We start from the raw sequence: 61,161 nt of genomic DNA, 5'->3' as shown, positions 1-61,161 counted from the left end.
AACTAGAGGGCCACAATGCTTTTTGGGGCCCAATGGAATCAGTGTCAGTTGGTTCCAGAAATAGATCCCATTTTCCTTTCCTCAATATGCAGCTACCTATAAAAAAACAAAAAACAAACAAACAAAAAAAAAAACAAAAAAAAAAAAAAAAAGGAAATCGACACACACACACCCCAGGCCAGCTGTGTGGTGGTCAAACACTTCTGTGATAGGGTGCACCTGACTCACACCCCCCTATCGGGGCTTCTAGGAGTGTACCTGACCGCGGCTGTATCTGAGCACACCTGAGCCTCTGTGGGAGTAGCGGTCTCGCACAAAGGGTCTAACCCGGGGAAGACTCAGCATTCTGGGCCCCTTAACGGAAGCTTTTACGCGCTCCAGCCCAGCAGGCCTTGACAGGGTAACAGGAACTGCCGCCCCCAATACAACATCCCCATCTCCACAGCCACACAGAGTTCGGGACCAGCCCCGCTGACGTCATCGCCCCGCCCCCTCAACTCGCGCCTCCGTTCCCGCCCCGCCCCTTTCCCAGCGTCCTCCGCGGCCAGGCTCCTCGCCCTCCACTTTTGCTAGTCGCCTCAAGATGGCGGACACAATGAGCCGGCGCTACGCCGGTCGGTACTAAGCTGACGGTGAGGAGAACAGTCCGCTAGGCCCCACCATCAGGACGGGAGAGCGCTGCCCACTGAGGAAGAGGCGGCGGACCGACTGCAGAGCCTTCTTCCCGCTCGCCGCTAGCGCGGCGCACGCACCACCTGGGTTGGCCCTGAGCCGCCAGCCCGCTCGCCGCCCGACCCCGCCCCGGCCCCGCGCCGCTGCCGCCTCCTGCCGCCGCCATGAAGCTGACCGACAGCGTGCTGCGGAGCTTCCGCGTCGCCAAGGTGTTCCGCGAGAACTCGGACAAGATCAACTGCTTTGACTTCAGCCCCAATGGCGAGACGGTCATCTCGAGCAGCGACGACGACTCCATCGTGCTCTACGACTGCCAGGAGGGCAAGTGAGTGCGGTGGGGGCCGCGGGCCGGGCGCCGAGTCCCTCCCTCCTTTCCTCCCGCGGCCGCCCTGGTCCCCACCGCGGTCCCTGGCCTGCTCTGCACCCGTTCGGGCCAGGGCCGCCTCCACCCCGCTGGCGATCGTAAATAGTACTAATAACAGCATTGTTTCGGGTTTCTGGATCTCCTGCGAAACCCCACCTTGACCTTGACCTTTAAGCGCCCTGTCGGTGCGCCCCGGGCCCTCCGGAGAGCCCTTTTCAGATGTAAGTCAGCTCGGTGCCGAACTGGCGGAGCTGCTCTGCTGTCTGAGGCAGCACCAGCCCTCTGCCCTGTCCGCGGTGACCTCGATTCAGCTCTGGCACCGCACCGGTCCCCTGCCTGACCCTCACTTCCCGCGCGGCCTTTCTGCCTTCTCGCGGCACGAGGTGCAGTTTTTAGCTGTCAGGGTGTAATCTGTTGTGCCTGTCTTGGAGCTTTCTGCCCTTTTCCTGTTCCATTTCTTTTAATTCTGTCAGACTCTATGCTCATGTTTATGGTTAACTTAAGCAGCGTCCCCGAAACTTTTCTTTCCTAGACACAAGCGAACTTGCCCGCCCCATCCCTACCAGAATGCAAACTCTGTTTCTTCATCTATTTAGAGACAGGGGCTCCGTGTATCCCCAGCTAGCTGGCCTGAAATGTAGACCAGGCTGGCCTCGATCTCACAGAGATCCGCCTACTTCTGCTCCTGAGTGCTGGGTGAGGGCCTCTTAAAACAAAGAAAGCATCCTGGAACAATTTTAGTGTTTCCTTTTGCACTCGTAAAAAAAAGTTTGCAGCCCAGGCCTGGAGTCTCAGCATTCGAGTGGCAGAGAGAGGCAGGTGAGGTCCAGAACCGCCGGGGATACGTAGATACCCGTCTCAAAACAGTCTGTCAAAACCACAGCATTTTATGGTTCATTTTGAATTCTTAAAATTCTGGATTTGGTTATGAAAGTTTTTTGTTAGTTGGAGAATCAGTACGACTGTGTACCTGTAGTATTAGCAAACGATTTGCTTTTTTCAGAGCCTGGAAGCAGGCATTGTCCACCTGACCTTATCCTTGCTCCAAGTCCTTAGTAATCAGTGACCTCTTTAAAATTGATTTCCCATGACAAGCTTGACTTCAGCCACCTTTCCTAAGTAGGGAAGGTTTGGTTTAATTTGGTGGCTACTGTTTTTGTCCTACATTATTTTGTTACCTAGTCCTAGGTCCTATGTTTTCTTAATACTTAGGTCTTTCTCTACTTTGTTTAGTTCCTTTTGTTTTTGTTTGTTTGTTTGTTTTCAAACAACTGATGGTTTTCTTTGGAACTTGTGTCTGAATTTGATTAAAGTAAAGCTGTTTGTAGACTGAGCTATATACAAGGTGCTTTATGATTATCACCCACTGGAGCGGTAAGAAAATATTATGTACCTATCTCTGGGTCTGCCTACAGTGGTGGTCCTAGGGGAGAGAGGATGATTAGCCCGACAGGTAGTTGTTCATTTAGGGGATGGGGATTTTATCCAGGTCTAACCATTTGAATCTGTTTGGAAGAGATTTAAAGTTGGGGTAAGGGGTTATGACTGTGGAATGAATCCTGGAACTAGAAGGAATTTGGAGCTGGTTCCCTGGAAATGTTAAGTGCTTCTACACAGATCAGAACCTCCCCTCAAAACATGTAGAAATGCATATCCTTATTCAAAGGCATAGAATGCCAAGGTTACAAAATAATACTGTTTATTTGTGCATGCAACATTTTTATATAACTACAGGCTTACAGAAAGTACAGTGTTTCAAAGGACTCTCTTGAAAAAAATATTTACTAGGCCAAGTAGCGCATACCTTTAGTTCCAGCACTGGGGAGACAAGAGACAGGCAGCTCTCTGTGAGTTCAAGCCAGTCTGGTCTACATAGTGAGTTCCAGTCTAGGCCAGCTAGGGGTGTAGGAAAACGCTATCTCAGAAAGACTGAGAAAAAAAAAAAAAAGAAAGAAAGAAAACTACTTCACCAGCAGTGCCTGTAAATCCCAGCACCGCTCTCCTTGTAACCCCAGCTGTCCTGGAACTCGCTGTGTAGACCAGGCTGGCCTGGAACTCACAGAGATCCACCTGCCTCTGCCTCCCGAGTGCTGGGACTAAAGGCATGGGCCACCACGCCTGGCACAAGTAATATTTTTATTTGATAATTATCAGTGTTAGAATTTGGGTGCTTGAAAATAGCTAAAACAAGGTTGTTTGAGAGAGTCTTACTGTAGTCCCAGCTGGCTGGAACTCAGTATGTATTTCTGGCTAACAATCCTCCTGCCTCAGCCTCTCAAGTCCTGGATGTGAATCACCAATACTTGGCTTAAAACAAGATTTTTTTTCTTTTATGATTTTATTATTTATTAATGTGTGTACATGCATGTGGAGATCAGAGGACAACTTGCAGGAATTGATTCTCTCCATGTGGATCCTGGGGATTGAACTCAGATCATCCATCAGGCTTGGTGGCAGGCACCTTTACCCACTGAACCATCTCATAGGCCCAAAACAAGTTAAATTTGTTTTATTGCATGGTATGTTTGGTTTACTGCCCCTTTGAACTTTATAATGGAGTTAATCCCTTGAATTATATTTTAACTGGGAAGAATGTAAGGGATACTCTTGTTGTAGTAATGCAAATTACTCAAAATGAAGGTTTTACTTTTTTCTATTTATGGGTGCAAGAGACACACACACACACAGCTTTTGTTTGCCTTCTTGAGGCAGGGTTTCTTTTAGCCCAGATTACCTTACAAATCTATGTAGCCAAGGCTGGCCATGAGCTCCTGATTTCTCCTGCCTCTGCCTTCCAAGTGCAGGGATTATAGATATGCTTCACCGTGATCAGCTAGCTTTACTGTCACTTTCTTTGTTCATACCTAATTTCCAAAATCATAGTTTTAAGGAGGAAGCTTGCCAAAATGCTTGGAAATGTGCACAGACTTTGTTAAGACCCTTGCAATAGATATAGTACATTAAGATCTTGCTTTCAAAGTAGAAATTGAAATGCAGAAATCAATTTCTTTCATTAGAGACAATTCTCAGGTTGCTGCTTTTTTTTATATATTTAAGACATAAAGGCCATCTCTCAATGGATCCCAGTTTTTTTTACACCACACACTTTAAAACTCTTAGGGGTTGGTCTTTTTGTTTACTTGTAATTTTGGAGATAGAATCCATGGCCTTGTGTGTACTAGCAAGCCCTCTGTAACTGAGCCATATCCCTAACTCTGTTTTCTGTCCTTGATGGGCTGAAATAACTAGGATTCACTTCTGCCACTGATGGATGCAAAGCCAACTTGTCTTTAGTGTAAGCACACGCTCGATCTCACTCTTTGGTTATCCAGAAAATGGACTGGACCTGGTAGCATTTTATTTTAGTGAAGGTAGCCAAGTGGAAAATAAGTAGAATTGTGAGAACTCTTTTAAAAATAGGTTTCATGAGCCAGGCGTGGTGGCGCACGCCTTTAATCCCAGCACTCGGAAGGCAGAGGCAGGCGGATCTCTGTGAGTCAAGGCCAGCCTGGTCTACATAGTGGTTCCAGGACAGCTGGGGCTACAGGGAGACCCTGTCTCAAAAAGGCCCAAAAAAAAAAAAAAAAAAAAAAAAAGGTTTTGGGAAGAGGAAGCCCTCACTGCTGGTAATTGAAAGTGCAAATGATTGACTTCTCTTAAGCTTCCTGGGTCATTTGATTGTTTAGCCCAAGGTTCCAAAAGAATGTTATATTGAGAAGATAAACTTTTTGCATAGATTGGAGTTCTTGGTAAATGTTGGTACTGGAGTTTGAAATTCTGTTTTTCTTTTTCTTTTTGAGTCAGAGTTTCATTTTGAAGCCTAGACTGACTAAACTTACTGTGTAGCCTTTTAAGTTCCTGCCTTAGCCTTTTAAGTTCTGGCTGGGATTACAAATACAAGCCTTCACACCTGACTTTAGTATTCTTCTGAGACCTAAATGTGAAACATTATGTTAAAAGTGTTCTTGTTTTCTGGCTTTGTGCACACAGAGAGTTGTTTTGGCATTCAGTTTTAGTTTCCCAGAGATATTTTGATTTTTAAAAACATTTTGTCTAATTTAAGCAGCATGTGACAATTTTTCTTTGCTATAGATTTTATTTTTCCAAGATCCTTTTACCTTGATCTTCAAGGGTCTGGAGAGGAAGATATTTAAGGAGCTTCAACAAGTAGTTTGGAACTGCTAGGTTGGAAATAACGTAATTTTCCAGTAAAGTAAAAAGAAAGAACCATTGACTATAGTTTTGCCAGGGAGAGTTAGGCTTGTTTTCTAAAAGGCACATCCAGTGCTTTGTACCTCTAGACAGGAAGGTCAAACATCTTCAAAAGTAAGTGACATTCAGAAAGTAAGCAAATTTTGCATCTGGTTTCAGTTTTGATAAATCATTGCCTTTAAGAAAACTTTCTGAAGTTGGGCGTGGTGGCACATGCCTTCGATCCCAGCACTTGGGAGGCAGAGGCAGGTAGATCTCTGTGAGTTCCAGGTCGGCTGGGGCTACAGGGAGACTGTCTCGAAAAAAAGGGGGAGGGGGAGAGAAAGAGGGAGGAAGAGGAAGAGAGAAGGAAAAAGAAAAGAAAAAACTTTCTGGGGCCCACATCAGCCCACCTATAACTCCAGCTCCAGGGAATCTAACACCCTCTTCTGACCTCCTCAGGCATCTACCCACACATGGCATACATACACAGAGATGCATACGCATACACATAAATAAAATAAAATCCATAACCAAAAAGGAAGAAAGCTTTTTTAGGAAAAGTTCTTGGGCTTGCGGTATTCTCATATTCCTTTGTTGTAAGTTACGACTTTGTTTTGTGCTCCTTCTCAAATAAATATGCTTCTCCAAGTTTTACATTTGAAGCCAGGCATGCTGGTACACGCTTATAATCCTAATTCTACCACTTGAGAAATGGAGGCAGAGGGATTCAAAGCAATCCTCAATTACAGTGAGTTGGAGGCCAGCTCTACGTTTCCTTCTACTTGGCGTTTGATGTTCAAAGTGAAGATCTTTTCTTTAGATGGCCATGATGCTTGATTTTTGTTTTGGGGTTTTTTTTCTTATTTTTATTTTTATGTGTATGAGTGTTATGCTTGCAGGTACCTAAGAGCAGCCAGTGTTCTTAACTGCTAAACCATCTCTCCAGCCCCTGGTTTTTGTTTTTAAGGGGGGGTCTTGGTGCTGGAAAGATGACTCTGTAGTGTACTGGACTTGCTCTGTTTTGGCTCATTATTGCCTGTAACTGCAGCTCCAAGAGAGATCCAGGTCCATCTTCTGGTCTCCATAGGCACTGCACTCACAAGTACAAACCTGCACACAGACACATACATAAGCATATTTCTTAAATTTTAGCTGAGTGTGGTGGCATGTGCCTTTAATCTCAGCACTCTAAAGGCAGAGGCAGTAGGTCTCAGTGGGTTTGAGGCCAGCTTGGTCTACATAGTGAGTTTCAGGCCAGGGGCTACAGGGAGATCTTGTCTCAACAGAACAAAACAATTTAAATTTCAGCAAGGCATGGTGGTTTATGCTTTTTTAAAATATTTTATTTATTATTTTTATTTTATGTGTGTGTATATTGCCTGCGTGTAGGTTAAGTGCACCCATGTCGTGCAGTGCCCGTGGAGGATAGAAGAGGCCATCGGATCCCCTGGAACTGGAGTTAATGGACAGTTGTTAGCTGCCATGTGGGTGCTGGGATTCAAACCCAGGTCTTCTGCAGGAACAACCAGTGTTCTTAACCGCTGAGCCATCTCTCCAGTCCAGTGGTTTATGCCTTTAATCCCAACACTTGGGAGGCAAAAGCAGGCAGATATCTGAGTTTGAAGCCAGATGGAGATTTCCCTGTTATCCAGTGAACTAAGCATCCTCCTGCCTCAACCTCTTCTGTAGATGGGACTTGCAGTTACTCCACTTGTGCCCTTGATTGTTGATTTCAAGTTTTTGCGATAGAGTTTTCTGATTTTTTTTTTCCTTCCTCTGTTTGCTCCTCAGACCAAAGAGAACCCTGTACAGTAAGAAATATGGTGTGGACCTCATCAGATACACTCACGCGGCAAACACAGTCGTTTACAGCTCTAACAAAATAGATGGTAAGCAAACCATTTTGGGAGGTCTGTCGTGCTCATGATTTCCTTTGTTTAATTCTTCACAGAATCACTGTGACAGCTTTTGCTTTGGTTAATAGTACATTGGTTTAAATATTTTCCTATGACATAGCTATGCTAATTACATTGTTATAACTGAAAGAATGCTGGGAAGCAAGCTACTAGCACTTTTGAAGAACTGGAACAGAATATGAAAAATGTCCAGTTCATAATGGGGAGTCCAAAAAGAAGCCACTAATTATATTTATGATTTATATTCCTTGAAACTTGAAAGAATAAAGAAAAAAAAATCAAAAGAATACTTCACCCACAGCAATTAGGAAACTAATAGGCCTTTCCATTCAGAATATGTAGGTTGAGCCAGGTGTGGTATCTCACCTCCAATTCCCTTATCTGGGGCTTCTGAGGCTGGAGGAATAGAGTTCAGGCCAGCCTGAGCTACATGGTGAGACCTCATCTTCAAAAACTAAGAGTGCGGGGGAGAAATAAAGGCAAACCTTTAGCATTTCTGACTGAGGGAGATTAAAACAGAGAATGTGTAAATAGACTAAATGCTGAATGGAAAGGAGACCAGAAAAATAAAAACAAGAATAGCTTAAGCATCCCAGCACTCAGGGAGGCTACGACCAGAGCTGCCCACTTGACAACTTAGCAGAGTTGTTGCCAAAAAAAAGAAGGCAGGCATGGTGGTCTGGTCAGGCCTTTAATCTCAGTACTCTGGAGACAGAGACAGGCAGATATCTGCATTCAAGCCTAACTTGGTCTACATAGCAACTTTCAGGCCAGCTGGAGCTACAGCAAAACACTGTCTCATTTAAAAAAAAAAACATGATAAATAAATAAAGGCTTGAGAAATGGTTTTATTTTGTTTTCTAAATGGTTGAGCTATGATAGTTTAAGGAAAATTAGAAGATTGTAGATCTCTTCTAGTCTGTGTCATTGAAGAACTGTGCACTGACCTCAGTGGTCTTTGATTCCAGGGACATGTTTTGTTTGTTCGTTGGTTTTGTTTGTTTCATCATTCTGTAACAGTGTCTCACTGTGTAGCCCAGGGCTAGACTGCCAAGTGCTAGCGTCACAGGTGTGCAAGCTGTGTGTCTGTCCAGTGGTATATATTTTTATCTCTGGAAAGCATTGCTGGGATTGAGGATGTTAGGCAAGTGTTCTACCACGGAGCCACATCTCTGGCCTCTCTCTTTTTACTTTGAAGAATGAAGAGATATTTTAGGAATTCGAACTTTGTTTTTAATAAATGGTTTCTGTTTTTGCCTGATTTTTCCCTGGGATAAGTCTCCTAGGTTGGCAAATTGTCTTGATAATTGAACTGTTGCACTTACTTTTTTTTTTTTTTTTTTTAAACCTTACTAGTTTACTGCTTCACTTTTTGTACTAAAATATCTCATGGTTTTTTTTTTTTTTCGGATAGTATCACTATAACCAGGTAGCCCTTGAATTTGTGATATTACTGCTTCATCCTCCTGAATGCCGGGAATATAGGCTGTGGCAGGCACAGTTAGATTCTTTTTAAAGATTTGTTTTTTAATTATATGTCTCTGTGGGCATGTGCATGTGTTGAGTGCAATCGTACACAGAGTCCAGAAGAAGGTGTCACATCCCCTTGAGGTGGTTGTGAGCCTCCAACATGGGTGGGTAGGAAACGAAGTTGGGTCCTCTGCAAGAGCAGTACATGCTCTTAACCTAACCAAACCATACGCCCCTACTTCCACCCCCTTTTTTTTGAGACATGGTCTCACTAAGCAGGGCTGGCTGACCTGGAACTCAGTTGTGTAGACCAGGCTGGCCTCCAACTCATAGAGGTACACCTGCCTCCCAGTGCTGGAACTAAAGGTATGTGCCACCATGCTCAGGCCCATTAGATTTTTCTAATATCATTCAGCAAGGGTTATTTAGGCTCCTATTTTAATCTATCTCAGAGCAGATGGGCAGAAATCTTCCTTGAATGAGACTTTTCTACCTAAACTTAATTTTTAGTAAGTATATCATTTGTATTTTTTTATGCTTCTGTATCAGTAGTTTTCTAAGTAGGCAATGCAGTTAATGCTTTTACATAGGAAAATAAAATATTGGAATCCTGAGGAAATATGTATATAACATCTAAATACTGGTATATTTCTTTTGTTGGGCCACTTTTCTGAGTGATTAAATGAGGATTCTCCAAATTTGGTACAAGATGAGGCAAATGTGTGGCACTTGCAGCTTTGCTGCCAGGCCTCTGCAGTGGGAATGTTGCCTTTCCTGTCTCGAGTGCATCCTGAAGAGTTCCTCCAGTGCTCCGTTTCCTTTTGCCTGATTCCAGGCTGAGGTAGTAGTTTGTACAGTTTGAGGGTCTATGATACCACCCGGTACAGGAGATAACTGTACAGGCCACTGCCTTGCCAGGAACAGCGCACCAGCTACCAAGTGGGGTGGAGAGGATGGCGAAGCTCTGCTCATCTCTGGGAATCCAGGTAATGGGGAGGAAATCTTGACTTCTTAGGGCAGGTGAGTAGTTCTTAGCACTAGAGCAACTAGAAATGCTTTGTAGCTGTTATTTCACAGGTTTGGAGATGTTTTCAAATAAACCATGTGGAGTCCATTACAGACTATTAAGGCTTCCTTCGGGCTTGGTGGCGCATGCCTTCAATCCCAGCAGAGGCAGATGGATCTCTGAGAGATCAAGGCCAGCCTGGTCTATGTAGTGAGTTCCAGGCCAGCTGAGGCTACAGGGAGACCCTGTCTCTAAAAGACAAAAGAAAAAAAAAAAAAAACAGACTGTTAAGGCTTTTCTTTTCTCCCTCTTAGGTTAAATGCCCTCATTAGAGAGCACCCTTGCAAGCCAAGTGTGTTGCTCTTGTTTATGATCCTAGCATTCAGGAGGCTGAGGCTGGAGGATTGCTACTAGTTTGAAGTCAGCCTTTGCTATATACTGAGTTCCAGCCTAGTGTGAACTGCAGAATGGGACTCTTTCAAGAAAGGGAAAGGAAGGAGACGGACAAAACCAGAGTACACCCTTACGAGCCACTTGATATGTTCAACCTCTTCAGGCTCTTTTCTGATTGTCTTTATAGTGCCCTTTTTGTGCTTCTTCCTTCCTTTTGGTACCATATTTCCCATTACTTGTTCCTTAGCAACTGTGTGTGTGTGTGTGTGTGTGTGTGTGTGTGTGTGTGTGTGTGTGTGTGTGGTGCTTTGTTTGGCTCTTTCGGTTTTTGAGACAGGGTCTTTATATATAACCTATGCTGGCCTTGAACTGGCAATCCTCCTCCCTAGGCCTCCAGTGTGCTGGGATTACAGGCCAAAGTCATCGTGACCAGCTTTTCACTTTTAAGAAACATAGTACTTCCTATTTTTCTAGTTCTTTTGTGTTGCCAAGGCCTCATCTATGCTAGACATGCACACTGAGCTGCAGCCCCAGCCTTCTAGTTTATTCTCTATGGCACTTCATTCCCTGCTAAACCCATCCTTTTGTGTGTCGGGGGGTGGGGGGTGGGGGTGTGTGTGTGTGTGTGTGTGTTTGAGATAAGGTCTCCCTGTAGCCCCAGCTGGCCTGGAACTCACTATGTAGATCAGACTGGCCTTGAATTCACAGAGATCCACCTGCCTCTGCCTCCCAGCTGCTGGGATTAAAGGTGTATGCCACCACGCCTGACTTCAAGCCAATCTTTCTGCTGTATATTTTCCTAGATAGACTCTTTTGGAGATTTGTTTGTTTTGGAGACAGGGTCTTCCTATGTTTAGCCCATACTATCCTCAAACTCACTATAGCCCAGTCTCTAATTTTTCAATCATTTTGCCTCAGCCTCCAGAGGCCTAAGATTATAGGCTTATTATGCCTGACTCATTAAGATAGGGTCTCCCTGTAGTTTCAGCTGTCCTGGAACTCACCATGTAGACCAGGCTGGCCTTTAACTCACAGAGATCTGCCTGCCTCTGCCTCCCAAGTGCTGGGATTAAAGGCATGCGCCACCACGCCCGGCCAAATAATTTATTTTTAAGAGTGTATGTCTACATTCCCTAAGTACAGATCTTTATGATGATTCTTTTCCATTTTGTTTAGTTTCCACATAAGTTGTAGGTCAACACTTCTGGAGAACTAGAAGCAAAAATTTTCTATCGATGTCCAGCCTTAAGTTTTTGCGCACTTCTTTAAGTGTTTCCTTAGCAGCAAGATGTTTTTCTTTTAAGGTTTGTTGCTCTGTAGGCACTAAAATCAATGTCTAAAACCATTGATTTTTTTAAGTCCTTGCTAGGGTACAAGGCAAGATGAATTATAAATTATGAAGAAGCCAGTGGCCAGTAGGGATTTTTTTTTTCTAAATGTAGTTTTTACTTTTTCTCTCTCTCAGCACTAGACATTGAACCTTGGGCTTCACACATGCTTGGCAAGCACTCTACCACTGAATTTTACTCCTAGTCCCAAAACAGTGGTTTTGAATGTTGCTATGAATGTCGTCATCTTAGAACTTGGCTTTTGAGTTATATGAATCTATTTACCATTGTTTATCCATGATTTGCTTGGCAATGTAATACATAGGGCTCTTTAGCCTTGTCTTTTCAAAATGAAAAGTAAATTTTAAATAGTCCAATATCATGCCTATTTGTCTCCTTACAGACACAATTCGTTATTTGTCCTTGCATGACAACAAATACATCAGATACTTCCCTGGACATAGCAAAAGGTAAGACCCAAGTACTGTAGAATTACTTGTTTTATCCCTGGGGTAACCCAGAGACCAGAAGAGTGAGGGGAGAGGTTTTGTTTGTAAATTCAGCCTACTTGCTTTTTGCCATTCCTCTTCATCTTGTTAACTCTTCAGTAGCCCCTTCTTGGTTTACTGAGGTTGTGGAAGCAGGAGATAGTTTCAGAGATAACTAAAATCTCTGTTAAAATATAAGGGGCGGGAGTATAGCTCAGTGGCAGACTACATGCATAGCCTGTAAGCACCAAAAATAAAATAAGGCGGGAAGAGGGGTTGGGTGTATCTCAGTGTTTGGTGTGTAGTAAAGCTATTAGGGAACAACCTATGCTGTAAAAATTTGGTATTTAGGAATGCCAGATCTCAGATCTCTCTCTTTTTTTCAAATGTGCATAATCTTTTGCTTGCGTGTACATACGCAACATATGTGTGCCTGGTGCCCACAGAGGCCAAAAGAGGGTGTTAGATCCCTGAAAATTTGAGTTACAGGTGGTTGTTAGCCATCATATGGGTGTTGGGCACCAAATCTCTGTCCTCTCTAAGAGCAGCCAGTGCTCTTACAACTAATCTGTCCCTGGATTTGCCTATATAAATGGAATCAGATGTTATATGGCCTTTTGTGCCTGGTTTCTTTGATGTAGCATGCTTTCAAAGTTCATCCCTGTTGTCATATGAATCAGTACTTGGTTTCTTTTAGTGTCAAATAATAATTGTGTCATATCATGTGACTATTCCCCATTTTGTTGATCCATTAGTGAATGGCCACTGGGTTTTTCCATTCTTTAATATGAATAATGATATAAAAGCATCTGGACATTTATGTGTGAACATTTTAATTCTCTAGGGTATATACTAGGAATGGAATTTCTGAGTTGTATAATAACTATCTTTTCAGAAAATGATTTCTAAAGCATCTATACCACTTTACAGTTCCATATCCTCTTACCAATATTTGTTGTCATTCCTCTTTTATTACAGCTTTTTGTGAGTGTGGGTTAGTATTTTGTTGTCTTAATTGCAGTAAAATCACATATTTTGTTTTGTTTGAGGCAAGGTCTCACTATATAGCCCTGGCTGACCTGGAACTCACTATGTAGATTTAGGCTGGCCCCAAATTCATAGAGATACCCGCTTACTCTGCCTCCTGAGTGCTAGGATTAAAGGCATGCCCCACCACACCTGGCCCCTTCAAGTTTTTTTTATACTGAGGCTTTAAGTTGCTTTTTTTTTCTCATATTCACTGCTTTTGATTGTTCCAAATAAGTTTGTATGCTTCCTAGGGTGGTAATTTGGGGAAAATTGGTATATATACAGGTAGACAGAGTGGCTTAGAATTCATATCCAATTTTTGCTCATATTTTGCTTCAACTCCTATTTATCTTGATACATTGCAGGGTGGTGGCCTTGTCCATGTCACCTGTGGATGACACTTTCATTTCTGGGTCTCTTGATAAGACCATTCGACTCTGGGATCTCCGGTCTCCTAACTGCCAGGTAATGGTACCTCACAGTTACATTTTTGAGCATTTTCTGTGAAAGACATTATCATAGCTTTCCTCCCCAAGCAAGGGAGAAAGCAGTGGTTCCATTTGGGGATCCCAGAGTCTTCTTAAATGGCAGAGAAAACCTAGTTGGCTTCTGCTTGGTAAGCAGATATCCTAAGCTAGTAGGTTGCATTATACTCTGTGGCTTAGTGCTTTAAAAAGTTTTCCTAAAGCCTTTGAGCTACAGCTTTTAGCTTCAAGGAATTTGTTTTCATTGGAACTTCATAATATTGTACAGTTAGGGTTGATTGGAAATCCATTGTATGATGACTTCTTTTTTTTTAGAAGCTTCAATTTAGTCAGATTTTTGTTTGCTTTTACTGTTTTGTAGGTAGGCAACTGGGTATCTGTTCATATCCCTTTCTTAGTTTTCATTGGGAAAAGTAAATGATACAGTGGCAAGATGCATCATTATTAACTGTTTGTCTTTTCTCTTAGGGCCTCATGCATCTACAGGGCAAGCCAGTTTGTTCTTTTGATCCAGAAGGGTTAATTTTTGCTGCAGGTGTCAACTCGGAAATGGTTAAACTTTACGACCTTCGATCTTTTGATAAGGTAAATCTTTGAATCTTTGAGCTGTCTTGATGTTATGGAAGTTTTAAGGGCAAGTTGGACATTTAAGATCCCTGTCTGTGATAGACAGTAGAGAGTGCTAAAATAGTACTTCATCCACATTCTGCTTTCCCAAATGAAGAATCTGAAGGATGGCATGGAAGATGATGAACTTTTTTTTTTTGTTTTTAAGATAGAGTTGGCTTTGACCAGAGGAATTATTTGTGGACCTGGGTCTGCTTTTTTTGTGTTTTTCAGGGACCATTTGCAACCTTTAAGATGCAATATGATCGAACTTGTGAGTGGACAGGACTTAAGTTCAGCAACGATGGCAAACTCATTCTCATCTCCACCAACGGCAGCTTCATCCGTCTCATTGATGCATTCAAGGGAGTAGTGATGCACACATTTGGGGTAAGCTGACAGCTTTTGAGCATGACAATTTCCATTCATACCTCCTGGGCTGGGAATTGTGTTAGCTGGATGCTGGAGATCAGCAGTTAGCCTGGAATCAGAGATTAAGACATGGGTTGATGGTTTTTCTCTGCTCATGAACTTTATTTCCTTTGGATTCTGATCATTTGCTTCTAGCAAAGTGACACAAATTGGCATTTAAAAATGATTATTCCTAACAACAAAGTTTTTTGCCCTCCTTCATAGGGAGTTGGGGTTTGGGAGTGTTAAGTAGCCACATCTGGACCTTTTGGTGGCATTGCACATGGAAAGTCTTCTGTAGAAAGGAAGGGTTTGTGTACTGGCTTGGTATTTCTAGGCAGTTGTTTTTATTAATGGCCGTATGATGAGAACTGCTATTTTTTTTTAGGGTTATGCTAACAGCAAAGCTGTCACACTGGAGGCTTCATTTACTCCAGATTCTCAATTTATTATGATTGGTAAGCTGCTTTGATTTTTTTTTTTCCCTTGTGCTCTAGTATTATGCGTTTAAGTTATTATGCAAAGTAATTAAAATATCTAATATGTTTTCAGATTTCCATATAGCACTTTGTGACTCTGGAGTTTCCTTTATTGGTTTGGGTTTTATTGTTATTTATTGTGTTTGTACATGTGTGTATACACATGCTTTTGTAGAGGCTTGTGGGGGTGGTGGGAGGTCAACTTGCAGAAGTCCATTGTCTGCTTCTACCAAGTAGGACTCAGGGATCAAACTCAGGTCATCAGTCTTGGTGGCAGACACTTTGATCCCCTGAGCCATCTTGCCAGCCTGATTTTATATTATATAGCTCTGGCTGGCCTTGAACTTGCTGTGTAATCAAGGATGACCTCAAGCTTCTGATACTCCTACCTTCACCTCCCAAGTGCTGGGATTGTAGGCATATGCCATCATAACCCAGTTCTTTGTTGGAACTGGCAATGTGTTGGTCTTCCCTTTGTGGGCTTTAGAGTTAAGCTCTAAAGCATCACTGTATTATTACTAACTTGGCATAACCTTGCATTCAGTTGTCTCGTACTACATCTTGATAAGCCAATGGTATTCAACTTTTCTGAATGAGAAATGTAAAGGTAGAAGGGGAAATGACTTAGCCAGGCATGGTGAAACACTCCTGTACATTCACTCCAATCTGAACACATGGGAGACAAAGAGGAAGGTTTGGAGTTTGAAGTCAATTTGAGTTTTGTTTTTGTTTTTGTTTTTTTTTGGTCTTTTTGAGACCTGTAGCCCCAGCTGGCCTGGAATTCACTATATAGACCAGACTGGCCTCGAACTCACAGAGATCTGCCTGCCTCTGCCTCCTGAATGCTGGGACTAAAGGTATATGCCACCACACTCAGCCTAATACATTAATTTTTAAGATGCTTTTCTTTTTTGCTTTTTTTGTCTTTCTGAGACAGGGTCTACTTGTAGCCCCAGCTGTCCTAGAACTCACTATGTATACCAGTCTGGCCTCAAACTCAAAGATCAAAAGAACCAAATGGAAGTTTTCAAGCTGAAAAACACACTGGATTGGCTCCAAGCTGAAGGGAACAAGGGGGCGCAGTGTGGGCCTAGGACAGAGGGCAGAGCACACCTGGAAGACAGGACTAAGGAAGTGGAGTCTCGGGAACACACTTCAAGCTCTGTGATTTGTCGCTGAGTCCCAGGAGGAGATAAAGATTGGTGCAAAAAAATGTATCTGAAGAATGAATACCCAAAAACATTCCATGTTTAGTAAGACTAAACTACATAGATAAGAGAAATCAGTCCTTCCCCCTCATGTGTGCACACACCTGTTTCATGCTAAGCTCATACTCCACCACTGAACACTAGCCCAGCCTCATTTGAAAGCTTTTAAAAGGCATTTAAAACTGCACATAGAGGGGTTGGAGAGACGGCTCAGTAGTTAAGAGCCCTTGTTGGTTTTGCAAAGATCCCAAGTCCTGTTCCTAGTACCCAGGACACAACTACCTATAATTCCAGTTCCAGAGGGATCCAACACCTCTGGCCTCTGAGGGCACCTGCACACATGTGCACATACCCACACACATATATACAAATAAGAACACTGAGGAAGACCCGGGTTGAAATCCCAGCACCCACATGGCAGATAACTACTGTCCGTAACTCCAGTTCCAGGGGATCCAACAGCTTCTTCTGTCCTCCGCGGGCATTACACAACATGGGTATACTTAACCTACATGCAGGCATAACACTCATATACATAAAATAAAAATAATAAATATTTTTAAAAAAACAAAAAAACCAGTCTCAAAAAGGGGGTGAGGGGTCGAATACTTAGATCAAGATGAATCCCAGTATCCTTCCTCTATCAACCTCTCAATTTCTGTTGAAGGCTGGGTTCTGAAGCTTAAATTCTCCAGACCTCAGTTCATCTTTTCCTCACTTTTCTTTGTATTATCTCTTGAAATACTACATTTCTTAATCATTCTCTTTAGGTTCAGAAGATGGCAAGATCCATGTCTGGAATGGAGAGAGTGGTATAAAAGTAGCTGTGCTGGATGGTAAACACACGGGTCCCATTACCTGTCTGCAATTCAACCCCAAGTTCATGACCTTTGCCAGTGCATGTTCCAATATGGTATGTGAACAGTGAGAGGTGTTTCTTATATAGGACCCTCTTTATTTGGGGTGGTGGATGCCATAATGAGACAGCAAGCTGTGTTCCACAGAGTTTCAAGTACTCAAGTTCATGTTTGAATTGGTGGCTTCTCTGTTATACCTCCACATCATGTGATCTTTGGCTGGGCTGGTCTTTTCATTTTTATTCCTCTTCCCATAAAGTGGGATCATCTCTGAACTCCTAAGCGATTACAGGGCTGTTTTTGGTATAGTCCTAGGTTTTAGGTCCAAACTATTTAAAATAGGTTATGCCTGACATTTTTCTTGTACTCACATTAGTCCACCTGCCTTGGCCTGAGTGTTGGAAGTATAGGTGTGAGCCACCACACCTGGTGACTTTTCCATTTCCCAACTTTCTTATACTGAATTCCTCAAATTCTTTTCATTTTTTCCATTTATTTTTATTTTCTGTATATGAGTGTATTGCTATGCAGTGCCTGTGGGGGACAGAAGAGGGCATTGGATCCTCTGGAACTGGAGTTAAGGACAGTTGTTAGCCTCAGTGTGGGTGCTGGGAATCAAATCCAGGTATTCTTCAAAAGCAGTCAGTGCTCTTAACTGCTGAGCCATCTCTCTCTAGCCCCAAATTCCTCAAATTCTTATCATAGGCCATTTAAGGGTTTGTTTTTTTTTCCCCCCCACATTTTTTAGTTTGTGTGTACACGTGGCACACATGGAGATCAGGGGATGACTTCTCAGTTCTCTCCTTTCACTGTGTTGGCTCTAGGGATTGGACTCAGTTAGCCTTGGTGGCAAGCATACTTTATTTGCTAAGCCATCTCACCAACCATTTTCTATAACTAGAAAACAAGACAGGCATGCTAGCATACACTTTACTCTTAGCATTTGCGGGGTAGAAGCAGGAGGATCAGGAATTGCAGTCCAACCTGGATTACGAGACCTTATCTCAAAAATACAAGGGGCTGGCTCAGCGGTTAAGAGCGGTGGCTACTCTTGCAGAGGACCCAGGTTTGATTCCTAGCACCCACATGGCAGCTAACAACCATAACTCCAGTTGGAGGGGATCTGACATCCTCTTCTGGCCTCCGTGGGCATTGCATACATGGGTGCATTTATATACATGCAGACAAAACATTCATACACATAGAATATAAATATATAAAAACAAACACAATAGGGCCAGGGAGATGGCTCAGAGGGTAAAGGTGCTTGCCCCCAAGCCTGACATGAGTTCAATCCCCAGAACCCAAATGGTGGAAGGAGGGAACTGACTCCCACAGGCCATCCTCTGACCTCCACATGTGTACCATGGCATGCACATATATACACACAAATGTAATTTTATTTTATGTGTATGAGTGTATTGCATGAATGTATGTGAGTATACCCACGTTTTAAAAGTTAAAAAGAATTAACTGGAAGTCAGAATTGCTGAGTCTCAGGCTCTAGTTTTTCTCTTGGAATATCTTTACCCAGAGCACACGGCCTCCACACATACATACCTTTTTCCCTAATGTTTGTTTTTGGCTTTTTGAGACAGGTTCTGCCTGTAGCCTGGTACTTGCTATGTAGATCAGGCTGGCCTCGATCTCACAGAGGCCTGCCTCTGCCTTCTGAGTGTTGCTACCACATCTAGCCCTCTTTCCTGATGTTGATTAAACCCGGAGCCTTCACTAGTGAGCAGCACCTCCATCCTGCCCCTTCACTTTTAAAAGAGACTAAGAAGGTACTGTCAGAAGAAAAGCAGCAGTAGCTGGACTATAGCTCAGATGGCAGAGCACTTGCCTGGTGTGTATGAGGCTGAGTTTCATCCCCAGTACTGAAATGAAAACTAGAAACTGCAGGGTGTGGTGGAACACACCTTTAGGGAGGCAGAGGAAAGTGGATCTCTGAGATTGAGGTCAGCCTGGTCTTAATAGTGCGTTCCAGTCTAGGTAGGGCTACAGGGAGACCCTGTCTCTAAAAGATGGGGGGAGTGGAGAGGGGTGAGAGAAACTAAGCTGGAAGCTGGATGTGGTGGTACACATATAATCCAAGCATTTGGAAGATAGCAGCATGAAGATCAACAGGTCAGGGTCATCCTTGGCGATAGAGTGTTAGGCCAACCTAGGCTACATGAAGTGCCCCCCCCCCAAAAAAAGGCATCTCACTCTCTAATTTTTTTTGGGGGGGGGCGACTCATGAAGGAAAGAGTTTGACTGAGATTACCTAGAGATTAATTGTGTGGCCAGGCTACCCACACAGTACTTTTTTTTTTTTTCTTAAAGTGCTAGACCACTGGAATGTTTCTGTCTGCATAGACCCAATTGTTCATCAGGAATTGAGGGCCACCCGGTCATAGCTCCTTCACCATTGGGGTTGGGCACTGGATGCTGTGAAGTGGGGAGGAAGAATTTTCCACGGTGAGGGATGCTTGGCTTCTTTAAGGGTTGATTTTTGTTCTCCCTACAGGCCTTCTGGTTACCCACCATTGATGACTGATCCTCACAGTGCTCAGCTATTTCTCTACAATGAGGGCGGCCAACAGGAAAAACTCATAGGGGACTGAGATGACAGCGGGGTTGGATCATTTGACTTGGCTGGAGAACATCCTTTCATATGGCCTTCCCATGGGTGTACTGTACATCTGCTCAAAAGAAAAGACTTGGCTGAGCTTCTTCAGAGACTCTTGGTGCTGGAGATTCAGCTGGCACTCAGCCCTCCCAGCTCACGCCACCAAGCTCATCCAGAGGGGTGACCAGACTTGTGATTAGGTTATACTGGGGTTCTTAAGACCCCTTCAGTTTTGAATGTATTAGCTGCTGAAGAGCCAGTGAAGTCATCAGTTCTGCCCATCCTTCTCCCACCCCTATAAATGCATGGGAAACCACAGTTCTGGTTTTGAGATGCCTAGGGCAGCTCAGTGTCCCCTGCCCTCACCCTGCATGTCTTGTTCCTGGGTCTCCCTGTGTAATTGTGGTATTATTCCACAACCATCATGTACTTAGGTGCCAAACATTTACAGAAATAAGTCTTCATATACCTTGGGGTCAAAGAAAGGGACAGATAGCTAAAGATCTTGCTTATCAGGAGGCTTTGCATTTAGTCGTGTGTTGGTGGGTGGTTTGGGTAGATTTTAGGCTCTTATGTGAGCTAGCTAAAAAGCCCAAGAGCCTGGAAGGGAGGGAAGGGGGTAGTAGATGAGTTCTAAGAACTGAAAGGTTTAGCAGCCTGGTATAATCCCCCATCATCAAGACAAACCCACGGTCTTTCTGTGTTTGTGGCCGGGGCTGGGGGGGGCGGGGGGGCTACCATGCTTGGCTTATACAAAAGCGAGGTAGGAGTCTATTTTTGTGCCTGAGTCACATCACGTTTTCCTGTGGGCCAGTATTGTGGAATGAGTAAGTTGTTTACACTGATGCCTTCCTTTCCTGCCCACCACAAATTGTGTACATAGTCAGCAGATGATACTCCCTTTTCCCCAGCTCCTATGCAAGAGCTGATTCTAGGCCTGTGTTATATGTTATATTTAGCCTTTTTATATATGACCCTTGATTTCTGTTTATATTTGAGCACAGTATGCGTGTCCACTTAAATATATCTGCAGACATGGCACATATGTATGTGTGTATAGGCCTATCGTCTGTAGCATCTCAAGAGGTCAGCAGAAGGTCTAACAGGGACTCCTATGGCCTTTTTCTCTTTGGGAGTCTTAAGTGAAGCAGAGCTGCTTCTAATGTTTGCTGTTTTCATGGCAGCTAAGTGAGGATCTTGGGATGTTTCCCTCAAGCTCCTCAAGCCACATTGTGGGGCCCTCTCTACAGTATTAGTCTCTCCTTTGCTTGATTATGCTCTGTCTGCACCTGTATTCGTGTGACAGTCACTTTTGCATGGCTTCTATGCCTGGCTTATGGCATTTGGGAACAGGGTGCTGGAACCAGTGTTTTCAGTTTGTCAGAACTTTGCCAATCACAGGTCCCTCTTTACCTGCTGTGTCTGCTTTTGTGCCCTTGTTCTTGATTTCTCCTGAGAGAAAGAACTCTAGCTAGGCCCAGGGTGAGAAGAGTTGCAGCTGCCAATTGCCCTTTTTCCTAGTTTGGCAGAGTGAGTGGCAGTCAAACCATTTAAGCAGCAGTCCCTTCATCCAAGAGTACCCAGCTGCTAGGGGGTCAGTCAGGCCATCACTGCTGCAGTTTAGCAAAGGCATCAACTATCAATCACTAACACTTTTTTTTAAGGAATTTTTTTTTTTTTTTTGACTTGCTGTCCCAACTGAAAAGGCAAGAGATGGACACTGACTGAAATCTGCAATTGTTGCTACGCACCCACTGTGTAATTCTGCCTTCCCAGAGTGCACAGGATGGTCTGTGCTGTTACTGCCCACCTTTAAGGTCTGAAATTCATGTTAGGAGTAACTGTTGAGAGAGAATGCTTGGAGTTGGAGTAACCAGAAAGGCTCAGTAACTTGTAACTAGAGTGGCTTCCCCTGCAGCAGGAAAATACTTGTATCCGAGTTCGTCTGTGCCCAAAGCTGAGGCTCCATGCTCTTAAAGACTACTGCCTCACAGCCTCTACTGGACCCCATGGCAGCAGAGCCAACTCCAAAGTTGGGAGGAAAGGGAAACAATGCAACTGGAAGTCACATGATAGTGTGTGTAGCCAGGAGGCAAGATGGAAGACTGAGCTGGCCCTGCAGGGTTATATCCCTGGGTACTGGATACCACCACTCTCTAAAGAATCAGCTGATAAGTGACCTGACACTCACTGCTCAACCACCAGCCACTGGAGTATTTTTAAGTATTCCCCATTGCAATTGACAATTACTGCTTATTAAGGAAAATTTGGGAATTTTAAGATGAACCAGTTTGCCACCCAAATGGTACCACTGTTCAATCTTTTGATGTTAAATGTTCCTCTAGGTATTTCTGTGCATAGACTTGTGTGTTTACATAGTTATTCTACTGTACATACAATTTTATGTCTCTTTTGTACTTAACATAAACATTTTTTCCATGTTATCAGTCTTACACAGGATTTTATGGCCTCTTTAAGTTTCCTTAACATTATTTGCCTGGTTCCCAGAGGGAGGGAGGAATGGATTATCCCAGTATTCCAGCTCATGTCGAGCTGCCTATACTGTGTGAATTGTTGGGCCTCCTGCTAAAGCTTGGGGCAGTAGGAGTCCCCTGGCCTAACCTTCAACCCCAGGCTCCAATTAAATAGGCATAGGGCTAGTAATGAGACTGGGAAAGGTGAGCTTAACCCAACGTTGTTCTTCAGACCATCATCTATTTTGGTCTTCCTCACCTTCCTGTTTACCTCCAACCTTGATCAGATTGGCAACCTCTTGTTAGAATAAATTGCATCTTAGGAGTCCCTGGCAAAGTGTCTGGCAGGAGGCCTGGCTAGTTGTTTGGAGACCCATTGCTTGGCTTGTGCATTGGAAATTCCTGGAGCTTGGTACTTTCAGATCTTCAGAATGTAGGACCTGCTTCCTGCTTGGGCCTGCCACTTCTAAGTTAGAACATCCTGGGTTGGGTAAGGCTGGCCATGCTAAAGCCCTCTTGCTCAGACTAACCAAGGAAGAGGAGCCTGGTGGGAGGGCCTAGACAGATGGCTCAGCAGTACATGCTACACAATGCCCAGATCCTACTGTGGAAGGAGAACTGACTCCTGAAAGTTGTCCTGTTTTCCACACATGCCATAGCTTGCATTCCTAGAGGCACATACATAATAAAAGCATGGTAGGAGGGCTGCTGCAGCTACCTTGACCTGCTGTGAAGAACAAGGAGCAGTAGGTTGTGGGTAAGTTGGCTCAGAAGTTGGTGTGGGCAAGAGACAGGCACAGGATGTTGCCCACGCTTTGCTCAGAGAGAAATGTGCAAAAGAAAGAGGAAGTCAAACTCCTGCAGCCTGATATGGTGGCCCTATAGTATTTGCCAGGTGTCTACCAACCCTGGAGAGGCTGCACAGAGCTTCAGAGATCAGCTGTGGACAGATTCAGGCCTGACAGCCCAGAACTGTGTGGAAAATGGGAAATACCAATGTACTTTTTCCAATCTTCCCTGGACAGCATATAAGGAATGAAATCTATGATGAGGAAATAGGATCTGAGCATCTAAATTGAGGTAAATACCTAAGTTTACCATCAGCTTCATTGGAGCTTCCTGACTAGGACTGGTAAAGTCCCTTCAGTTGTATAATAGGAGTGGGTCAGGAAAGAGATAAAGCTCATGAATATAGTTTGTCTTATAATCCAAATATTTCCAGTATCTGAGCCACAGTAAGTTCTAAGTGGCATCAGTGGTTTTTGTGGGGTTTCTTTTGGGGGGGGATACTTTTGAAATGGGGTCTCCCTGTTGCCACAGCTGACTTGCAACTCAGTATGTAAGCCAGGCTGGCCTAGAACTCAGAGATCCACCTGTCTATGCCTCCAGAGGGCTGGGCTTAAAGGCATGCACTAGCCCAGTGTTTTAATGGGAAGATGAAGAATGAAGTCCATCACAGAATAAAGCCTCAGGCTCTGACTTGTTTCCAGCTAAGTCTAAGCTTTACAGGAATCTGCACTCAAAAATAAGTGAAAAGAGCACACGGGAGGCAGAGGCAGGTGGATCTGTGAGATTGAGACCAGCCTGGTCTACTGTGTAGCAAGATCAGTGAAAAGGATTCTGCTGTAGTGGTACAGAATTGTAATCTCAGTACTTTTGAGGTGGAGGCAAAAAGAGGGAAGATCACAAGTTTGAGGCCAACTTAGGCTACATAGTGAATTTCAGACCATCTTTTCCTAAGAGACCTGTCACTGAGATAATGGGAGTGTCATGTGTACTCCAGAGGCAGAGGCAAAAGGACCCCAAGGTTGAGGCCAGTCTGGTCTGTAAAACAAAATTTTTCAAAAAGGCCAGGTGGTGCACACCTTTAATCCTAGCACTCAGGAAACAGAGGCAGGTGGATCTCTGAGGCCAGCCTGGTCTACATATTGAGTTCTAGGCCAACTGGGGCTACAGAGACCCAGTCTCAAAAAAATACCGAAAAAAAAAAAAAAGCGAAACAAAATATATAAAGGTGTTTTTCTCTGGCAACAGTAAGGGTCTGGCCAGAGGAAACAGTCCTGATTATATGCAAGTTTGCACAGTAGAACTAAAAGGAATCACTGAAAAGACTGCAAGAAACAGCAAAAGGTGTCAGTCCAACCTAAACAAACAACTCATGATTCACATGGGATCTTCTGCATACAAATATTTAGTAATAGGTGTTGGCTGTGTCCCTGCAGGGAAAGCTGCATAAGGCCGATGCTGGTGGCAACAGGTGAGTGAACCCTTGGAAGGCAGGCAGGGTAGAGTGGGCAGGAGGGCGTCAGAAGTAGTGAGGACAATGAAAGGCCACAGAAAGTGCAAGGTTAGAACTGGCTGGCTGGGTTGTATTTGGCATAAGCCAAGTATAAATTACTGGGGAACAACGAAACAGTCCAGGGAAAAGCAACCAGGTTGGTGGCCAAGCTACATGCAGTGACAAGCACTCAGCCCAGTCAACTCTGGAAACTTCTCTTACCCCTTTATGCTCTTCCAACTTTATCTGGGGTCTGTGCCCTCCAGTGGCAGAGGAGGGCAGGACAGGACCTGTTCTCAGGAGCTGTCTAAGATGGCTGCTCCAGCAGGCATGAGGCTACCCAAAGGTTTCTACAAGACACCTTGCATGGATGGAAGTTTGGAACTGCTTGCTCCTCTTTAATACCCTTTACCCTTTAGGCTGCTGAGGATCCTGTCTGAAGAGCCAACACTTGTTCTATACCTTATAAAGAAAGTGCTTCTGCGAGAGAAGTGTTACCATCACAGAAGGCAGGACATGGTAGACTGGGTCTCTGCATCCTTCCTTCTGCTACTCTCTTTGAAATAGATGAATTAGGGTGGAAGGCTGTTAGGGTGTTGGGCTATGGCTAGCTGGGGACAGGACAGGCAGGGCGTGCTGCTGGCCATAATGGAGGTATACCCAGACTACATCAGCCTTGGAGAGGCTCTGGGATGCAGTATCCGAATCCTCAGTGGTCACTGCCCCCTTGGCCCTGACTGTGCAGAGGAATCACGAACACAGAGACATCGTCGTAGGACACCTGCTCTTCGGTGGCACCATCCTCCTTCCCCTGTGTATTGGATATCAGCATTTTGGCCAGCTCCGAGAACCTGTGAAGACCACCCTGCAGATATACTTTAGGGGACAGAGCAAAAGGCCAAGGCCTCTAGAATTCAGTGCACAGGGCAGGACATCTGGGACCCCCTAAATGTGCAACTAGGACAAGCAAGCAACAACCTAAGGGGGTGCAAACTGGACTACAGGAATCTGACTCTTTTGTTTGTGTTTTTTTTCTCTGAGTCTCATCCCCTGGGAAGCTTAAGTCAGCCCTGATCCTAGCTACCTACCCTGAGTTAGTGCTGTCTTCTCAGAACAACTTGGTATTTCTACTGGCACCAACCCCGGCCCAGGCAGGTCCCCCGCAGCTACAGTAAGTACCTGTGTGGGTCCCCTCGGTTCCCTGGGAGGAAGCTCCGTACAAGCCGGGCCACCTGCTCATTGGACAGGACATCCCAGAGCCCATCAGTTGCCATAACAACCACATCCTCCTCCTGCAGTGCCAGCTGGTCCACATCCAGTACAGTCACCTGCAAGTTAAGCCTGAGGATCGTGCAATGCTCCCTTCTGACCCTCACCAGGCTTACTCTGCATTCCTAGGCAGATGGAACCTGGGATGGGCTACATTGTTCCCTCACCTGTGGAATGGAGAGCAAGAAGGGCTTGAGCTGGATGTTCGTGTCAAGAACTCTGAGCTGATGGTCTCCCAGGCCTCGGGAGACAGCCAGTGTTCCCAGTAACCGAGCCTAGGGGCAGAGGAGGCATGAGGTGACGGTGAATGGCTCAGCAAATGCCCAGTGCACTATGGCTCTACTGAGCACAAAGGGAGATGTGAATAGTAGCCTTTCAGGGGAAAAACATCATGTGGGAACAGCCCCCAGAACACTGGCCACAGCCACTAGTAAAGGATAAAGAGGCTCACACCTCCAGAGAGCACTTGAAGGGATTCTTGGAGGGGCCAGGCACTGACCTGCCGACCCTGTCCATGGATCAGTGGATACTTGAGATCTGATTTTTCCACCCATTTGTAGCTCCTATAGGAGCAGATGAAGATCAGCCCAAGGCCTACCTGCTACTGCAGCTTCTCCAACCTCATGCCCAGCCTCTGCACACCCACAGTACCCACCATGCCCAAATAGAACTGCCACAGGTCATACAGTTCAGTGTGGACCCCAACCCTTTCCCACCATGTTCCCCCATCCCACCAGCTCACCAGCCGCTCATGTGGTGGTCTCTGAACAAAACCTTCTGCCCCAAGTCATCCCCCTTCAGCCGACGTGGGAACTCTAGTCGGGTAAACTCACCAGCCAGAAGCTCAGGGTAGACAAAGGCCTGGGATAGGAAGGTCATACTCACATCAGCCTCCCTCCTAGGGCCCCATGTGACCCTGAATGCAGGACCTGAAGGTTCCCTGGCTAAGGGCACCTACCAGCTGCTGGATCCGTTGCCGTTCTGTCTCTGGGGTGAACTCAGAGCTCAGTGGCCGTATCTCATCCCTCCGTACCAAGATAGCCCTAGATAGGTTGGGGGAAGGGGGAGGTAGTGGACGTTGATGAGGCAACCTCCATGCCTATGTCCACCCTCCTGCCAGCCCCTTCTCCAGCCACCTGAGGCCAGTTCTGGCCATACCAATCCCTTGTTCACATCCCTCCACAACTTCCTAGGACCTTTAGGCTGGCATCTGAGGTTCCTACCACCCTGGGTTTTTTTTTTTTTTTTTTTGGTCTTTTTGAGACAGGGTCCCCTTGTAGCCCCAGCTGGCCCGGAAATCCCTATTTAGACCAGGCTGGCTGGCCTTGAGAACTCACAGAAATCTGCCAGCCTCTGCCTCCCAAGTGCTGGGATTAAAGGCGTGCGCCACCACACCCGGCCCAGTCCTCATTTCTAACCCTCCACTTTCAGCCACCTGCTATGGTCCCCACTACTTCTGGTGCCCTCCTGCCCACTCTACCCTGCCCACCCTTCCAAGAGCTCACTCACCTGCTATCGCCAGCATTGGCCACATACAGTTTTCCCTGAAGGGCCACAGCCACTAGGGCTGTGCAGCCACCTGCCTGGCCTGAGGCCTCCAGTTCCCTCCCAATCACGTCATCCTGAAGTAAACCAAGGTCATTATAGTGACTTGGGTACTGGCCACCATCTCCCCAGTCCCCCACCCCTTCCAGCTGACTTCCCACATGCAGGCCTATAGTCGCAGACTAGAGCCTGGCCATTAACTCCCAAATGTCTTTGTCAGGAGTATTAGACAAGGAAAGTGCTACTCAAAACAGAGGAAGAGAAACCAATCCCTGCACTGAGGATCAACAGCCTGCACCATAAGATGATATAGGTGAGAAATCAGCACACAATAGGAAGTGGATAAGCAGAAGGTTAGGCTGAAAACGATGGTAGTTATTATTAGTAATGGGCAAATCAACCCAACCTTCTCTCAGAGCTAGCCCAAGGAACTGGCATGACTATACAAGTGATACCCCACTTCCAAGTCCCAAGGAACAAACCTTCCCTTCTTCCCCACAGGCCAACTCACACATTCCTGGAAGGCACTCTCCAGAGCCCCGATCACCAGGTCTTCTGCCCGGATGCCCTTTTCCTCCACAAACTGGGGGTCACTGGGACAGACGCAGCAGCCACTGAGGTGCATCGGGGGCTGAGCGGCCACTACACCTTCTACCACAGCCTCCAGCTGCCGGCGCAGACAGGAGTGCAGGGTGTTAGCAGCCAGAATGGCTGCTGCAGGACCGCCGTGCCCATCAAACAGAGCCCAGTAATGACCTGTCAGGAACTGCACAGGAAGGGCTCCATGTCAGGCTTTGCCATACTTCCTCAGCTGCCCAGCCTCAACTAGGACATGGGGCACTGGGACAAGAGTCTCAACCTGCACATCCTGGTCGCAGCCTGGAAGAGGGGTTCGGGCAGAGCTGCACTCACCTCCTCTGGGCACACTGTCAGCCACTCTTTATCTTCTTCAAGTCCAAACTCACATCGCCGAATACATAGCTTCCCACAGGCAGCCTGATCTTCATTAAACTCGGATTTCTCTGCATTGATGACTCTGGGCCAGAAAACAGACAGTGATCCGCCAGGGAGACATCTATGTCTTGTGGGCAGAGAGACCCCACCTGGGGCAACTGCTCCTGAGTGCTGTCCCTCACACCTGGACAAGTGATCTCTTTTATTATTATTACTACTATTGTAATATGTGTATAAGTGTATTGCTGGCATGTAGGTAGATGTACCCATGTCATGCAATGCCTGCAGAGGTCAGAAGATGGCGTCTGATCCCCTGGAACTGGAGTTACTGATGATTGTTAGCTGCCATATGGGTGCTGGGAACTGAATCCGAGTCTTCAGCAAGAGCAGTCAATGCTCTTAACCTCTGAATGATCTCTCCAGTCCCCCCCCCCCCTTTTTTTTTAAACTATTTTGTGTTGGGCTGGAGAGATGGCTCAGCAGTTAAGAGCACTGATTGCTCTTACAGACGACCCGGGTTCAATACCCAGCACCCACATGATGTTTAAAAACCACCTGTAAATACGGTTCTAGGGGAATCCGATGCCTTCTAACCTCCACAGGCATTGCAAGACACCGGTGCACTTACATGCATGCAGGCATAATATTCATACACATTAAAAAAAAAAAAAAAAAGAAAAGGACTTCACCTGTGTACTATCATGCTTGCCTACAAATTATAAATTTAAAAAGAAACTATTTTGTGTGCATGCGTGTGTGCATGTGCGTATGTGTGCACAGGCTGGAGGTGGACGTTAGGAATATTGCTCTCCACCTTATATTTTGAGACAGATAGGTCTCTTACAAAGCCTTGGGCTCAGCAAATCAGCAAGGGTGGCTGGCCAGCAAGCTCCAGCAGTCCTCCTGTATCTGCCTCCCCAACGCTGCGACTATAGGCCCAAGTTGTAACACCCAGCTTTTCACAAGATTGCTGGGGATCCGAACACAAGTTTTCATGTTTGCTCCACAAGCCTATTATTACTTTACCCATTGAACCATCACTCCCTTTCACTGGCTTTGTAACTAAAGGCAAAGTCGGAGCCCTGAACTTCTAAACCCGGTCTGCTGCCCCAGAATTTAGGAGTAAGAGTGGACTGACTAGGGAGACCTGGGACTCCAAAGGGAAAGCCTGAACCCTGTCCCACCTCTGTCCGAGCCCTGTCCCACCAAGGACAGGTCAAACCCAGGGTGAGAGCGGGGTGGGGCGAGTACTTCCAAAGCCCATAATGCTGGGACGCCGAGTCCAGTCGAGTGCTGGCCCTTCCGGTTGGAACCTTCTCCAAAAGAAAATACCGGAGTTGGGTAAGAGGAAATGTGGTCAGGAGACCCGGGGTTCTCCACAGGTGGGGTACGGGTGTCCACACACCCTGTTTCCTAGGTCAGCAGAGAACCTCAAGCTGGATCGGGGAGGGCGTCGGGAAGGGACACGGGGGAGGGGACACGAGACGGGGGCACTCACTCGGCATAGCCCGCGTTCCACGGCAGCGCGTGGCCCCGCGCTGGGCTGCGCACCGGCCGCGCATCCGGGCGGCGCGAGGCGTCTGCAGCGCCGGGGCTGGACCCGCGCAGGAAGCGGGGCCGGCGATAGGGCACCGGGCTAGAGTGCGGCCCGGATGGACGCGGCGCGGGGAGTGGATCCCTGGGCAGGAAACGGCGCCGGAACCAGCCGGCAGACATGGCGTGGCACCCTGGGACTGCTGCGGAGACCCACCCCACCGCCCGCCCGCACCCGGGAGGAAGCCACGGGCCTGGGGGCGGGACGGGAGCAGGGCCTAATATGGGACGGCCACGCTCCAGCCCCACCCTCCCGCCCCGAGTGTGCGTGATGTGAGCATCCTGCCACCACCTCTAAGATGCAAACGCGGTCATCAGCCCCACTTACAGGCCGGAAAACTGAGGCCTAGAGAAGCGAAGCTGTGTGCCTGAATCAGAGCATCACTGGGCTGGGGCGAAGGTTCACCCGCACCTGTAAGACACTGGCCTCTAAGAGGGACAGGCCCCTCCCTCCACCCTACGGCCTGTGGAGGGTCTTTCAGAATGGGTGCTGGGCGGGTGTCCCGCAGAGCCTCAAGCCTCCTGCTGCTGCGCGGCTATCTTACGCAAGGGGAAGATGGGGACAGGATGTCCTTGGAGGTGGTGTGAGGCCGACGCGTTGAGTAAGAGTGTGCCAGAACACAGGGTTCCCTGAGGAGGGCTCCGTTCCTCACCTACCCAGCCTGGCACCCTTCCCCTACACATGGGGTTTAGTAGTCACCCTGGTCCTCCCCATCCTACCCCCCTGCTTCTGCTGCAGAGGCTGATCTCCCAAATGGCTGCCCCTTCAGTCAAGATGGCTTCTCTGGGCGGCACAAGATCCTACTGTGAGTGCTGTTGGAAATTTAACGGGGAGACAACGTAGTTAGCTCCTCCCAGCAGGTCAGAGTTGCAACCTAAAGCTAAGGGAAGTGAAAAAATTTCACAGATGTCTTTTGCTGTGTGACAGGGTCTTGGCTATATCTCCCAGGCTGTCCTGGAACTTGCTATGTAGGCCAGGCCGGCCTCAAACTCAAGGCAATTCTGCCTCTGTCTCCGGAAGTGCTGGGACTACAGACAAGCACCACCACACCTGGCTCAAGGTGTCTCCTAACCCCTAGCTAGCTGTCACTGTGAGGGACTAGCAGCAGTGTCTCCTTTTATATCTCCATGTTAACAGAGCATTTGTCACCCTTCTGTCACCTGTGCCCTGCTCCCTGTGCAGGATGGGACTTCCATTACTTAATGGAGGGCTCTGGCCCACAAAGGGGAAGTGTGGATCCCCAAGACTGTGGAGTTTCCATTACAACAGTGCAGCTGAATCAAACCACCCATCTCTGCATATTTCTCTTCCCCTTTCCTCCTCCAGGAAGCTAATTCAAAGTCTCTAAGCCCCCAGGGATGGTTGTTTGAGGAGTCACACCTTTGCCTGGCCTCCACACCTAAGCACAGGCTCATCCTCAGTAGGACCCACTTCCTTCAATCAGCCAGACCTGCTCTGCTGGGAGTTCCTCCACCCAAGAAGGAAGATTTTCAGGAAGAGAGCTGTGCCCCAGTAGCCTGGGGGTTAACTTATTGAGTAACAGGCACACACCTAGACTTGGGAATGCAGTGCTAATGGAGATAGCTCTCTGAGCCCTGTGGTGATAGGAAAGTTCTGGTAGATGTTTCTTGACCCAGCTATAGGAGGTGGGGACAAAGTCAGAGAAAGTTTCCCAAATGGCATCCATGACTGAGACAGAAATGGACTAGGGACCCAAGATAAAGCAGATCTATTTCAGTCAGAGGAGTGGGGGATAACCTCCTCTTCTCCACCAGCTCATGACTCAGAGGTTCTTAAAAATCTAGGAAGAGCCGGATGTGGTGGCTCACGCCTGTAGTCCCAGCACTTGGGAGGCAGAGGCAGGCGGATCTCTGTGAGTTCAAGGCCAGCCTGGTTTACATAGTGAGTTCCAGGACAGCTGGAGCTACAGGGAGACACTGTTTCAAAAAGACAAAAAAAAAAAAAAAAAAAAAAAAAAAAAAAAAATCTAGGAAGAAACAAAGCAAACTCACTATTCCCCAGTTTACTGTCTTGAACTCCAGGATAAAACTCCAGTCCTAGGCAGCTCTGGGCAGACAGACATCATAGTCAGTCTGTTGCCCAGCTTACCCACTCTACATACGCAGAGCCCTGTGGAGCCTTACAGCAATCAAATCTTCCCTGTTCCAAGATGGCCTGAGTGTTCCCTCAGTCTCACCAGGCTCCTCTGGCTCCCAAGTACCTAAGTGCTTGTCGTCTTGCCTGGAGTCCAAGCCTTCTGTTTTAGTTTACCCACTCATTTTGCTGAAGCACATCCTCTAGCCATTTTCCAAGAAAACTGGGAGGTAATCTTTGTTTTTGATGGGTGCTTGAGCTTAGAATTCTGACCACTCTGTTCTCTGGCTGCCATTACTGCTGATGAAACCCAGCATTCTTTGCATTCTTTAGATTGGCCTATATTTTCACTTTTCTCTTTCCAGAAGCTTAGAGGTTCTTCTCTCTCTGGTGTCTGAAATTGCAAATGAGATTCCTTGGGGTGAATTTTTCTCTATCCTTAAGCTGGATCCTCCCAGTGACCATGCAACATTTCACTCCCTAGTGATACCCCTTCTCCTGCTCCAATGAACCCCAGGCTACCTCTTGACTTGGAAGTCTCTCCTCACCTAACTCAGCCAGTGCTAGAAATGGGGAGAAGGGTGGGTGGCAGGGCAGCATGTCAAGAAAAAGGGTTATCCTAGGCTGAAGAGATGGCTTAGTGGGTAAGAGCACTTGTGTAGAAACATGAGGACCTGAATTCAAATTCCTAGCACCCATATTAAAAAAAAAAAAAAAAAAGCTGGGCATAGCTGCACATGCCTGTAACCTTAGTATTGGGGGTTGGAGACAAGTGGATCCTGGGAGCTTATTGGTTGGCCAGCCTGGCTGGAATGGTGAACTTCAGATTCAGTGAGAGACCCTGCCTCAAGGGAATATGGCAGAGAACAAGCCAGGGAGGCAGTCCAGCTCTTCCTCTGGCATTCACATACTCTCACGTGTTTGCATCACACACACAAGTAAATTTTTTTGTTTTCTAAAACTAAAAAATAGGAGACAGGACTAGAAAGATGACTCAGTTAAGAGCACTTGCTGCCCTTGGCAAAGGACCCAAGTTCACTTCCCAGCACCCATGTTGGGTGGTTCACAACTGCCCATAACTCCAGCTCCATGGGATCTGACACCCTTTTCTGGCCTCCAGGGACACTGCACTCATGTGCACATATCTACACACAGACATACATGCATACACATAATTTTAAAAATAAATATTTAATTATTTTTAATTTTGCTGAATTTTTGCGATTTTCATTTGGTAGTATTTAGGTCTCCCCCTACCCACACCTCCCCCCACTGCCCAATTCAATGTACGAGACTCCCCTATATATGCAATATGGCCTATAGAGTCTGTCCCTATATGTCCCTCAGCATGGGTCCATTCACTGGAGCCTGGTCAACCTACCAAAAGTCCCATTCCTGTAAAAGACTGTCTCGTCCCCTCCCAGCAGCCATCAGCTTTAGGCTGGGTTGGCATTTCTTACCTACTTTCCCATGTCTATGCAGAGATTTTGTCTGGTTTGAGCTTGCATCTGATTTGTACATGCTATCACCATTGCTGTGAGTTCAGATGTGTAACTACCAGCTGTCTGGACAACTGTTTTCTTGTGGTCATCCACCACCTCTGGTTCTTACAATCGTTCCATAATGATCCCTGAGCCGTGGGAGACAGAGGTTTGAAATAGGTGTCCTATTCACATATGAGCACTCTGCAGCCTCTTGTTCTCTACACATTGGCCTGTTGTGAGTTTCTGTGTTAATCACTATCTGCTCATAAGGAAACCTCTCTGGTGAGAGTTGAAAAATGCACTCATCTTTTGTATAGAATTTGCATTAAAATGTGTCACTTAGGGCTAAGTGTCTCACAAACAATTACTCTCTGCATTTGACCCGTTGTGGAGCTCTGTAATAACCTCCATATGTTGCAAAAAGAAGCTTCTTTGATGAGTGGTGAGAGGTACACTTGTCTGTAAATATGAGTGTGCATATTTTAAAAAATATTTTATTTTTTAATATTTTATTTGCTTTTATTTTTTTATGTATATGCGTGTATTGCCTGCATGTAGGTAAGTGCACCCATGTTGTGCAGTGCCCGCGGAGGAGAGAAGACGCTGTCGGATCCCCTGGAACTGGAGTTACAGACAGATGTTAGCTGCCATGTGGATGCTGGGATTCGAACCCGGGTCTTCTGCAAGAACAGCCAGTGTTCTTAACCACTGAGCCATCTCTCCAGCCCCCTATTATTTTTATTTTATGTGTATGTGTGTATTGCCTGCATGTAGGTAAGCGCACCTGTGTCGTGCAATGCCCATGAAGGGACAGAAGAGGCTGTCGGATCCCCTGGAACTAGAGTTAGGACAGTTGTTAGCTGCCATGTAGGTGCTGGGATTTGAACCCAGGTCTTCTGCAAGAGCAACCAGTGTTCTTAACCACTGAACCATCTCTCCAGCCCCGAGGGTACATATTTAGAATATAGTAAGAAAATATGTTGGTCTAGGGATTTGGCAAAAGTAGATTTCTTTCTAGGATCTACGACCTCTCCAGTCATGTGTATTTAGATATATTTACAGTACCACACATATGTTCCCTCCCATTGACTAGGCCTTAATTCCAATTAGACAGCTGTTGATTACTCCCAAGATAAAAGTGCCACTACTGCACCAACAGCAAGAGTTTGCTGGGTCAGTCGTTAGTTTATTAGACCTTACAGTTGGGTAGGACCATTGATTAGTGTTCTCCCTTGGCAGCTTGCATAGTTCCATGAGAGCTAGTCTTCAGGGAGGAGGCTTCCTGGTCACCTCCAGCAAGAATGCTCCAAGTCCTGTGTCCGAAGTATAACCTGTCTTCAGCAATAGGGTCTTACATTCAAATTCTGGAAGGCAATCAAAGGCTGTGGCAATAATCTGTGTTATTTGGGGAGTCTCTTGGACTATCCTAACAACTCAAAGGGAGGTTTCTCCTGCCTGACACTGTGTTTTTTGTTATATAGCCTTTAGCTATACATATGCATCCATATATATATGTTGTATGTGTATTTTTCAGTAGGACTTTGAACTAACATATTGCATATATTTCCCTCTGGTTTTTTCACACCATCTAAGAATTATTTATCTCACCTCTCACTCCCCCTGTATAACCCTCCCTACTCCCTCCCCAGTTAAAGTACCCCCCTTTTCCCCATTCCCCCTTAGTAACACCTGTCTCCTACTATCCCCCTCTCTCCAGCTTCTTTCTTCCCTTTACTCCCATGGTTCATTTCCATTTTGCTGGCTCCTGCAGTTACAGCAGGAGATGTACTCACATCTAAGGATTTTTTTTTTTTTTTTGGTCTTTTTGAGACAGGGTCTTCCTACAGCCCCAGCTGTCCTGGAACTCAGTATGTAGACCAGACTGGGCTTGAACTCAGAGATCCACCTGCCTCTGCCTCCTGAGTGCTGGGATTAAAGGCGTGCGCCACCAAACCCAGCTAGGATTTTTTATTTTATGTGTATGAGTGTTTTGCCTGCATGGATTTAAGTGTACTCACTACATGCATACATGCAATGCCTGCAGAGGTCAGAAGAGGGTGTCAGATCCCCTGGAACTGGAGTTACAGACAATTGTGAGCCACCACATGGATGCTAGGAACCAAACAAACCTAGGTCCCCTGCAAGAGCAGTCAGTGCTCTCAACAGCTAAGTCATCTCCAGCCCCAATTTTAGGTTCTTTAACTTCATATTTTCATGACTCTCTATTTATTTATTTATTGATTGATTGATTGATTGATTGACTGATTGATTGATTGATTGTCTTTTTGAAGCAGGGTCTCCCTGTAGCCCCAGCTGTCCTGGAACTCACTATGTAGACTAGGGTGGCCTTGAACTCACAGAGATCTGCCTGTCTCTGCCTCCCAAATGCTGGGACTACAGGTGTGTACCACCAAGCCCAGCTACGACTCACAATTTAAAAAGTATAAAAATCTTTAGCAGGGGCTGGAGAGATGGTTCAGCAGTTGGGAGCACTGACTGCTCTTGCAGAGGACCCGGGTTCGATTCCCAGCACTCATATGGCGGCCATGAACCGTCTTTAACTCCAGTTCCAGGGGAATCTGAAGCCCTCTTCTGACCTCCATGGCATTGCACAACATGGGTGCACTCACATACATGCAGGCAATACACTCATACACATAAAATAAAAATAATAAATAAAATATTTTTTTTAAAGTCTTTAGCAGTAATTGTCCCCCACAACCTATTCCCTGGCTCCCCAGAGATATTCTATGTTATTAATTTCTTGGAAATTGTTCCAGCAACATTAAGGGTATTCTGTGTGTGTGTGTGTGTGTGTCTCTCTCTCTCTCTCTGGTATGTGTAAAATCATAATCTATGCTGTATTTTGCATCTAACTTTTTCTTATGAAATCCCCTGGTTATCTATGTGAGTGCTGGAAAAGCAAGCTGGGGGCTGGAGAGATGGCTCAGTGGTTAAGAACACTGGCTGTTCTTGCAGAAGACCCGGGTGTGAATCCCAGCACCCACATGGCAGCTAACAACTGTTTGTAACTCCAGTCCCAGGAGATTCGACAGCCTCTTCTGACCTCCTCGGGCATTGCATGACAGAGGTACACTTACCTACATGCAGGCAATACACATATAAACATACAATAAAAATAATAGTAAATAAAAAAATTTTTAAAGTTTTAAGAAAAAAGGAAGCTGAGCAGGGAACCAGGAGAGCAAGCCAGTAAGCAGCGTTCCTCCATGGCCTGTGCTCCAGCTCCTGCCTCCAGGTTCTTGCCGAGTTCCCTGATGAACTGTGACCTGGGAAATGTAAGCTGAATAAACCCTTTCCTCCCCAAGTTGGTATTGGTCAGAGTATTTTTTTACAGCAATGGAGAGACAAACTAGGACAAGTAGTTACGTTTTTCCTTGCTGTGACAAAGTATTGGACAAAAAGCAACTTAAGGAGGGAAGAGTTTATTCTGGGTGTTTGAGAGTACAGTCCATCATGGTGCGGAAGACCTGGACAGCAGGCGCATGACACACTCTGCCTTCCCCAGGATACAGAAAGAGTTGGATGAGTGCTTAGCTCACTTTCTCTTTTTTATTCAGATCAGAACCCCAGCCCATAGAATGGTGCTGCCCATATTTAGGGTGGCTCTTCCCTCCTCAGTTAAACTTTTCTGGCAATTCCCTCATAAACAAGCCCAAAAGTTTGCTCCTACAAGTTGACAATCAAGATCAATCATCATACTGTTCTATATAAAGTTTTCATAAACTTACCATCTTATCAGTCTATTTTCCCACCCTTGATAATCACAGGGTCTGTTTGTTTGTTTGTTTGTTTTGACACAGGGTCTCCTGTTGCCCCACATGGCCTGGAAGTTGCTATGTAGACCAAGCTAGCCTCACCTCAGCTTCCTGAGTTCTGGGATTAAAGACATGTGCCACCACACCCAGCCCTCAGACATTTTCACTAGGTAGCAGCTGGCCTGGAACTATGTAGACCAGGCTGGCCTTGAGATCTCACAGAGATCTGCCTGCCTCTGCCTCCTGAGTGCTGGGATTAAAAGCCTGTGCCACCACACCTGGCTTATTGCTTAGATTTTAAATGTTTATGTCTTAGATCCACCTGTTCTGAAAATATCAGAAAGAGAAGGCAGCCTGGCCCTGGGCACCCTGCTCCTCACAGGTGCTAAGGAGCCCTCTGCCAGCTCTTCTCACGTTTCTGACTGAAACCAGATCTGTGCTGGAAGTGGAGTCTGTTTTGGTACCCTGCTTGGGCCTTGGGCTCCTTGCCCACAACCCAGGAAGTGAAGCAGAGGACAGGGCATACACCCCAGTACCCAGGGAGTGCCCCTTCTCTCATTACAGAAGTGTGAGGGATGGACTTACAGGGATACCGGCCGCCACCCAAAAGGACTTCCTCTTCTTTTTTCCAATTTCTAAAGTAAAGTAAGATTCCGTGTGGCCAGATCACTTCACCTCTAAACCTGTAGTCACTGTACCCTGGAGACAGTAACTCTAACTTCTGCAGTGTCATCAGGGCTAAATGCATGCATCCCGCACATAGCATGTGAGGAGCACCCACACCAGCTACCAGGAGGGGCGCCAACGCCATTATCCTGTCTCAGAAACCCCAGATCAAAAAAGGTGGCCAGCTTCTCTTCCCATCTTGTAATCCAAAACTCCGGACAGGGTCTTGAGTGTACCGACTCAGTCACTGGCTCATTCTGACACACGCACAGTAGTCTAGAAAAATACCGCACGCTGTTTTGTAGTAGCATCAGGCAAGTCTGCTAGGAATGGAGACAAGTTCCTTAGGGATTCTGAGACTAAGTTCTGGCCGTTCTTCAACTTCGGGGCCTTTGCACATGCAGTTCCCTTTTCGAAGACTCTTCCCTGTGCTGTGCTGGGTCACCCTCAGACTCTCCTCCGTATAGGCCCCTCGTAGTCGCTGGACATCGTTTACCTGATGATGGTAGATGGTCTAGGCTCCCGTCTGGAGGAACGGTGTATGGACCACAACTGCCCCCACGCGCGCAGTGTCCCCCGAGAGGCGCTCAGGAAACGTCTCCCCGGGCAGGGATCCCTCACATTCACACACACGCGTGCCGGTCCACATTCAGATCTCCTTCATGGTCACAAATTGGGGTACGTCTAGTTGGGGCCCCTACCCGCTAACGGACCGGGCAACAGGTGCACAGTCCCTCCACGCCCAAGCAGGGATCCACCCACAGACCTCCCGGATCAGTGCCCACAGGCGAACGCCCACCCAACCCTCGGGCACACGCAGCCCCTGGTAACCTGCAGAGGCGGTAGCGTGCGGAACGCGGCGACACCCACTCATCCAGACCCGGGTGTCTGCTGTGCGCACGCGCGGTCTCAGTGCCCGCCTCTGCCGGCTTGGCTCGCCGAGGGCGGGGCTTCGCTGGGGGCGGGTCCTGCGGCACCGCCCGGGAAGCTGCGCGAAGCTCGGTGGCGGTGCCACATCCTCCTCCTCCTGGTCCAGGCCAGCCGAGCCCAGCCCGGACAGAGCCAAGCCGAGCGCTCCGACGGCGCGGGCGAGCCATGGCGCACCAGACGGGTATCCACGGTGAGGGCGAATGGAGCGTGGGCAAGGGGCCCAGAGGCTCGGCGGCATCCTCTCTGCTTTCTGCCCCTTCCCCCTCCTCTTCCTCTTCCTCATACCCTCGGGAGAAGCTTCCTGTTCTCCTTTGCAGCCGCTGATTTGGGGGTGGGCACATCTGGAGGAGTACAGGCTTGCTGTGCATAGCCGGGGTGGGTGCCAATGGACGCCCACAGCGAGGGTGGAAGTATCCATGGACCCATCTCGCGGCGGATGTGCCTGTGTATGCCCGTTTGGGTATTTTCTTCCTTTCTGGGGGTGGGGTGTACGAGGATGTGCACATCTGGAAAAGTGTACGCGCATGTGCACGCTTCCTCGATGTACAGTCCAGTGTATGCACATCTGGATACGATTTGGTTGTGCCTGTCAAGACTCCTTTCTATGCATGCACTAGTGACTGTTTTGTACATGGTAGGTAGCATAGACCATCTTAGGCATTTGTGGAAGCCTGCACACATCTATGGGTGTCTGCATGTGTGACCAGTTCAGACGTATCTCAGTGTGCATGTGTTACCATGGCTGCAGGCACACAATGTCTTATGATTTTTATGGGCTTATGTGTGTAGGGGGGAGGAGAATGTCCTCACCTTTGCCCCTCAGGACCCTCACACTCCCAACAGGCTAGGCTGTAGAAAACCTGGGATAGGGTCATCTTAAATAGAATGGGGAAAGATGAACATCTGACCTTGACCTCTGACCTCCCTTCTCTTTTTCCACTGGGTTCTCTTGAGTCAGCCAGGGTTACAAAGTCCTAACTCCAGGTTGGAAACAGGGAAGAGGGTCCAGATACAGGCTTTGTAGGGGAGATCCCACCCCTACCCTCATCTTCAGGAGTCTCCTACTGCTCAGAGCATCACAACCACAACCCCTCCTCAGGAGCCCCAGTTTCCTCCTTGGACAGACTGAGAGGGAAACTGGGAGGCACATACTCTGCCCTACTTGGCCTCAGTGTCCCCATCTGTTACTGGCTGGGGAGTGCTGCTTCCCTGCCCTCAGGGAAGGCCCAGGCTGCTTGCCCAGACAGCTTGTTGGTTTGGCCATCGGCCACTCCTGTCACCACATCATGATCCCCTGCCCAGGGTTACTATCATCGACCTGCCTGACCGCCTGAATCCCCACTTGTGGTTGTGGTCACTTGGTGGATGGATAGACCTGAAAAGCTTTCCCTGACCCTACAGCCCTACCCTGCTGGGCCTAAGCATACAAGAGTCTGGATGAGGGCTGGCCTCCCATAGGTAGGCCAGCATCTGTAGGAGATGGAGGGGAGAGCTTCCTGACTCAGCCCCAAAGTGGGGAACTGCCAGGGGGAATCTGCCTGGCCTACCCCCTTCCTTCCCCGTTGTCTGAGATGAGCTGCTGCCTCCAAGTGAAAAGAGGCCCTGAGAAATTAACCACCTCTCTGCTCCTGCTGACTGGTCCTGTAGCCCAGGCCCTGCCTTATCCTCTAATTTCCCAGGCAGTGCGACAGGCCTGCCTAGGGGACTTTCTAGCCCTCTTGCCTATGGATACCTCCTTTCCTGTCTTGGTTCTAAAGAGGTAAGACAGGTGAGACCACCCTGGAGGACCAGGTGCCAGCTTGGCCTGACCATAGACGTAGGCCTGCTGACCTCAGAGTGGGGCCCAAGAGGGACTGTAACCTGAGCCTTGCTAGAGTTGGAGGGTGGGTAAGGTGGAGAGAGAGGAGCATGAATCTTTGATGACAGAGGCTCAGGTGTCCCTGGCCTGGCCTCTAGATTATTGATGGTGCCTGGGGAGGTATTGGGGTAGAGTGGGAATGGATGTCACTTCCCCTACTGGCTAGTCAGTTTGCTCTGGTAACACTAGAAGGGGCTTGTCAGCCTCTCCCTCTGGGGAACTTGTTGGCCTCCTTCCCAAGGTCTGAGCAGGTAGGAGGAGCAGTGGAGCACAGTCATCCTTACTGTAAGAAAAATTATTTCTCACATGTACTCCTTACCACAGTCCTTGAGTTTGAGGTAGTATCTCTATTTTATAGATGAGCTTGAGGTTCAGAGAGGTGAGAGGTCACACAGCTAAAGGGGAGGTGGGGCCCTAGAGACCAGGCTTAAAGCTTCAGGGATCTGCTTGGATTCTGTTGATTATAAGCTCTGCATGCCTTGTGGGGCCATGTCTCCTTGTGTACAATACCAAGCCATATTGCCATATTTTTCTGTGCCCCAAGACCTGCTTGGCTTGGTTAGGCCCCTGGCCACCCGGTGATCTCAGGTGGTACATAGCCAGAGGCTTAGGCACAGGGTTACTCTGCTGGAAGGAGGGGCACCTGAGGACATAACTAGAGTCTGTTTACCTAAAGCCCCTCCACCCCGCCCTTGAACCACCCATCAGCTGCTCAGGCTAGGCCCTATAAATATTCTCTGATCTCAGTCCTCCAGCTGTGTCCCTGCTGGGATTCTATTGACTCCTGGGCAGTCCCAAGGTCACATTCACCCAGAGACCCAAGCAGGTCCCTTCCCCACTTAAACTGTTTTCCCTGTCTACCACCACTAGTGGATCTGAGATGACTCATGGTTCTCTAGCTCTGACTATGGTCCTTACCTTTGCATTTATGTCCTTAGTCATTGATCACTTTCCAACTCTGAACCCATGATCCAAAATGGAGTCTCCTTCCTAGACACTCCTCCTCTAAGAAGCCTTCCTTACTGCCTGGGGGCTCAGGGTTTGTTGTCCCTTGGCAAGGCTGTGTTGACCTGGGGCCTCCTCTGTGAGGCAGACTGGCTGGCTGGGACTGAGTATGTTCCTATGTCCTGCATAATTGTGTCTCTGTGTATTTTGACCATCTTCTTTCATGTACCCATGGTATAGCTACACTTTGCCTGTGTGCTTGTTAGCAAGCTGGGATTGTATCTGTGTGTCTGTGTGTGAATCTCTAAATGAATGTGCCCACTTATGTCAACCTGTTGAGTAGGTAGTCATGTACAAGTATGTTTGTGCCTATGTTCCTCTCTGCTTTACACACATTTGCACATGGATTCAGGGGGGTTGCCATGTACAGCATGTATGCTTCTGAGGATGGACATCATGGTGAGCACACATGGAGACATTAGTTTTTTTTAATATATATTTTATCTATTCTTTTTATTTTATGAGTGTATTGCCTGCATGTGTGTAAGTACACCTGTGTTGTGTAATGCCCATGGAGGTCAGAAGAAAGCATTGGATCTCTTGGAACTGGAGTTATGGATGGTTGTTAGCCACCATGTGGGTACTCTTAACCGCTGAGCCATCTCTCCAGCTCTAGTCTTTTTCTTTATATATATGACAGTGCTGGGAGTATCTCAGACCAGTCTACTGCTGGACCCTCATGGGGCCAGGGAACAAGTGGGTACCCTTTACTCTAGCCTTGTCTTGCAACCACTTCCATCTGTGAGTGGGCTGTCCCATTCCTGCCTGCCCCTCCTGTCACTAGCACTATCCCAGACAGCAGGCCACCTGCTTGTCACTCCTGCTGGCTAAATTTGGGAGCTTGTGTCCAGTGGCTATATCAGGTTCCCAGTCACATGGGAGGACCATATTTAACCCACTTCCCAACCTGGCCACCAGACCCACAGGACAGAGCAGACCCAGACTCATCCCTGTCCACTTTGCCTGCTCACCCCCACCCCCACCATGTTTCTTGTGCTTGTAGCCACAGAGGAACTGAAGGAATTCTTTGCCAAGGCTCGGGCTGGCTCCATCCGGCTCATCAAAGTCATCATTGAGGACGGTGAGTATATCCCCTACAGGCTGGGGCATGGGGTTGCGACTGGACATAGTTGTTTCTGGTGGTAGGGGAGTGGGTGTTGGCTTCTGGCCCCCTCAGTACCTTAGTTTCTCTGAAAGTGGGGATGAGATCACTCACAAAGCCTCATGGAAATACTGGAGGTAGAGGTAGTTAATACACTATTATGCAGAGCCCTGTCCTGGGGTCTTGCCTCAGTACCTCGAGACTATGTTGGTCTTGAGATGGGCCTTGTTAGGGTGCTGGGCTGAGGAAGCAGGAGGCCAGGGCCAAGTGAGTTCAGCTGTGTGTGTGTGTGTGTGTGTGTGTGTGTGTGCGCGTGTGTGTGTGTGTGATCAGGCTGGGCCTGACTTGGTTGTGGACTATGGAGAGACTAAGATTCAGAGTCTCTTCCTGTGGTAGATGCCCCTACAATGGGAAGAAGGAGCTTATGTCCAGCTCATTATGAATGTAGGATGGAGTGACCCCAGCCTTGAGATGACTTTAGGGATCTGGGGTCGTACAGGGCAGTGCCGGGGGTCTAGGGCTTGAGCTGAGACCTGAAGTGGGAGCATTTGAGGAGGCAGAGGATCTGACTGAGGCTAGACTGTGAGGTGGAGAGCAAAGGAGTCCTTCTCTCTTCTGTGCCAAGCAACGGCCCCAGTAAGTGAGGGGTATAGACTCTGGAAGTAGGGGTGGGCCAGGTCCTCCCAGGAGTCCTTCCAGCTTTTCAGTAGACTGCTGTCGTGGGTCCTTTGGCAGGGGGTCCCTGAATAAGCCTAGTGTCCCGTTCACTTTAGTAGGGGCTGCCAGACCCAGAGTTCACCCCAGGCTTTAGGGCCACAGCTACACTGGATCCAGATGGCCTCAGAGACTAGGTAGGGATCCTCGTGGTTAGCACTGAAGGCTTCCTTGGGCTTCCCACTCACTGGTTGGTTGTACTCATTGGCCCCCATCCTCAGCCCTGCCTGTTGCCTTCTCAGTAAGACATCCCTGAAACCTTATAGATGGTCCCTGTAAACAGAAGGACTCTCCCGGTGGGCTCTAATCTAAATTCTGCATTCCAAGTATCAGGGTACCTGGGAATGCCCCGAGGGGTGAGAGTGGGGTCCACGTTCTAGCTGAGTATGATTAGAGATCCTGATTTTTCTGCAGAAGCTATGCATTATACTTCTTGTGTAAAATTTCTGGTGTAGCCTGGCATGGTGGTATATGCTTGTAATCCTAGCACTTGCCTGTAATCCCAGCACTTAGGAAAGCTGAGGCAGGAGGAAGGAACTTGAGCTCGAAGCCAGCCTAGACTGTGTAGTAAGAACTTGTCTCCAAAGATAAAAATAAATACAAAAACGAAGCATGTAATCCCAGCACTTGGGAAGTGCAGGCAGGAGGATCAGGAGTTCAAGGTCATTTTTAGCATGGTGGTATATGCTTGTAATCCTAGCACTTGCCTGTAATCCCAGCACTTAGGAAAGCTGAGGCAGGAGGAAGGAACTTGAGCTCGAAGCCAGCCTAGACTATGTAGTAAGAACTTGTCTCCAAAGATAAAAATAAATACAAAAACGAAGCCTGTAATCCCAGCACTTGGGAAGTGCAGGCAGGAGGATCAAGAGTTCAAGGTCATTTTTAGCTACACAGTGAGTTGGAGGCTAGCCTGGGCTATAAGAGACTTGGTCTCAGTACAATTTTAAAAAACATCCTGGTAATCCTGGTAGCCAGGCATTGTGGTGCATGCCTTTACTCCAAAAAAAATAATAATAATAATAACAATTTTTTTTTGTCTTTTTGAAACAAGGTCTCCCTGTAGCTAGAACTGTCCTGGAACTCACTACGTAGACCAGGATAGCCTTGAACGCACAGAGATCCACCTGCCTCTGCCTCCCAAATGCTGGGACTAAAGGCATGAGCCACCACACACGGCCTGGCTTAATTTTTTTATCTTACATTTAACGCACATGCGTGCACACTTGTGCATGTGTGTGTGCGCGCGTGTGTGTGTGTGTCTACACTTGCGTGCCCAAAAGCATGTGTGCATGTGGAGAGTGAAGGATGACAACTTCTACCATATGGGTCCCTGGGATTGAATTTAGATTACTGGGTTTAGCAGCAAGTACTTTATGCTCTGAGCCATCTCACCAGCTCCCCAATCCTGGTTTAACAATAAATGTGAACAGTAGCCAGACATGGGAGCAAACACCTGTAATCCCAGCACTCAAGTGGTAAAGGCAGGAGAAGCCTGGGTTTCAGGCTATCCTGGGCTATATAGCCAATTCCAGGTCAGCCTTGGCTAGAACGAGGCACACACACACACACACACACACACACACACACACACACACAAAAGAAAGAAAGCAGCCAGGTGGTGGCATATACCTTTAATCCCAGTACTGGGGAGACAGAGATAGGCAGGTCCCTATGAGTTCAAGGCCAGCCTGGTCTACATAGAGAGTTCCCGGCCAGCCAGGGCTGTCTCAAAACAACAACAACAACAAAAACCCCAACAATATGAATAACAAAGTTTAGAATATTGACAGTGCCAGGTCCTCTCCCCAAACCTCTTCTGGCTGGACTGATGGCCTACTACGTTTGCCCCATTAAAAGGGCCTGGTGAGGTACTGGCACCCTGTGGCCGGCTAAGACTGCCATGTTACCCAGTTCTCTGGGTTAAACTGTGTGCATCAAGTACATATGTAGTGTCCAGCCAAGGTCTCAGCCCAAAGCTGTAGCTGGGTAACTCATTTGGCCACTGAGTACCTGTGAGACGTAGCAGATCTGTGAGGTCCAAGCAGCCCAGCAAGATGGCTCAGTGGGTGAAAGCACTTGCTATACAAGCCTGATAACCTGAGTTTAATCCCTAGACCCCAAAGTGAACCAACTCCTGAAGTTGTCCTCTTGACTTCCACACATACACTGTGGCACATGATCCCTTCTCTACACACACACACACACACACACACACACACACACCACTAATAAATAAGAAGTTAACTCTTAGCCAGGCCTTTTTGCACACCCCCTGCTTGGAAGGCTAAGGCAGGAAGATTGGGGTCCAAGGCCAGCCTGTGCCATATAGCAAGACCTTGTATCAAAAATAACCACAGGGTCTGGGGATGTAGCTCTTTTGGTAGAGTGCTTGCCTAGTATGCACAAAGCCCTGGGTTTGATCCCCAGCAACATGTAAACTGGAATTCATGGTTCATGTCTGTAATCCTAGCACCCGGGAGGTGGAGACAGGAAGCTCAGAAGTTCAAGATCATCCTTGGCCATGTAATAAGTTTAAAGCCTGCCTGGGCTACTTGAAACCCTATCTCAAAAAACAAGTAAGCAGACAAACAAACACAAGCTAGGCATGGTGGTACATGTCTATAATCCCAGCACTCAGGATGCTGATGCAGGAGGATCATGAGTTCAAGGCCAGCCTGGGCTATATAGTGAAATCCTGCCTCAAAAAACAAGTATTAGCGGCTATTGATTGGTTTGCAGCTGGGGGTAAAAGCATCTCCTCTAGCACACTGTCCCATGAGGGGCATGGTGGAGCCAGGGGCTGAGGGAGTTGGGGAGCAAGAACACAGCTGAGATTACAGTGAACCACACAGTGAGCACCCAGTGTGTGGGTGTTGCGAGGGGGCTGCGTTGTTGCTGGCAGTGGGTACCCAACTACATACCTTTGTGTAATTGTGTTGAGTGAACAGTGTGTGCACAGCACGTGAGCATTTGTCTGTGGGATGTGCTACTTCGGCTCACCCGGCCTCTGCCCCCAGAGCAGCTCGTGCTGGGTGCCTCACAGGAGCCAGTGGGTCGCTGGGACCAGGACTACGACAGGACTGTGCTGCAGCTGCTGGATGCCCAGCAACCCTGCTACCTCCTCTTCCGTCTTGACTCCCAGAATGCTCAGGGCTTTGAATGGCTCTTCCTTGCCTGGTCACCTGATAATTCCCCAGTGAGTCCTTGGGTCCCCGGCCAGCACCCTGCTCAGACCTAGTGGGAGAATGGGAGGGGCAGATACGAGAATCTAGCTCAAAGAAGCCAAGGGAGGGACTATCAGGCTCTGCCCCAAATCTTGCTTGGAGCCTGTGCTCCCTGTAGAACCTTTTTTCCGTATTAGTTTGGCTCCTGGAGGCTGTTTGAGCTGGGTGGGGGCTCCCCCTGCTGGTGGAATCTGCGTTATTCATCATCATCTTTTGGTTGCGCCCCCTGCTGGGTGTGTAGGTGCAAATAAATGGCCCGATTCGTTGTCTCCTCTCTGCTTCTGGAGAGGCAGCTGTGTCCAGGGAGGGTCTCACACATTGTCCCCTCCTCAGGTACGGCTGAAGATGCTGTACGCAGCCACACGAGCCACAGTGAAGAAGGAGTTTGGGGGTGGCCACATCAAGGACGAGCTCTTCGGGACAGTAAAGGTAGCTGTTAAGGCCAGGATGCACGGTAGGGCTAGGTACACTGACCCACAGAGGGTGAGCATTGTGTGGAGGTCACAGAGCAAGTCAGTGACAAGCTCAGGGTAAAACAGGAGGGCAGGAGATGTGCCTTAGTTGATAACAGTGCTTGCCTAACATGCACAAAGCCTTGAGTTCAGTTCCCAGAATCACATAAGCTGAATGTGGTGGTGCACACCTGTAACCCCAGCACTCATGAGGTGGAGGCAGGAGGATCAGAAATACAAGGTTGAGGCCCAGTGAGGTGGCGCATGCTTTTAATCCCAGCACTCAGGAGGCAGAGGAAGGCTGATATCTGAGATCAAGGCCAGCCTGGTCTACATAGTGAGTTCCAGGCCAGCTGGGGCTGCAAAGAGATCCTGTCTCAAAAACAAAAAAACAGAATTTCAAAGTCATCCTTGGTGATGTGTGAGTTTGAGGCCAGTTTTCTGTGCTGAGATCCTGTCTCAAAAAGAAATTGGGAAACTGGGAGTCCAAGAGGCACAAACTGATAATCACAGTGGGTTTTTCCCTGCCTGCCTGAGGTGCCCATCTACATCTCTAAGTCTTTCCCCCCAGGATGACCTCTCCTTGGCTGGGTACCAGAAGCACCTGTCGTCCTGTGCTGCACCTGCCCCGCTGACCTCAGCTGAGAGAGAGCTACAGGAGATCCGAATCAATGAGGTAGGTATCCAGGGCAGTATATGCCAGGAGCCCCTGCTAGTTGGCAAGCTGCAGCTTGGACTGGGTAAGGGATTCCCTCATCATTGCCCTCCCCTACACCCCCCCAGGTGAAGACAGAGATCAGCGTGGAGAGCAAGCACCAGACCCTGCAGGGCCTTGCCTTCCCCCTGCAGCCTGAGGCTCAGCGAGCTCTCCAGCAGCTCAAGCAGAAAATGATCAACTACATCCAGCTGGTGGGTACACACAACCAGCACATATAGGCCAGGCACCATTGGCTTCTCCTGTTCTTACTCATACATGTGTGCGAATGGGCACAGCACCCCTGTCCCGTGCTGTTCAGCTAATCCATGTGCCCATAAAACAGAATGTTCTCACACTATCGATGTGACTCAATTAGCAGAGCGTTTGCTTAACATGCATGAGGCTCTGGCTTCCATCCCCAGCACCACATAAAATTGGGTATGGCAGCCTGGGAGGCGGAGGCTGGAAGATCAGAAGCTCTAGGTCATCCTTGGCTACATAGCTCATGAGTTCAGGGCCAATCTAGGCTATGTAAAACCCCCCTGTCACAAAATTTTAAAAAGAACAACTTGCTGTTCTCCCCTCCTTTCCCTGCTCTCCAGTTCTACCCACAGCAAGTACCCCTGGGAGCACATAGCTCGGTCAGCCCTCACATATAGCCACCCATAGGTTCACACTGGCTCCTCATTCCTGACCCTTGTCCTGTCAGAGAGCTCTGTTGACACCCCTTTCCCAAGCACATTCTAGGGCTTTCCCTCAGGGTGGGTTGGTCCTATGGCAGTGCTTCACTGAGGTCAAGACCCTCCACACTACCCCCATATACTGGCCTTGGTGGGAGTGCCTTTTCTAACAGAATCTTCAAAGGGGCATAGTTGGGACCAGGCCTACTGGCTCTCTTTAGACTAAAGAGAGATGATCTTGGGAAAGACCCCAGGAGGGGGATCACAAAAACTTCTGCCTGCCCATCTGTCCTACTTTCTGTTGAGTACAACGGTACCCTCACATCTCCCCTGCCCCTCTCCAGAAACTGGATTTGGAACGGGAGACCATCGAGCTGGTACACACAGAGCCCACGGATGTGGCCCAGCTGCCCTCACGGGTACCTCGAGATGCTGCCCGCTATCACTTTTTCCTGTACAAGCACACCCACGAGGGTGACCCTCTTGAGTCTGTGGGTGAGTAGCTATGACAAGGACCCCAGTTCTGTGCTGGGCAGGTGCAGCAGTGACCCTTTGCAGGGTGGGCCCGCTATGGGGGTGGTGGTCTGCAGGTACCCCAACCCACGTGGACTTAACCCCACCCCCACCCCCACAGTGTTTATCTACTCCATGCCCGGGTACAAGTGTAGCATCAAAGAACGCATGCTCTACTCCAGCTGCAAGAGCCGCCTCCTCGACTCCGTAGAGCAGGACTTCCAGCTAGAGATTGCCAAGAAGGTACTAGTAGCCTGTCTCCAGGGCCCTATTACCCACCCTCCCATATGGGGCATTGGAGTCTTGTCATTGCAGGACTTGTTGCTGTCATATTGGACAGGAGGGAAACCTAAGGCCCAGGGCAATCCAAGATACACACAAGCCCTGGCTTCCATGTCACCTCCTTTCTCTGGGTGTGGGGGAGCTGGGAGGAGGAGATCCAGGCAAGCAGGGTAGCAGACCCTACATTGTAATGTCCTGTGGTGATCTGAAGGAAGACAAATTGCAGGGGTACTCCAGGAGTGGGGTTTACCAAGAGTAGTGTGTGTTGGACTCTCACCATGGTGTTGACCTCTGTTTTGCCCCATGCAGATTGAGATTGGTGATGGAGGAGAGTTGACAGCTGAGTTCCTCTATGACGAGGTGCACCCCAAGCAGCATGCCTTCAAGCAGGCCTTCGCCAAGCCCAAGGGCCCTGGGGGCAAGCGGGGCCACAAGCGCCTCATCCGGGGCCCTGGAGAGAATGGGGATGACAGCTAGGTATCTGGACTGGGACCAGAGCCAGGCGTGTGGACTGTGGGGTTGCTGCCCTACTGTTCCTGCACCTCCTTCCTTCCCAGCCTGGGCTCTAAGGAATTGATTCCTGAGGGACAGGAGGGCTGGTGGCTGAACACACCTGTTGCTTCCAAGGGCCACTGGACTGGTACTTTGTGACCCTTCCCTGTTGCTGTCCCTGCCTCTCATCTGTGTGCACAGGGTGGCTGGAGACCATTCCTGGCTGGCTCAAAGGGTCTGGGTAGGGGACCTGGCATGATCCTACCCTCCAGGGGATCTGAGGCTATGGTCTCAGCCCAGCCCAGAAGCCATAGAGGGTGGGAACAGTTGGAGCTAGGGCAGGACAGGATGGTTGAATGCTGTATTTTCTAAAGAATAAAATATTTTTAAATCAATTTTGAGCCTGGCCTTGGGAATTGGGCAGTCTTGTTTGCATAGTTGTCATCTATCTCCCAGCTCAGGTATAGTAATGCATGCTGGTAATGCCAGCACTCAGGAGGTCTGCTTAGGTGGATCCCTAGCACTCATGGCCCAAGGTATGTGGGAGATGCTGTGTGTGTGTGTGTGTGTGTGTGTGTGTGTGTGTGTGTGAGGGCACAGGTCCTGCCAAGATCCTGGGGTGGGCAGGAGCTGTACCCATGAGGCCAGCACACCTCCATTAGGTTATGGAGATTTAGGTGTTTCCCAGATCTCCCTTAGTGGCTTAAAAGAACTTTACTCTGAGGCCAGCCTGAGCAATATAGTGAAACCCTGTTTCAAAAACAAAACAAAGAGGAGAGGGGTGCTGTTGTGCTGGCTGCTCTTACAGAGGAACCTGGGGTTTGGTTCCCAGTGTTCACATGGTGTTCACATGGTGGGTTGCAACCATGGTGTAACTCCAGTTCCAGGGATCTCCTTCTTTTACCTCTGTACTGCATGCACATGACACATCTGCATGCAGGCAAAACACTCGTACACATAAAAATGAATAAATCTTAAAACACACAGACAAGCTGGAGGCCACACAGAGCTAACATCATGGTGCACTCAGAGCTGGTTCCTGGGCATGTTAGCCATGTTCTTGCCCCTTTGAACCTCAATCTGCAGTCAGATCTTCCCATCTTTTTCTTATTTTAGTGTTTTGTTTTGAGATAGGGTCTTACTATGTAACTGTGGCCAGACTTGAACTCAAGGCAATCCTGCCTCAGCCTCCTGAGTGTTGGCATTACCAGTGTGCATTACTATACCTGGCTTTGTCTCCATTTGGTTGGTTAGTTATTTGAGACAAAGTCTCATGTAGCCCTGGCTGGCCCCAGATTGGCTATGGAGCTGAGGATATCCTGAACCTCCTGCTTTCACTTCCCAAGTCTAGGATTATGGGCATGTATTACCATGCCTGTTTATCGAGTGTTAGGGATCAAAGTCAGGGCTTTGTACATGCTAGGCAAGCACTGTACTAAGTGAACTACGTCCCTATCCCCTGCCTCCACTTTATAGGGAATGCTTGTGTTTACCTTCACCCTCCCAGCTTCCTGTACCCCTTCCCCTGACAATAATCTAGGATTTAGGGAATTAGAATACAGATCTCTAGAAAGGCATTGTTGAGCCTACCATACCGGTAAGGACTCTTCTAGCTAGGTTTCTGTGGCACTGAGGCCATGGTGGATGTTCTGGGGACATGTGGCTTGGTATCGCCAGTCTTGTTTGTCCTTGACCATGTGCCTGTGTACCTGTGAGTGGGGACCACATCTGTACCTCTCTAGGCCTGCTTTCCTGACCCCAAGGGAAGCAGGGTGGTGACTGGAAGTAGACAGCTGACTCCTTGGTCCCAACCAGGGTTTCTGAGAAAGTGTCCAAGTTTGGTGTTCAGCATGAACCTGGAGTAGGAGTCAGGCTAGAAGCCAAGGGTCTAGTCTGTTCCTCTGCAAAGAAGCACCTCTTGTCCCAGGAGAGGAGGGTACAGACCTGTTGAGCTGCTGAATAGGCACTGTCCTTTCTTCTGGCTCAAGGTGTTAGGACCCTTGCAAGGACTCAAAAAGAAACTTGTTCCTCTTATCCCAAATACTGATTCTCAGGCAGGCAGAATAATACCAGTGCCCCCAAGCTGCTGAGCCAGCTGGATGACTGGCACCTTGGAACCTGCTTGCCATGACAGCCACCTGAAAGAGGGTATGGGAGGACTTAGGAGGCGAGTGGGTAACTCTGGTCCCCTCAGAAGAAATTTCATTCATTCATTCATTCAACCATCACCCAAAGATACCCTAAATACTCCCATCTGAATGCTGGGGTGTGGAGGTAGGGGGCTAGCTTCAGCAAATCTTGAGCAGTGCTGCAGATACAGATGAAGGTTCTTGTCCTCAAGAAGCCAACATTCCAAAAGGAGAATATTCTAGTTCGTTTCTTCATTGCTGTGACAAAATACTCTGACCAATAACAACTTGGGGAGGAAAGGGTTTATTTGTCTTGTATCTCCCAGGTCGCAGTTCATCTGGGAGCCCAAGGTAAGAACTCAGGGCAGGAACCTGGAAACAGGAGCTGGAGCACAGGCCATGGAGGAACCCTGCTTACTGGCTTGCTCCCCTGGCCCCTGCTCAGCCTGCTTTCTTATGCAACACAGGCCCACCTGCCCAGGGGTGGCACCACCCACAGTGGGCTGGGCCCTCCCACAGCACTCAACAATCAAGAAGATGCCCCACAGACATGGTTACAGGCCAGTCCAATGGAGGCAATTCCCCAGTTGAGGCTCCCCCAACCCAGGTGTGTCAAGTTGACACTAAAGCTATCCAGCACAGAGAATAAGACAATATACAATATAGGGGCTAGAGAGATGGCTCAGTGGTTAAGAGCACTGGCTGCTCTTACAGCGAACCCAAGTTCAGTTCCCAGCACCTACATGGTAGCTAACAACCATCTGTAACTCCAGTTCCAGGGGCTCCAACACCCTCTTCTGGCCTCTGTGGACATTGCATGCATGGGTGCACTTAACATGCATGTAGACAAATCATTCATACACATAAAATAAAAATAAATCTTTTTTTAAAAAAAAGACTATTCAAGCCGGGTGTGGTGGCACACGCCTTTAATCCCAGCACTCAGGAGGCAGAGGCAGGCGGATCTCTGTGAGTTCAAGGCCAGCCTGGTCTACATAGTGAGTTCCAGAACAGCTGGGGCTATAGGGAGACCCTGTCTCAAAAAGCCCGAAAAAAAAAAAAAAAAAAGACTATGAAATAAAACATAAGGAGTTGGTGCAACATTGTATTATCAGATAAAAAAAAACATTATGCAAAAAGAAAAACACCAAACAACAGGGCTCAAGAGAGCCAGACCTGAGCTAGCAGGCTTATTTATTTTAAGTTTTCATTTTTCTGAGACAGGATCTCACTATGTAACCAAGCCAGGTCTCAAACTCATGGTCCTACCTGGTTCTGGAAGGTTTGTTTGTTTATTTTTATGTTTTTTAAAATTTTATTTATTTTTATTTTATGTGTATGCATGTATGGCCTGCATGTAGGTAAGTGCACCCATGTGTGCAATGCCCACGGAGGACAGAAGAGGCTGTTGGATTCCCTAGGACTGGAGTTACAGACAGTTGTTAGCTGCCATGTGGGTGCTGGGATTCGAACACCAGTCTTCTGCAAGAACAACCAGTGTTCTTAACCACTGAGCCATCTCTCCAGCCCCATGTTTTTTTTTATTGGGGGTGTGTCTTGCTATGTTGCCTAGGCTGCTGGCCTTGAGCTTAAAATCCTCCTGCTTCATTCAGTCTCCCCAGTGCTGGGAATCCAGGTCGCTGGGCTGAGAGGTTTATAGGAAGGTCATAAAAGGCCCTGTGGAAAGAGAGGGTGATGTGTGTGCAGTGTGCAAAAACAGAAGGCAAACAGAACCATATGGGAATCTGGGAAAAGAATTTCTAGGCTGAGGGAATAGCAAGTTGAAAGGCCCTGGGGCAAGAGAGCGCACTGGTGTGTCCTAACAACAAGGAAGCCAGTGTGACTATAGACAGGGAAGAAGTGGAAGGACCTTGCATGGGACCTTGACCATGTTTGAACTGTGGCTAAGCCTCCAGACAGTTATAGAGGGATCTGGGTAGAAGAGGGGCCCAGAATGAAAGGTATGAACAGGTCCTTCCAGAAGCTCAATGTAAACAGGCTTCAGGGCACAAGAGCAGGACCAGAGTGGCCTGGTTAGAGATGATGGCAGCTCAGCCAGGCAGGTGGATGTGCAGGTGGTAGGTAGTGGGCAGCTTCTGAAGGGAGAGCTTAAGGGCTCTCTTCAGGGCTCCCAGAGGCTTTGGGCCTAGAGTCAGAGTTCCAACCACTTGGGTCAAAAGGAGAGTGAGAAGAGCCAAGTAGACAAGTGTTATCCACAATTGATAAAACCTTCGAAGTTGGAGGAAGCTCTTAAAGATTCAGGATGTTCCAAAGGGAAGTGGAACATTCTGTCCTTCAGGGAAGCTCCTTAAACTCAGGAAGTGAACAACTTAACAGCTTCAGGAAGTTCCTGAAACTGACCAGATGCACTGGGCCCTGCTCTCCCTTCTCAAGCTTATATGAACTGTAGGGACTGGGAGAGGCACTCTCAGACAAGCTGTGCTTCTTGGAAGAGGCTTAGCTCAGATCACCTGAGCTGCCTAGGACACACTTTCCAACCTGCTGAGCGACCTACAGGTCATGCAGTGAGCTCCAGGTTTCCAGCTTTTGTGAGCTGTCACCCATGCTGGGGTGGGCTTTTGGTGATATAACTGTTCCTGAAAGTAACCCCTCACCCATACTCCTGTAACTGACCTCAATAAAACCCATTGGATATGCCAGGTATGGTGGTGTACTCCTTTAATACCAGCACTCGGGGAGCAGAGGCAGGCAGGATATCTGTGAGTGCAAGGCCAGTCTTGTCTACATAGTGAGATCCCATCCCCAAAAATTAACTTATTGGTTCACTAAGCAGGACTTCGGTCTGTCACTGGTTCCCTATCTGGAGTATGTTTGTTCCCATCTCCCTAGGAATAGTGTAACAGAACAGTAAGATCGGCCAGGGCTCCTAGCTGGTCCAGCTGCAAGCTTGGCCTCAGGAGCCCTAGCAGCCTTCTGTGGTCTGGGGTCTGATGGGGCACTGGGGGAACAGGGAATGCAGAGTGGGGAAATACTATTCCCAGAAGGGATGGCAAGGCAGCTGTGGTAGTAAAGGCAGATGTTGGCCTCAGCCTCTGGTTCACACAGCCCACCCAGAGGCCCCAAGGAGCTCTGGGGATGGAGCAGGTACAAGAGCTACTGTCCTGAGAGTGCCCATGAGGGCAGGCATTGAGGCATGAGGGTGAGGTAACACCCTCTGCATGGACATCAGCGCCCTGCCCAGGTCTGGTGCCACATTAAATTCTGGTTTCTCACTGACTTTGGACTGGATTCTGGGCTCTGATTCCTCCCCACACCTCCCAGGGGACAGCTATGAAGCTGTTGTGGGACATGGGCTGTGGAGGGAAGGTGTGGAAAGAGGAAGGGGTGAAGGGGCTCTCTGCCATCTGACTATGCAAATGAGCTCTGACTCAATGCACCACCTGCTCCATGATCAGGGGAGAGGGAGCTTCTGGGCTGTAGTGAAAGTGTCACTTCCTCTCTTCTCTGAGGGACTCTGAGTGTAGAACACTGTTTTCTGTAGCTGCTGCCCAGCCTGCCGGACAGAGCATCTGGAGAAGCCCCCATTCCCCAACATGGTAGGACGGCAGCTCTTAGCCCCAGGGGAAGAGGCCTCATGGGAAGGGATAAAGGTGGAATGGGGCAACAGTAGAGGGATTGTCAGCTCCTGCCTGGGGACGCTCATGGAACCCTGTGGAAATCAGAGCAGAAGCCATCTTCTGGGCAGGGAGAGCTGAACTTGCTGGGTGGACAAGGAAGTTGAGGGTCTGTGTAGAGCTTGGCCTATACATTGTAGGCCTGCCACTCAGTGCTGGGCTCTGATGGACACTTTGCTGCCAAGTGCTCCCTTCAGACTCTGATCCCCAGCAGGTTGAAAGCTCTCAAGTCGGGTGAGGGAGGCAAGTGAGGGGTAAACGTGCTGGGTGGTGCCTGTAAGGCCAGTGGGAGTTAGCTTGCATCTCCGTGGGAGTGGAGTGGGGGAGGTCAGTCCTTTCTTCATCTTGACCAGGGAGAAGGAGAGCCTGGGAAGCTAGAAGATCAAGGAGAGGGATTTAGGGAGGCTGAAGAGACCAGCCTAGGCGGCTGCTCTGTTCAAAAGGAAAGAGCTGAGGCCACTAAGAAGAAGAAGGGAAAGTGGGAGAGGCCCAATGGACTTGCTGGACCTGTCCTGAGGGTTCAGTTCTGGGTGAAAGCTCCACGTAAGGGGTCTGGATTCTAGGCTCAGTCCTGGTTCTATGTCCTCATTCTAAGTAGTGGTTAGGCCTAAAACCAATTTGCAGTTCTGAGTGGGCTTTAAAAGGTAGGTTTAGGAACTGGAAGGAGGCTCTGTGGGAAAGGCTTGGAGACAGTTTGGAAGTCCTGCAGGAAGTTGAAGTAGAGTAAGTAGGAGTGGAGCTAAGGCTGGACACTCACCCAACCCTGGTCCCTACAGGTCCCCTGCCGCAGAGCCCTGCACCCCTTGTCTCTCTTGGTGCAGGCTGCGGCGCTGGCTGAGGCCCTGGCCCTGGGCACCCCACCTGCCTTCCTGCCCTGTGAGCTGATGCCTCATGGATTGGTGAACTGCAATTGGCTGTTTCTGAAGTCTGTGCCCCACTTCTCTGCAACAGCACCTCGTGCCAATGTTACCAGCCTTTCCTTGGTTTCCAATCGCATTCACCACTTCCACAACTCTGACTTTGTTCATCTGTCCAACCTGCGGAAGCTTAACCTCAAATGGAATTGCCCGCCCACTGGCCTCAGCCCAATGCACTTCCCCTGCCACATGACCATCGAGCCCGGGACCTTCCTGGCTGTGCCTACCCTGGAAGATCTAAACCTAGGCTACAATGGCATCACCACTGTGCCTCCATTGCCCAGCTCCCTGAGGAACCTGACCCTGAGCCACACCAACATCCTAGTGCTAGATTCTACCAGCCTTGCTGGTCTGTACGCCCTGCGCTTCCTCTTCATGGACGGCAACTGCTACTACAAGAACCCCTGTAGCGGGGTGGTGGAGGTGGCCCCAGGTGCCCTCCTGGGCCTGGGCAATCTCACCCATCTGTCACTCAAGTATAACAATCTCATGGTGGTGCCCCGCCAACTGCCCCCCAGCCTGGAGAACCTATTTTTGTCCTATAACCAGATTGTCAAGCTGACACCAGAGGACCTGGCCAATCTGACCTCCCTGCGAGTGCTTGATGTGGGTGGGAATTGCCGCCGCTGTGACCACGCCCCCAACCCCTGTGTGGAGTGCTCACTACCCTCCCTCCAGCTGCACTCTGAGACCTTCCACCACCTGAAGCATCTTGATGGCCTAGTGTTGAAAGACAATTCTCTTCACACACTGAACTCCACCTGGTTCCAAGGTCTGGCCAGTCTCTCAGTGCTGGACCTGAGTGAGAACTTCCTCTATGAAAGCATCACCAAAACCAATGCCTTTCAGAACCTGACACGCCTGCGCAAGCTCAACCTGTCATTCAATTACTGCAAGAGGGTATCCTTTGCCCACCTGCATCTGGCAAGGTCCTTCAAGAACCTGGTGTCACTGCAGGAGCTGAACATGAATGGCATCTTCTTCCGCTTGCTCAATGAGAATACACTCAAGCCCCTGACCCATCTGCCCCAGCTCCAGACTCTGCATCTTCAAATGAACTTCATCAACCAGGCCCAGCTCAGCATCTTTGGGGCCTTCCCAGCCCTGAACTTTGTGGACCTATCAGACAACCGCATCAGCGGAACTTTAATGCTGCCAGCAGCCACCAATGAAGAGGCGGATGATGGTGAGCAGGAGTATCTGTGGTCTGGGGCCCCCCTCCCTCCACTGGACACCCCTGGTTCTAAGAACATCATGCGCAGGTGCAGGGACCTTGACTTCACCTTGGATCTATCCCGGAACAACCTGGTGGCAGTTCAGCCAGAGATGTTTGCCAACCTCTCACACCTCCAATGCCTGAGCCTGAGCCACAACTGCATTGCACAGGCCGTCAATGGCTCCCAGTTCCTGCCGCTGACCAATCTGCAGGTGCTGGACCTGTCCTATAACAAGCTGGACCTGTACCATTGGCGCTCATTCACGGAGCTACCACAACTGCAGTACCTGGACCTGAGCTACAACAGCCAAGCCTTCAGCATGCAGGGTGTAGGCCACAACCTGAGCTTTGTGGCCCAGCTGCCCAAGCTGCGTTACCTTAGCCTGGCACACAATGACATCCACAGCCGGGTGTCCTCGAAGCTCCACAGCACCTCACTGAAGTACCTGGATTTCAGTGGCAATGCTGTGGGCCGTATGTGGGGTGAGGGAGATCTCTATCTCCACTTCTTCCAAAGCCTGAGAGGCCTCCTCCACCTGGACCTGTCCCAGAATCACCTGCATATCCTCCTGCCCAGAAACCTGGACAACCTCCCCAAGAGCCTGAAGCTGTTGCAAATCCGCAACAATTACCTGTCCTTTTTCAACTGGAGCAGTCTGTCCTTCCTGCCCAATCTGGAAGTGTTAGACCTGGCAGGAAACCAGCTGAAGGCCCTGACCAATGGCACTCTGCCTAACGGCACCCTGCTCCGGAAGCTGGATGTGAGTAGCAACAGCATCAACTCAGTGGTCCCAGCTTTCTTTGCCCTGGCGGTGGAACTGAGAGAGGTCAACCTCAGTAACAATGCCCTCAAGACGGTGGACCATGCCTGGTTTGGGCCTGTGGTGGGGACCCTGGCAATGCTAGATGTGAGAAGCAACCCTCTGCACTGTGCCTGTGGGGCGGCCTTCGTGGACTTCTTGTTGGAGGTGCAGGCTGCTGTGCCAGGTCTGCCCAACCATGTCAAGTGTGGCAGCCCCGGCCAACTGCAGGGTCACAGCATCTTCACGCAGGACCTGCGACTGTGCCTGGATGAAACTCTCTCTTTGGAATGCTTCGGCCTCTCGCTGTTGACGGTGGCCCTCGGCCTGGTGGTCCCTGTGTTGCAGCACCTCTGCGGCTGGGACGTTTGGTACTGCTTCCACCTGTGCCTAGCCTGGCTTCCCTTGCTGGGCCGGAGCCGGCGCCGTGCCCACGCCCTGCCCTACGACGCCTTCGTGGTGTTCGACAAGGCGCAGAGCGCGGTGGCCGACTGGGTGTACAACGAGCTGCGTGTGCGGCTGGAGGAGCGGCGTGGGCGGCGAGCGCTGCGCCTGTGCCTGGAGGACCGGGATTGGCTGCCTGGCCAGACGCTCTTCGAGAACCTCTGGGCCTCCATCTACAGCAGCCGCAAGACGCTCTTCGTGCTGGCCCACACTGACCGGGTCAGTGGCCTCCTGCGCACCAGCTTCTTACTGGCTCAGCAGCGCCTGCTGGAGGACCGCAAAGATGTAGTGGTGCTGGTGATCCTGCGCCCCGATGCCCACCGCTCCCGCTACGTGCGGCTCCGCCAGCGTCTCTGCCGCCAGAGCGTCCTCTTCTGGCCCCACCAGCCCAGCGGTCAGGGCAGCTTCTGGGCCCAGCTGGGCACGGCCCTGACCAGGGACAACCGCCACTTCTATAACCGGAACTTCTGCCGGGGGCCCACTGCAGAATAACGCAGAGCAAGCGCTGGATGTAGATGCAGCTTCATGCCTGGCTTCCTGGGATGCTCTGCCTGCCTCGTTCCGCCCCACTCCTGCTTTGCTCCCCATAGGCATTCAGCAGGTGCTCAATAAAGTCTACCAAACTACCCAGCCCTGCGCTCCTTGGAGGTGTGTGTGGAAGAAGAGACGGGAGAATTCTCTAGGCTTCCACTAGTGAAGGATAGGAGGTGGTTTACGGCATCACCCACGGGGCAAAAGGTCGTCTGTGAAGGGCAGTTTTCTTCCCAGGCATCTTTCAGGAGAGTCACTAAATACGAACTTGGTCCTTACCAGAGAACAAGGACAGAGCTGCCTGTTTTAGCTCCCTGAATACCCTTGCGCTGTGTGTCCTTGCAGGCCTGGGTCAGTACCTCTCTGTCTTGTGTCTCTAGGGTGTTTGCCTCCCTTACCTACTGGGCTGAATGTTTGTAGGGCAGAGAATCTGCAGGCCTAGTCTACTTCTGACCTCCAACAAGGTCCTGAGAGAGCATCAACGGAGGCTAGTGTTCACTGCAGAATGTATAGAAGAGGGGATTTTAGGGCACAGTCAGAGGAATGAGAGCGCCCCCTGGTGGCCATGCCTATGCTGGGTCAAGGAGACCGGCCTAGATTAGGGGAAGGCCTGTGGCTGCCGCAGGGAGCTGGGAGTATACGAGTGTTCCCACAGAAGACTTGTAGGTGCGTGTGTGATTTGTGTGTATGTGCATGTTTGAAGGTGTACATACACGTATGTGTAGAGGCCAGAGGTCAACTTCAGGTGTTATTATGTACACCTTATTTTTTGAGACAGAGTCTCTCATTGACCTGGAGCTCACTAATTAGTCTAGGCTGGCTGGCCAAACAGTCCCAGGCATCTGCCATCTTGGCCTCTCTAGCCCTGGGATTATGTGTGTGCCACCATACCCATCTTTTTTATATGGGTTTCAGGTTCTCATGCTTGCATGGCAAGCACTTACTGACCAAACTGTCTTCCCAGCCCCTTGTCCAACATTTGACATTGTGACAGACTGCATCACCTATATATAGTTCACATTTGAGAACTGCGCAATGAGTTTCGAACAAAACGAAACAAAAAGCCCCCAAACAAGCAAACAAAATCCTCAGAGGACAATTTTGTGTGAGATGCATTCATAACTTTCCTGGGGCACAGGCACCTGGAGCCGTAGTGAACTCACCTATGAGCATGAGCTCATAATCTAGCTTTTTCTGATTCTAGAGATTCATGCTGGCTCTCAACGTTCTGATATCAAAAGACACCTAGGTAAGCTGCTGCCTGGTGAAAAAGTAGGGCAGTGAGATCTTCTGTGCTCTTACCCCCAGGCCTGCTTACACACCGGTTGGGGCACAGCCACATCTAATCAAGATGAAGTATATGATACGTGTTGCCTTCTTATTATTCTTTTTCCCTTTTTTGAGGCATAATCTCATTATGTAGTCCCGGCTGGCTTGGAACTCACTATGTAGACCAGGCTGGCCCAGTTTTTGTTTATGGATTTTTAAAATTAAAAACATTTGCTGGGCGTGGTGGCACATGCCTTTAATCCCAGCACTTAGGAGGCAGAGGCAGGAGGATCTCTGTGAGTTCAAGGCCAGCCTGATCTACATAATGACTTCCAGGACAACTGGGGCTACTGGGAGACCCTGTCTCAAAAAGACCAAAAAATAAATAAATGAATAAATAAATAAATTTAATTAAATTAAAAACATTTATAATTGGGACTGGAGAGATGGCTCAGTGGTTATGAACACTGGTTGTTCTTGCAGAAGACCTGGGTTCAAATCCCAGCACCCACATGGCAGCTAACAACTGTCTATAACTCCAGTCCCAGTGGATCCAACAGCCTCTTCTGACCTCCTCAGGCACTGTACAACATGGGTGTACTTACCTGCCAGGGCTG

At 48.4% G+C, this 61,161-nt stretch overlaps 4 protein-coding genes across 6 annotated transcripts; 3 read left to right on the top strand and 1 right to left on the bottom strand.

The window, feature by feature from the left end:
* Positions 1–547: 547 nt before the first annotated feature.
* On the top strand, positions 548–21,970 carry Wdr82 (WD repeat domain 82). Its single transcript, XM_008849955.1, has 9 exons — positions 548–997; positions 7,022–7,119; positions 11,747–11,813; positions 13,226–13,325; positions 13,814–13,930; positions 14,186–14,341; positions 14,751–14,820; positions 16,820–16,962; positions 19,416–21,970. Exons 1-9 carry the CDS (start codon positions 837–839, stop codon positions 19,443–19,445), a joined length of 942 nt encoding a protein of 313 aa, XP_008848177.1. The 5' UTR covers positions 548–836; the 3' UTR covers positions 19,446–21,970.
* Positions 21,971–23,963: 1,993 nt separating this feature from the next.
* Ppm1m (protein phosphatase, Mg2+/Mn2+ dependent 1M) lies at positions 23,964–29,820 on the bottom strand. 2 transcript variants are annotated; one of them, XM_029554518.1, is made up of 10 exons: positions 29,536–29,820; positions 27,996–28,119; positions 27,595–27,849; positions 27,048–27,160; positions 26,497–26,581; positions 26,281–26,399; positions 26,038–26,101; positions 25,706–25,813; positions 25,449–25,597; positions 23,964–25,134 (listed from the first exon to the last, which is right to left on the bottom strand). In XM_029554518.1, exons 1-10 carry the CDS (start codon positions 29,751–29,753, stop codon positions 25,095–25,097), a joined length of 1,275 nt encoding a protein of 424 aa, XP_029410378.1. In that variant the 5' UTR covers positions 29,754–29,820; the 3' UTR covers positions 23,964–25,094. The 2 variants fall into 2 exon arrangements, with proteins under 2 accessions (XP_029410378.1, XP_008848166.1); XM_008849944.3 differs by having other exon boundaries at positions 23,968–25,120.
* An 8,788-nt stretch (positions 29,821–38,608) lies between these two features.
* On the top strand, positions 38,609–49,998 carry Twf2 (twinfilin actin binding protein 2). Of its 2 annotated transcripts, none has more exons than XM_029554507.1 (9): positions 38,609–38,774; positions 42,451–42,528; positions 46,212–46,459; positions 46,821–46,916; positions 47,511–47,615; positions 47,723–47,848; positions 48,661–48,811; positions 48,951–49,072; positions 49,421–49,998. In XM_029554507.1, exons 1-9 carry the CDS (start codon positions 38,750–38,752, stop codon positions 49,586–49,588), a joined length of 1,119 nt encoding a protein of 372 aa, XP_029410367.1. In that variant the 5' UTR covers positions 38,609–38,749; the 3' UTR covers positions 49,589–49,998. The 2 variants fall into 2 exon arrangements, with proteins under 2 accessions (XP_029410367.1, XP_008848153.1); XM_008849931.3 differs by having other exon boundaries at positions 38,611–38,774; positions 46,281–46,459.
* Positions 49,999–54,886: 4,888 nt separating this feature from the next.
* Tlr9 (toll like receptor 9) lies at positions 54,887–59,455 on the top strand. Its single transcript, XM_017802374.1, has 2 exons — positions 54,887–54,892; positions 56,144–59,455. The coding sequence occupies exons 1-2, from the start codon at positions 54,887–54,889 to the stop codon at positions 59,234–59,236; spliced, it is 3,099 nt and encodes a 1,032-aa protein (XP_017657863.1). The 3' UTR covers positions 59,237–59,455.
* Positions 59,456–61,161: the final 1,706 nt, after the last annotated feature.

The sequence above is a fragment of the Nannospalax galili genome, unplaced genomic scaffold, assembly GCF_000622305.1.
Source record: "Nannospalax galili isolate Female #2095 unplaced genomic scaffold, S.galili_v1.0 scaffold851, whole genome shotgun sequence".
NCBI classification, from domain to species: domain Eukaryota; kingdom Metazoa; phylum Chordata; class Mammalia; order Rodentia; family Spalacidae; genus Nannospalax; species Nannospalax galili.
This window is presented reverse-complemented; position numbering and strand designations above follow the sequence as displayed.

Bases quoted from the DNA above. Each gene is read 5' to 3' on its own strand.
- Wdr82 (XM_008849955.1), top strand. From the start codon at position 837: ATGAAGCTGACCGACAGCGTGCTGCGGAGCTTCCGCGTCGCCAAGGTG. The intron at 13,931-14,185 runs GTAAATCTTTGA...TGTGTTTTTCAG, and splicing joins ACCTTCGATCTTTTGATAAG to GGACCATTTGCAACCTTTAA. The intron at 14,342-14,750 runs GTAAGCTGACAG...ATTTTTTTTTAG, and splicing joins TAGTGATGCACACATTTGGG to GGTTATGCTAACAGCAAAGC.
- Ppm1m (XM_008849944.3), bottom strand. From the start codon at position 29,753: ATGTCTGCCGGCTGGTTCCGGCGCCGTTTCCTGCCCAGGGATCCACTC. The intron at 28,120-29,535 runs GTGAGTGCCCCC...TTTCTGGCCCAG, and splicing joins TGGAACGCGGGCTATGCCGA to AGTCATCAATGCAGAGAAAT. The intron at 25,598-25,705 runs GTGAGGGAACAA...CTTAACTTGCAG, and splicing joins TCTTGCTCTCCATTCCACAG to GTGACTGTACTGGATGTGGA.
- Twf2 (XM_029554507.1), top strand. From the start codon at position 38,750: ATGGCGCACCAGACGGGTATCCACG. The intron at 38,775-42,450 runs GTGAGGGCGAAT...TTGTGCTTGTAG, and splicing joins GCACCAGACGGGTATCCACG to CCACAGAGGAACTGAAGGAA. The intron at 46,917-47,510 runs GTAGCTGTTAAG...CTTTCCCCCCAG, and splicing joins AGCTCTTCGGGACAGTAAAG to GATGACCTCTCCTTGGCTGG.